General features: G+C 41.7%; 2 protein-coding genes and 1 non-coding gene across 4 annotated transcripts; all 3 read right to left on the reverse strand.

Annotated features, from left to right (window-relative positions):
* Positions 1–17,387: 17,387 nt before the first annotated feature.
* TRNAS-GCU (transfer RNA serine (anticodon GCU)) lies at positions 17,388–17,469 on the reverse strand. Its single transcript has one exon. It is a non-coding gene; the product is annotated as a tRNA-Ser (tRNA).
* Positions 17,470–39,133: 21,664 nt separating this feature from the next.
* LOC133821531 (uncharacterized) lies at positions 39,134–40,516 on the reverse strand. Its single transcript, XM_062253768.1, has 2 exons — positions 39,904–40,516; positions 39,134–39,834 (listed from the first exon to the last, which is right to left on the reverse strand). Exons 1-2 carry the CDS (start codon positions 40,303–40,305, stop codon positions 39,697–39,699), a joined length of 540 nt encoding a protein of 179 aa, XP_062109752.1. The 5' UTR covers positions 40,306–40,516; the 3' UTR covers positions 39,134–39,696.
* A 5,243-nt stretch (positions 40,517–45,759) lies between these two features.
* Positions 45,760–47,645, reverse strand: LOC133823423 (thioredoxin-like 3-1, chloroplastic). 2 transcript variants are annotated; one of them, XM_062256195.1, is made up of 5 exons: positions 47,106–47,645; positions 46,916–46,990; positions 46,333–46,399; positions 46,212–46,229; positions 45,760–46,107 (listed from the first exon to the last, which is right to left on the reverse strand). In XM_062256195.1, exons 1-5 carry the CDS (start codon positions 47,405–47,407, stop codon positions 46,006–46,008), a joined length of 564 nt encoding a protein of 187 aa, XP_062112179.1. In that variant the 5' UTR covers positions 47,408–47,645; the 3' UTR covers positions 45,760–46,005. The 2 variants fall into 2 exon arrangements, with proteins under 2 accessions (XP_062112179.1, XP_062112180.1); XM_062256196.1 differs by having other exon boundaries at positions 45,760–46,104; positions 47,106–47,642.
* Positions 47,646–72,089: the final 24,444 nt, after the last annotated feature.

Here is a 72,089-nt window from a genome sequence, read left to right on the forward strand (position 1 = left end):
GATAAGATCAGATGTATTTTATTACATTGGATTGGACCGATATTGATTATTGACAAGATAAGTAAGTATCGTTATTATCTAATCATATCACAACGTTGACCATAGGTAAATTCAATCTTAATTCTGAGTGATTAATATACTACTAATTGTATTATTCAAGTCTTTTGATTTGTTCATTACCAGCTTACCCTATGGACTAGCTCATACTTACATATTGGAGATTTGGTAGTATAATTGAGTGAGAGTATTTATCATAGATACGAAATCTATAGCTTCTGTTTTAAGAAGTGAAACGATGACTTCCTTATAGCTTGGTTCTAGTGTTAAATGATAGAGTACTCATTTCTGTAATTAAATATACAGAAATATCATTTACAAGAAACTTTGTGGGAGTTAAGGATAAAATACCAATTAGGGGGAAAACGGTAATTTTCACATGTCTCATTAGTAGATCATCTACAGATGATTAAATGATGATTATGGTTATAACAATGGATAACGTATTTACATTTGGTGTAAAACGTTCTATGAATTCAATAGTGTAATTCTGAGTGTATAGTGGAGTCACGATGAATTAATAAGGTAGTGAGATTATTTGTTATAAATAAACTCACGGTAACTTATTGGAGCTTGAGTTCATGGATCCATAGTTCCCTTGTCATATCCTATCAAAATGAACATAATAGTCTTGAATAATTAATTTAATTATTAATTATAAAAATATCTTATTTACTAGGTCAATGAAAATAAATAACATTAAATTATTTATTGATATTTTTTTAGAAAAGAAATAGAAGAGAATTTTATTGCCTATTCTAAAAAATAGAGTATTATAGTCAATTGAGATAATTTCGTTAATATTAATAAAATGAATTAAATAAATATCAAAATTATAATTAGTTAATTTCTATAAGTATTTAATTAATTATAATTATTAAATAATTAAAATAAAATGGGTAACTAAAACCTGTTTTATATCTTAGTTAATTATATATATATATATACTAGTGTTATAGAATACGTTAGTTGAGATGAATTTGACAAGGTAAAAATTTACTTATAATATTCTATACCTAGCCCTCAGTTTCTCTTAGTTTTCTCCATAGGAATTCTCTTATGACTTGCCCACACGAATACTATGTTATTTTAGAGAAAGACTTGGAAGAGTGTCATCTTGTTTCAAATCGGTTTGAATTCTTTGCAATACTTGATATTCAACAAGGACGAAAGATTAAGGAATACAAATATTGTAGTTATTGTTCTGCTACATAATTCGTTACTATTTTAATGGTTATGCTATTGTATTTAGGTATCTATGTAATATTAACGTGTTTTTTACTAAATATATTGTTTTGAATATATATTTTCAGTAACACGCATATAAGCTGAGATCCTTCAGCCATGGCTTGCCATTATGTTTTTGAACAGCCGGAGTGGTGTACTTGATCTCTCTATATCAATGACTCTAGTTTCTTAGGTCTGTATTTCGTTTGGTTTGTACGTTTTCTTCGTCATTCCTCCCTTGCTCCATCTTGAGTTCATGGTGTTTATTTAGAAACTAGTTTACCTGCAATCTGTTGTAATGGGTATGACACAGTAAAAAGTCGGAATGTGTAGTCTCTCTGTCTTCGCCTTTGTTGAAATTTAACAGCGGTAACAATGTTTCATTGTTCAAATTTAAGAGATTCTCTTCCTTTTTTAGTTAACATTTTATTGATAATTGGAAGGGTAATTTTTTTAGTAACATCATACTTATATTGTAACTCATCTTAGTTACTTTCTCTATTTTATTGCAGTATCTTTTTGTTGGGTCTATTTCATTGTGTTATTGATTAGAAATAATTTTAACTTTTTTTTCCCTGTTTGAGACGAGAATCCCCCATACTTTAACATATGTGTATTTTCCATATATCACCTTTTTTTCACCATGTTTACTCTGTTTTATATCAGAGAAAATAGAGTACTAGAAAAAAAGCAACACTAAACACTTTTGAGGGAGAAAATTTGATTCAAGAGTTTGTTCTTTTATATATATATATATTAGATACGTTTGTTTAGTTTTATTTATAGAATTTATTAATTATTTTTATTAAATTAATATTAATAGCATATAAATTTAAAATGAATATCATATTTTAATTAAATAATTTATTTATTTTTGTTTAAGTTTATGTTTGTTATAATTTTTGAATTTAAGAGTGACAATTATATATTATATGTTTAATGTAATTGTTGACGCGGTTCTTCGGCAACAGGTAATTAAGAGAAGAAGAGAAAGAGATTAGTACTTAAAAGTAGAACCGCCGCAGATATGAAATCTTTGTGAGAAGAACTAGGTGACCCTAAACACGTTTTTTAAGTGGTTCGAAGGTTAAAATCCTTCTACTCCACTAGTCAATATTATTGATCTTTTCTGGGTAATTGGTTTACAAAATATATAGTTCTTACAAGACTATTTTTTCCAACCCCTATCAATTCCCAGGGTCTCCATATTTATAGGAGAAGGCACCTGGAAATTGGTAGGGAGGTCATCCCGTGACCTTACCATTTGTCATATCAAGTCTGTGATATTCATGATTACTTCCTAAACCTGACACACAAGTGTGGTCTAATCAGTATGGAAGGAGATAATGGGCCGCACGGCCCAACCCATCCGTGGGTGTCTGAATACGCACGTTCCTGCGGCGTGTCCGAGAAGTCAGGGGGATATCGGACACGTGATGGCAGGATTATGCACGTTTATCTTGCGTGTTGACCTCCCATAGGGTCAGAGCTTCCTGAGAAGCTCGCTACCGGAGCAATCCATAACCCGAGCTGATCCTTCAGTGGTCGTCGGATGTTGTTCCCAGCTCCTGGAACAACAAGAAGGAGCAGGAAACTCCATCCCCTCGAGCTAGAAAGGGCCCGTCCTGAAGATAAAGCCTCTGGCCTGTGGGAGCCTCGGGCTAAATCATGTTTAGTCCGAGGATCGTCCTGCTAAACAGCCCGTGGGAAATCCAGGGCGTACATCTGCCCCCCAAGCTCCTGCTCGTGGTCCATGACGTCAGACATGGGAGACCACAGTTGGAGCTTTTAGACTTCTCCCACAACCCTTCGCATTCCATGCTTTTCGCATGCGTCTGATACGTGGAACGCCGCGGGTGGCGACGGTACATTCTACGAGAACCGCATTAAATGGCCTAGCCTACTGTCCAGCCGTCGTTTCACATTTCGAGTGGAGGGTCTCCCAGGAGCCTTTTACACGTGATCCCCCCTTGTATAAAAAGGGGGTGGTCATCCCACGCACGGACCACCTTACCATTCAGAACCTCTCAAATTTCCTTCTTTTCTCTCTAACCTACCGAAGAGCAAAACCCTCATTTCCATTGCTCTCATCTTCTCCGTTCACGAAGCTTAAGCGTGCGAGTTCCTTCAAGGCCTTGGAGACTACTGTGCCAACGAAGCCCCTACCCGCGCAGCAACCTCGCTCACCATCCAACCCTATACTGTAAGTCTTCTGTCCCCATTTATTTTTGAAAGCATGCCACTGTAGCCTAGGTAAAAAAATTTACTGTAGCCACATGCAGAGGTTTTCTGGGTCGCGCGGATATGGAGGGTGATGGCCCTTCTTTGATTAGGGCACATTTGCCATGGGACATCGCCTTAGAACATGGGTTCCATGATTCTTTCTTAGGAACAATTTCTGGTAGGATCCGTAGGAACTTTGGGTGCAAAAACCGGGTAGCTTAGGGAATACGCCTTAAAAGCGATTTTGCCACGCCTTGCCTGTTGAAACTTTCCCCCCAAGGCAAAAAAAAAAAATTTCTTACTCTGAGCCATCTGACACACGAATTCCGAGTAATCTGGGATCTGTTGAGGGCATAGGCGCGTGTTCCTTGGAACGCGTGGCACCACTCTCCACGGGCTGGGCTTACCCCAGCTCGTGTACTTAATGCTTGCCTCACTCTCCTGCTTGGGTCGCCTTTTCTAAAGTGTTTTCTTTTGCTCGATAGGCGACCAGATGGCTCCAAAGAGAAATCTGCCACAGAAGAATGTGGGAAGTTTGGCCTCCCAGAAGGATAAAGGAAAGGCGGTGGTGACCAGCTCGCCAATTCCTCACTTTGGACCGGCGGTGGAGAAGCAGGCCGAGGTGGCTCCTGACGCGTTTTTCGAGGCGGAGAGAATCGTCTCGAAGATAACCAGCCAGGCAAAGATCACCAAAATCTTCCTTAACCACAACATTCCTCTGGGGAAGACCTCCGTGATCGCCCGACCTGCTGCGGATGGGGAGAGGAGCTGCACGCCGCTCGACGAGTCGTTCGCGGCCTGGAGCGGGGAACACTTCAAGGCAGGGGCCTTCCTCCCCCTGGATCAGTATTTTGCTGATTTTCTGAACTACGTGGGGTTGGCCCCATTTCAGCTCCCCCCCAATTCCTACCGTCTGCTGGCGGGACTGAGGTATTTGTTCCAAAAGCATGAGTGGGAGGTCCCCACTCCTGCTGATATCTTGTATTTCTTCTGCCTCAAAGCCAGCCCGGACCAGCGGGGGCGAGGCGACGGGTTCTATTACTTAACCCGCTTCCCTAACACAGCAGCAGTGATCGAGCTGCCGAGCCATCCAAACGACTTCAAAGACCAGTTTTTTATGTCTACTGGGTTCCGAAACTGCGATCATCATTATTTCAACCGCCCTCGTAAGTAATCCTCCATTTAGCTCGCCTTTTAACGGTTATCTTATTTTAGCCCGTCCCTTATTCCAATTCTGATTTCGACCAACCTTGCAGCCATCTACTCGAGGACCGAAAAGTCCATGACCCTCGGGGGTCAATACGACACACTGGCGAACCTGCCTCCCAGTGAGAAAGACTACCGCGTGCTCGTGACGGACGAGACGATGGTATTCTGCAAGCTGATTTTCCCAAATCAGACTTTGAATTTGAAAAGGCCCCGGGGGCCTCCCCCAGCCCGCGACAACAGGCCGATCGTCGCGGAGGAGGTCGCAGATGACGAAGGCGAGGAAGAAGGTGAGGAAGTTCCTCTGGTGAGGAACAGGAAGCGGAGCTTGGAGGTCGCCCAGGGGATGATCGAGGACAGGGCCCAATCCGGAGCAGCCGCGGGTCCTTCCGGTCAAGGTAACTTTCTGTATGATTGCTGATAACCGTGTTTTTTGCTCTTTGGCAGAAGAGATGTCTCAGCCCGGGAATAGTCTGCGGGGCGTTGTGTTTGGTGGGAATCCCCCAGCGGGGCCGAGGTTAAAGAGGCTTCGCGAGTCCAAGAGCTCGACCGGGGTCTCCACCAAATCCCCAGCTACGGAGAAGGGGAGAGACCCGTCATCCCAGGTCGCGGGGGCGAACCTCCCTGTCGCCAGGACAGGACTCATGCATCCGCCACCCCAACGATCTCCACTGGCCGCCCAGGACGGGGTAATAGAGGTCGGGAATCTGGCCGCGGTAGCCCCGGACGTGCGTATCCCGGTCGACCCCCGGGCTCTGGAGAAGATGCCCGAAGCATTCCAGGGTACGGTGTACGAGTCGGCCAGCTACGCCGTCAGCCACTATTACAATATCAGGGAGAAGGAGCTCCGGGCCATCGAAACAACGAGCCCGGTCCGAGTTATAGAGTCCGCTATGGACATGACTTTAACAGTAAAGTGCCCCCTTCTTTTAAGGCTTTGACACTCACACGCCGCCTTTCTCCTTCCAGTTTGCTAATTTATCACTCTTTTCTTGCAGGGCATGGCTGCCGCCTATAGAGGCATCGTTAGGACCAAGGCCCAGCTCGAGGGTTTGGAAGCAGATCGCCAGACTGCCCTCCAGGAGTCTCAGGAGGCGAGAGACGCCTTGGCGGCCTCAAAAGCCGAGCTAGAGAAGGTCCGCTCGGAGAACCAAGAGCTTAAACGCTCCCTGGCCGCATCCGAGCTAGAGAAGCTTCGCTCCGAGAACCTAGAGCTTAAAAACTCCCTGGCCGCATCGCGGGCAGACCTTGAGGTGGCGAAGGCCGAAGTCCAGACCTCCCAGACCGCCTGAAAGACGAACGGGTCGTGTCGGAGCAGTCCTTACAGGACCTATTCTATCACTGCTGGTCCCACAATCCGGACGCGGACTTCTCCTTCATGCCGCCGGACCTCTGGGCATTCCTGTTGCCGCGGCTTCAAGCCCGCCTGAATAAGGAGGCTCCTCCATCGGAGACTGGAGAGGCCTCTGCCGCGGCGGAGCAGGGTGAGACCGCGACCTCCAAAGGGCCAGCTGATGGGGCTTAGGATGCTTCTTGTTTTCGTATTTTGAACTCTTTTTTTTTTTTTTTATTGTAATTCTCTTTTTTATGTGAGGCGTTTCCGCCTCGAGACAATTTGCTCAACCAGTTTTACATATATATTTTCATGTATTTGGTCATAATTTATCTCTTTATTTTTATGAACGTAGTTCGAGTTAACTTTATCCGTATCCCGGGCTCTTTAAATAAGATCCGCGTTCAACAATTTTCTAGTTCACTCCTAAGCTTTCTGACCTGGTTAAGACCAGGAGCTTATTTTGAAAAAACTCAGATCGCGTCAACTTTTATCCGTATCCCGGGATCTTTAAAGAAGAACCTCGGTCAACAAATTTTAGCTAACTTCTAAGTTTTATGACCTGGTTAAGACCAGGAACTTATTTTGAAAAAACTTAGTTCGTGTCAACTTTTATCCGTATCCCGGGCTCTTTAAAGAAGAACCTCGGTCAACAAATTTTAGCTAACTTCTAAGTTTTATGACCTGGTTAAGACCAGGAACTTATTTTGAAAAAACTTAGTTCGGGTCAACTTTTATCTGTATCCCGGGCTCTTTAAAGAAGAACCTCGGTCAACAAATTTTAGCTAACTTCTAAGTTTTATGACCTGGTTAAGACCAGGAACTTATTTTGAAAAAACTTAGTTCGGGTCAACTTTTATCCGTATCCCGGGCTCTTTAAAGAAGAACCTCGGTCAACAAATTTTAGCTAACTTCTAAGTTTTATGACCTGGTTAAGACCAGGATAGGACTTAGTTTGTGATAACTCTTATCCATAGATAAAAATTAACACCTAAGTCGTTAAGGAGACCTGGATATATCCGGGTACCATATGCCCCCCAAGTAACTGGGAAAGGGTCTTTCGTTGTTACTTTAAAATTACCCTTGCAAATAACGAGAAACATTTGATTTTTATTTATACATGGGAGGTGACCTTCTAGGTCTTACACATGTTTATTGATAATATTTCTTTAGGTGGATTGCATTCCAAGTCCGCGGGACCGCCCCTCCACCAAGTCGAGCTAATTTATACGTCCCTTCTTTGATGACTTCGATGACCTGGTATGGTCCTTCCCAGCTTGTTCCCAGAACCCCATCTTTGGGATCTTTCCCGGCCAGGAAAACTCTCCTCAAGACCAAATCGCCGACGCTAAAGGCACGTCTTTTGACCTTAGCGTTAAAGTAGCGAGTGATTTTCTGTTGATAATGGGCGAGCTGGAGTTGTGAATCCTCTCGCCTCTCATCCATCAAGTCTAAGGAGTGGCATAGGAGCTCGTGGTTCTTGTTCTGTTCGGAGGACCGGACCCTGTGCGATAGGACCTTTACCTCCACTGGGAGGACCGCTTCACTTCCAAAGGTTAGGGAGAAAGGAGTGTGACCCGTGGGAGTCCGATGTGAGGTCCTATAGGCCCACAGAACTTGGGGGAGCTGTTCTGGCCAGATCCCCTTTGCCTCATCTAGCCTCTTCTTGAGGCTTGCCTTCAGAGTTTTATTGACAGCTTCGACCTGGCCGTTCGCCTGGGGATAGGCCACGGATGAGAAACTTTTCACAATTCCGTTCTTTTCGCAAAATTCGGTGAACAGGTCGCTGTCAAATTGAGTGCCATTGTCGGAAACGATCTTTTTGGGTAGGCCGAAGCGACAAACGATGCTTTTAACCACGAAGTCTAGCACCTTTTTCGATGTTATTGTCGCCAACGGCTCTGCTTCGGCCCACTTTGTGAAGTAGTCAATGGCTACCACGGCGTAACGGACCCCGCCCTTTCCGGTGGGCAAGGCGCCTATTAGATCTATGCCCCAAATGGCGAAGGGCCAGGGAGACGATATCATTTTTAGCTCGGTCGGGGGTGCTCGTGCAACCGCGGCGAACCGCTGACATTTGTCGCACTTTTTTACGTATGAGATCGAGTCTTTGGACAGAGTCGGCCAGTAAAAACCCTGCCGAAGGATCTTCAAGGCCAGGCTTTGCCCCCCAGTGTGATCTCCGCAGAATCCGTCATGAACTTCCTGCAGGATGGCCTTCGCCTCACTTGGAAGAACACACCGGAGGAGAGGTAATGAATGCCCACGTCGGTACAACACCCCCTCGACTAGCGTATATCTCGGAGCTTGATAAAGGACTCGCCGTACGTCGTTGCGCCCTTCGGGTAACTTGCCCTCGACGAGGTACTCAACAATGGGAGTCATCCAGGTCGGCCTGATGTCAATCATCTCAATATCCGCTCGATCTCCGTCTATGCTTGGTTTGTCCAAGAACTCAATTGGCACCAACCCCAGGGTTTCTGCCTCCCCCGAGGTGGCGAGCTTGGCGAGAGCATATGCATTGGCGTTCTTCTCCCGAGGTATCTGCTCGATCGACCCTTGCCCAAACGTAGATAATTCGGATTTTACCTTAGCCAAATAAGAGGCCATCTTGGGACCCCGCGCCTGATACTCGCCTAAGACCTGATTCACCACGAGCTGGGAGTCGCTGAAGCACTGGACAGAGCTTGCCTTTAGCTCGCTAGCTATCCTAAGTCCGGCTAACAAGGCCTCGTACTCTGCCTCGTTGTTGGACGCCTTGAACCTGAATCTCAGCGCCGAATGGAATCTATGTCCTTCTGGGGATATCAGAATAATTCCGGCCCCGGAGCCGTTCTCGTTAGATGAGCCATCAACGAAGATCCTCCACGATGAGCCTGAGGATCTGAGCTGCTGTGAATCTTCTGATGGGATCTCACGGAATCCCGCGCATTCTGCCACGAAGTCGGCCAAGGCTTGACTTTTTATGGTAGTTCGGGGAGTATAGAAAATCTCGAACTGACTGAGTTCGACCGCCCACTTTAGCAAGCGTCCCGAGGCTTCAGGCTTTTTCAAAACCTGCCTTAGAGGCTGATCGGTCATGACGTGTACAGAGTGGGACTGGAAGTATGGCCTGAGTTTTCGCGAGGCCGTGATTAGGCAGAACGCCAGCTTTTCCATCAACGGGTACCTTGACTCAGCTCCGAGGAGTCTCTTGCTGATGTAATAAACCGGTTTCTGAGCCCGGTCCTCTTCTCGCACCAGAACGGCACTAGCTGCGTCCTCAGTCACGGCCATGTAGAGGAAAAGAGGTTCTCCTACCCTGGGCTTTGATAGCACAGGTGGCTCAGCCAGGTGCGTTTTTAGGTCGAGGAATGCGCCCTCGCATTCTACTGTCCATTCGAACTTCTTGTTTCCGCGGAGCAGGTTGTAGAAAGGCAGGCACTTGTCGGTCGATTTGGAAATGAACCGGTTCAGTGCCGCCACCCTTCCTGTGAGTCCTTGGACATCTTTCCGCGACCTGGGGGATGGAAGCTCGAGCAGTGACCTGATCTTGTCGGGATTTGCCTCGATTCCTCGGGTATTGACTATGAAACCCAAGAACTTCCCCGATGCGACACCGAAAGTGCATTTCTGAGGATTGAGCCTCATGCCATATTCTCGCAGTATGTTAAAACATTCTTCCAGGTCGGCAACGTGGTTGGTGGCAGTCTTTGACTTGACAAGCATATCATCGACGTACACTTCCATGTTCTTCCCGATCTGATCCGCGAACATTCTATTTACCAGCCTTTGGTAGGTAGCTCCGGCGTTCTTTAGACCGAACGGCATGACCTTATAGCAATAGACATTAGTCGGGGTCATGAAGCTGGTGTGATCCTGGTCTGCTGGATTCATCGCGATCTGATTGTAGCCCGAGTACGCGTCCATGAAGGACATGAGCTCGTGCCCCGCCGTGGCATCCATCAGTTGATCGATCCTCGGCAACGGAAAGTAATCCTTGGGGCAGGCTTTATTCAGGTCGGAAAAATCAATACAGGTCCGCCACTTGCCATTGGGCTTTGGAACTAACACGGGATTGGCAACCCAAATGGGAAATCTGGCTTCGCGGATAAAGCCACATTTCTTGAGCCGGGCCACTTCTTCTTCAAGGGCCTCGGCTCGGGTTGTCCCTAAACGCCTCTGCTTTTGAGACTTTGCAGGGACGCTTTTGTCTAGGTGGAGCGTGTGCATGATTACGCTCGGACTGATCCCTATCATGTCCTCGTGCGACCATGCGAATACGTCTAGGTTCTTTTTCAGAAACGCGGTCAGATCCGCCTTTCTTCTATCGCAGAGGTTCTTTCCGAGCTTCACCGTCCGTGAAGGATTTTGTTCATCGATGCCTACCTCCTCGAGATCTTCAATAGCTTGGAGCTCGGACCTGTCCTCACCTACTCGGGGGTCAATGTCCTCGCTTAAGGCGAGCTTTTCGTCTTCGGAAACCCGAGGTTTTTCAATCTCAGGGGCCGCCTTGGGTCCCTGCGATTCCTCTTCATCCTGAATGGCCATCGCCACCTGCCCGGGTTTAGATTTTCCCTTCATGGAAATGCTGTAGCATTCCCTGGCAGCGAGCTGATCGCCCTTGATAGTGCAGACCCCTGTCGAAGTAGGGAACTTCATGGCGAGGTGCCGGACGGATGTGATGGCTTCGAAAGCAACGAGCGTTGGTCGGCCCAAAATTGCATTATAGGCAGCGGAGCAGTCAATGACTACGAATTCGAGCAGTTTGGACACTGTTCGGGACTCGTCGCCTAGGGTGATCACCAGCTCGATCGTTCCTATCGCTGCTGACCCTTCGCCTGAAAAACCATATAGCATCATCGAGGTTGCCTTTAGCTCGGAGACGGTCAGACCCATTTTTTCTAAGGTTGAACGGAATAGGAGATTCACCGAGCTCCCATTGTCCACTAACACCCTCCTTACTCTCCGGTTGGCGAGCTGGACTGCTACGACCAAGGGATCGTTATGAGGGAATTGGACATGGCCCGCGTCCTCCTCCGTGAAAGTGACTGGTTGTTTCTCTAACCTTTGTTGTTTTGATTGACGTTGTTCCGGGACGAACTCCCCTCCATTGTGGGCCTTCAACTCATTTATGTACCTCTTCTGGGCGCCTCTGCTCTTGCCAGCCATGTGTGGCCCTCCAGAGATGGTGGAAATCTCTCCCTCGACCACGGGGGGAGGGACGTCCTGATCTACTCGAGGTCCAGGTTGACTGGCTGGGATCTCCGGAGCGGGTCGACCTGTGGGGACCCTGTTCCGCGAGTATTGCGCCAACGGACCTGCTCGGATGAGAGTCTCGATTTCATCTTTGAGGTGCCTGCAGTCGTCGGTATTGTGCCCGACGTCGTTATGAAAACGGCAGAATTTGGAAGCGTCTCTCTTTCCCTTAGGGTGCTTTATTGGCTCCGGTCTTTTCCAGGGGACTCGCGTAGCGTTGGCCAGGAAAATATTCTCTCTGGTTTGGGTGAGCTCGGTATACGCTGTGAACACGGGCTTGAATTTATCCATGGACTTATTCTTCTTTTGACCGCGCTGGACGTTTTCACCATTTCCTTTTCTTTTGCCGCCACCGGGCTGGTTGCTCTGCGTGACGTCGGGAGTCGCTACTACGATCTCTGTTCCCGCCCCAGCGGGCTTCTCGAGGACCTGGCTGGTCCCCGCGGCTGAAGCTTCAGCTTCCTCCAAGTTTATCCATTCTTGGGCTCTGTTAAGGAATTCACTAACTGAGCTGACCCCCCTCCTTTGAATATCCTTCCACAGATCTCCGCCTACTAGGATCCCGGTCCTCATAGCCATGAGTTTGGAGCTGTCGTCGGCATCTCTGGCTCGAGCAGCGACATTTGCAAATCTGCTCAAGTAGGCTTTTAGCGTTTCTCCAGGTTGCTGTCTCACGTTAGCTAGGGAGTCGGCCTGGACCCTGGCGGCCTGAGAGGCGCGGAATGCCCTCTTGAAGTCAGCCGAAAAGGTCTTCCAGGAGCTGATTGACTGCCTTTTACTTTGTTTGAACCACTGCCTGGCAGGTCCAGTTAGGGTGGAAGGAAAGATCAAGCAACGAAGCTCTGGCCCGATGTTATGAGCCATCATTAGGGTGTTGAACATCCCTAAGTGGTCAGATGGGTCTCCATCCCCGTTGAACTTTGACAAGTGAGGCATACGAAAGCCAGAAGGGTATGCCGTTGCTGCTATGTTGGGGGCGAAGAGCTCCATCTCATCCCCTGAATCATATTCGTCTTTTTCTTTCTCTGACAGGAGCTTCTTCATCAGCTCCTCCATTTGAGTTAAGCGCTCTAAGGTTTTGTCCTGAGATCCTGGGTTATTCCGGGGCTGTTCAACAGCTCCGGACCCGTTGTACATATTAGGCGGGTTATTGCCCCTCCTATCTGGAGATAGGTCATTTGGGGCATTCCCGCCATTACGTACTTCGGATCGGACCCCAACTGAGCGGGCCTGGCTACCATCCCTAACTCGATCCTCTCTGTGAGAGTTGAGGCGATCTCGAAGGTCGCCTCCCTGGGTATTATGGTGACTTTGTGCTGAACTTAGTCGCTGTCGCAGGTCTCCTCCCGAAAGATCACTCCGTGCACTACCGGTCCTGTGACTCCTGCTGGACAGGCTCGATGTGCGTCTTTGGCGGCTCCGACCTGATCCTTCCCCCGGCACCCTGCTGCGCCGGGAAGGCCCGGCCGATGGCGGGTCTCTCCTACTATTTATGTAGGCCGGGATGTCTCGGATGGTTTGAGGAGACGGATATCTGATGGGAGAGGGAGGATGTCTGACCGGAGAGGCGATCCTAGTGCCGTCTGGACGGACTAAATTTGGTGGGGGCCTCTCGGCCCTGCCAGCTTGATGGTTTCGCGCTGGGCGATCTGGACGAGGAACTGGACGCTCTTCGGGGACGGGCTGACGTCTCCGGATCTCCTCGGCCCTCCTTTGGGAATTTCCCCTATCTCTTCTGGGTGTCCTCGAGGAAGGCTGAGAGCTAGGGGTTGATGTCCTAACCGAACGGCTGTACCTGGATCGATTACTCTGGCGAGACTTAGGAGCCTCGCCTTGCCTCTCTCCAACGTTACCGTTGGTTGTGAGAGGGGGTAGTCGACTCAGAATATCCTGGATTTGCTGACCAGCTGCTGCTAGCTGGCTCCTCAGTTGAGCATTCTCCATCTCCACCGCAGTATAATAACCTGGATTCGGATTAGGCGGCCGGGGCGTCGAACTACCAGTATCGTCTTGGCCGGCCGGCTGCTTTCCTGGCCTTTGCTGGACTTCAGGAACTTGCTCCTCGGGGAGGGCAACATGGCGGGCCTCCTGCCCATCATGCTGTTCTGTCTCGTTGCCATGTTTGGATCGAGTGGTCACCATAGTTGTATGTTTGTGGTAGTACTAATTAGATTTGCTCTCAATGAAAGCACCAAACTGTTGACGCGGTTCTTCGGCAACAGGTAATTAAGAGAAGAAGAGAAAGAGATTAGTACTTAAAAGTAGAACCGCCGCAGATATGAAATCTTTGTGAGAAGAACTAGGTGACCCTAAACACGTTTTTTAAGTGGTTCGAAGGTTAAAATCCTTCTACTCCACTAGTCAATATTATTGATCTTTTCTGGGTAATTGGTTTACAAAATATATAGTTCTTACAAGACTATTTTTTCCAACCCCTATCAATTCCCAGGGTCTCCATATTTATAGGAGAAGGCACCTGGAAATTGGTAGGGAGGTCATCCCGTGACCTTACCATTTGTCATATCAAGTCTGTGATATTCATGATTACTTCCTAAACCTGACACACAAGTGTGGTCTAATCAGTATGGAAGGAGATAATGGGCCGCACGGCCCAACCCATCCGTGGGTGTCTGAATACGCACGTTCCTGCGGCGTGTCCGAGAAGTCAGGGGGATATCGGACACGTGATGGCAGGATTATGCACGTTTATCTTGCGTGTTGACCTCCCATAGGGTCAGAGCTTCCTGAGAAGCTCGCTACCGGAGCAATCCATAACCCGAGCTGATCCTTCAGTGGTCGTCGGATGTTGTTCCCAGCTCCTGGAACAACAAGAAGGAGCAGGAAACTCCATCCCCTCGAGCTAGAAAGGGCCCGTCCTGAAGATAAAGCCTCTGGCCTGTGGGAGCCTCGGGCTAAATCATGTTTAGTCCGAGGATCGTCCTGCTAAACAGCCCGTGGGAAATCCAGGGCGTACAGTAATATTAAATATTATACATGTATTTTAAATTCAAGTTTCTTGGTAGTTTTTTTTTAAATCAATTTGTTACTAATTGATATTAGATCATATTATATATTTAATATATTATTATTCTAATAAGTGAGTTTAAGTTTAATTAAATTTTATTTAAGTTATAAAATAATTTTATTATTTTTAAATAATTATCATTGTAAAATATCTTATTTTAATTTGTTTAATTATTTATTATTTTTAAATAATTATCATTGTAAAATATCTAAAAAAATATTATATTTTAGTTTGTTTAATTATTTATTATTTTTAAAAAATTGTCATTGTAAAATATCTCAAAAATATCATATGTTAAATTATTTATTTTATTTTATTTAAGTTTAACTATTTACAAACTACCGTTAAATATAAGAATATTCTGTTAAATATAAGAATGTTCCGTTAAAGTTAACATTAAAAAAAATAAAAAACCGTTAAAACCAAGAATTTTTGTTATCTACACACTTATTATATAGAAGAGACATTATATAAATTTATAATAAAGAAACTAAGTTCGCCATAGAGAGTTTAAGGATTTATGTTTGCTATAAGTAAATATTTGAATTTGTCATGATATTAGGACTTTAAGCTTGTCACAATCCTACGGAAAATGTAAACAAAAAAGAATTCTTAATTTCCTCATCATCTTCAACTTTTACCATGACACTGCCCATGAGATCTTTCTTCGAAATCGAAACACAATGTAAGGAGCACAATTATTTCTTTTATTATGTTTTAATATTTGTCTCCCTAATTTTTGTTTTAATTTTGGCCATTGGATTCCATTAGAGATCTGATGGTTTAAAAATAGTGTAAAAAATAATGTCAAAAAAGGGTGTCCACCGAACCCGGCGTGTTTAGGATTATCGTACAGAGATAACATTGTCGGTATACTTCTTAAAAAAAAGTTATGAAAATAATATTTGGAAAGTGAATATTATGTATATATATACTAGTAAAAAGACACCTGCGAAGCACTTGTTCTTACTATTTTGAGCGAAAATTATTTGTTTTTGTAAAAATCTTTATTGGCATATTTGACAATATTGACAAAATTAATTAAATGAGTAATTTCTTGTTTTGTAATATTGAGTGGTAAATTTCGAAAATGGGTAGTTTCCTGTTTTGTTGAAATGTGTCTTTTTATAAACAGATTATTATACATATGTTAATAAAATAAATATATAATTTCCTATAAAAATATATTTTCTTGAAATGGAAATTATTAGTATTTATTTTTTGATCTGATTTATTTGTCCAGAAATCGTGTACAGCTTACAGAGATAAAGTATATATAGTTTCCTTATTTATTTAGGGAAACTGGTTTAAAAAATGTCCAAATTCAATGAATCTGTTTGAACGGATTGCCAGTCTGTTTGAACAGATTCTGACTTTCCAGTTTTGGAAGATTTTCCATTTATTGGCTGATTGGTTTCTGATTTATTTTCCACGACCTAAAGGGATTCTAAAAAGTATATAATCATCCTTAGGTCGTTGGTTTTGATTATCTCTCTTGGTGTATTGTTTTCTAAATATTTTTCAAGTTTTAGAGAGACTTTTTATTATGTGAAGAACTTGAGTCCAGCAAGTTCTTAGTGATTTATTACAGTGTACTTCTGTATTGTTTTCTTTGTGTTAATTATGCAGGTTGAACACACTTGGACATTGGTCATCAAGCTTCTTGAGAAGTCTTGTTCGTGAGTCACTTTTCGGGAGGAAAAGTGCAAGTGTTATGATTTGAAGGGAGTTCAAGATCTTAGCACTTCAGAAATTTGATTAGGAGTTTAGATTACAACAGTTGCGACAAATTCAAGAGGGAGTCTTTATTTGTATAAGTCAATTTGGTTTTGTAATCGTTTAGATATTCTTCTAATAAATTTCATTCTCTGGGCGTGGCCTCGTGGACTAGTAACAATCTGCAAAGATTGCTGATACCACGTAAAAATTCGTGTGTTCTTTACTTTATGTTCGTTTTTATCTTCTGGTCACAAACTGTTTAAACATATCTGGTTTCCGTTCAAACAGTCTTTGTGTCTGTTTAAATATTTCTGTAACAGTTCAACAATTAATTATTTAATTTGAAAAATTAAGTTGATAATCATAAAAAAAAAAAAAAAAAAAAAAGAATTTCAGTTTTATACAATAAATTGTTAAAAAAAATATAATAAGATATTTTCCTACAAAAATGAAGACAACTGAGACAAGAATGAAGTAAGTCAAATAAGAAAAAAAAAAAGTTAATACATTTCTTTTGTAACAAATCAGGAAATCAGGTGGAAAAGTAGTGACTTACCAAATTTAACAAAGAGAACGCTAGTGGAGAAAGCAAGTGTAACCAAAATAAAATCAAATATTCAGGAAGAGATGAATAAGTAAAGAAGCTGAAATTATTCATAATATAGGTCGCTAAGTAAATGAGGAGAATATTACAATAAAAATAATAAAACAAAATAATTTCATAAATATGTCACAAATAATTAACAGTGAAACATATACGTGGCTCAGTGGCAGTGTGAGAAAAAAAATGGACGAAATAAGGCAAGTACGTGGCTGTGTAAAAAAAATTAAAGAAATAAATAGATCCCATAAAATGTATGTTTTTGAAGATAAAATCATTTAGAGGAGAATTACTAAGAGTATTAGTAGTAGTGTCTAACATTACAAGGAAATAACATTGCAAGGAGATAATAAACTGTTTTCGATGAAATTTAATACAAGAATCTCACACATTTGACTTTAATAAAAATTTAGCTTTAATAAGAATTATGTAGTATGATAAACTAATAATAAAGTGAACTTTATGTAATGTTGAATAAATTAAGTAGAGTCAGTAATATTAGAGGATTTCATATCATATAATAACTTCATATAATATAATAACCAAACTAAAAGAAAGCAAATGAAGTAAAACTAAACGACAAGAAAAAATTAAATGAGTTTAATTAATATATAATGCTCTCTTTATTTTACTTTTCTGGCTTTCTCCCTAATTATATTGCATAATCAAGACTTCAATTTTTAAAAGCTGTGTTGGGTTTTGAAAGATGTATATGATAATGAATCATGATAGGGCCAAAAGAAATAAAAAATATGAAACGTCGCCTGAGAGATTCGAACTCTCGCGGGGAAACCCCATGTACTTAGCAGGCACACGCCTTAACCACTCGGCCAAAGCGACCAGATGTCTATTGTCGATCTTTTAATAATAATAAAGATAATTTATAATTCGGAATGATCATTATTCTTTAATAAACTAAAAGCAACTAGTCAATCAACAGGCCACTGACATTCGTGCTTTAATCTAGAAGCCCACTATTACTTCGTGAAGGAGACTATAATTATATAGAAGACTATATTTATTAAAAAAGTAGCTTTTGGGAGAACCACAGCAAAATACCTGGTTCTTATTCATATTTGTAAAGCCTTTTGTTATTCCAAAAATTTTGTTCAATGACATGGCAATCGGATAGACAAGTGACAATGTATGGTCAGTAAATAACGCATTAATAATCAATAAATGTGTTATTTAAAGAAGTGAAAAGGTTGAGAGTTGACTTGCGGAGTTATGATATTATTGGTTAAGAAATAAATTTACCTGGTCAGAAGTGATTTTCCCGACCATTGATATGTCATAGCCGATCAGTCATGTGTTTTGCCCGACCAGTGATATGTCTTGACCGACCAGTAAGGTGTCTTGGGCGACCAGTCACTTCGGGGAATAGATTTGGTCGACCAGATGGATCAGAATCTCAGGAGTTAACCGTCCAGTGACTCTTCAGTAAAGTCTCAGTAACAACTTCAACCCAAATCACTCGTAATTGCCGCGTGAATCTCTTAGATATCCCAAAGTAATAGCTATATTGTTGTAATTTGAATTTATTTATATTTTATTAATTAAAGTTAGTTGGAACAACCAAGGACCCTGTCAAACAGGATATTTCTCATGTACGATCCATGAGCCTATAAATAAAGGGCTCATGGCATCATTTAGAGGGATATGTGGATTGAAAGAAAACTCTCTAGTTTGGAGACTTTGTGTAACGCCCTACTTCCTTAGAGCCGTTACTAAGTGAGTTTTTAAGACAAAACAGTGTGCAATGAACTCGCTAACCGAGGTTTTTGAAACAAAAGTGTGACTAATTAAAAGTTAAGGCTGTAATCTTTGAAAATGCATCGTTTCATCAAAACTTCTATTATTAAACAGTTGGGATCCCAAAATAAGGTTTGAAAACTAATTACATCTTGAAATAAGGTTACAGTTTGAGAAATTATAAAATTATAGATTATTACAGCCATTTTCGAATAAACCCCCAACCAAAGCAGTCGGGCAGGCCAAACATGTACACGTCGCTTCACGCTCTCCGTACTCATGGTTGGTTGACTCAGTCATTGCCCTTACCTGCAACACAGAGCACCCGTGAGCCGAAGCCCAGCAAGAAAACTCATGCAGGACATAACATATGCAATGTATACAGTTTATCATAACAGATAATCCACAATAAACAAGTCAATCATTAGACTAAGCAAACACGGCCAAGCCGCCCCAGAGCCTTACCGAAGCCTGGGGTATCGGTTCTCACCGCGAGGATAACTCATGTATCCCTTGGGTCCCACCCTGAATATAGCATCCCATGTGCTAGGTGTTACTTTCGGCCCACGGCCGCCCCGGCCTACGCCGTACTCGGCCCACGGCCGCTCATTTCATCATAATCACACATATAGTACATTCGAAATAATCATTCACACACATCATGATTCATTTAAGTTTAAACATTTGCACATAATACAATCTGGGGCCATGCCCTAACCTCGGGTGTTATAGTTTTCTTACCTGCATTCCGAGCCTCCTGATGCACTAAAGCCGCGAGCACGGTCCTCTAGCACGAGCCTCTCAAAGAACCTAGTCACAACACACAAGAAACATCCCTCATTACTAATCAACCCAAAACCACTTTCCGGGACCAATCCCGCACTCTCGGGACCCCTAAAACCTTTGAACAACACCCCGGAGGCATCCCCCGAACCCCCGGAGGAAAGGCCTAAAATTGCCTAAAAATGATGCCCTGAAATTAGCCTTGTGCCGCGGCACCACATCCTTGTGCCGCGGCACCCATCAGTCAGAGGCTCCCTTGCCGCGGCACGAAAAACCTGTGTCGCGGCACGCCTTCGCAGACCCAGAATTCTGGGTTTTCTCCTGCGTTTTCTCTGAGCTAAAACCTTACCAAATCAATCCAAACTCACACCCAAGCCCCAAAACCAACTCAAGACTCCAAATAAACCATCCAACAACCCATAAACATCACCAAAACATCTAAACACCCAATCAAATCCCCAAAATCCACATCCTTGATTTCAATTTCAGAAAAAATAAAAACTCAAACATCAAACTTAACCCATGCTCAAATTCTTAACCCATAACATAATCAAGCCTTAAATGTGTATAAAATTCCTTACCTCATATGGAGAATCCATCCCTAAGCTTCCTTCATCTCCTAGGTCTCCAACTTCTCCTTCTCTTCTTCTTCTTCTTCTTCTTCCTCATGCCCTAGCTTTTCCCTCTCTTTTCTCTTCTCTTCAAACACTATCAAGACCAAAATGGTTAAGCCCCAAACCGTGTACCCCATAAAACCAGCTGCCATTTATCTAATTCCCAACCAAATGACCATTTTGCCCCTCCTTGCCTATCCTTTCCCACCTAAACCTCAAGGGTACTTAAGTCTTTTCATTTCTATTTCATTTCTACCATTTTCTTTCTAAAACTTGTTACTCTCAGCAGTAACTAATGGTTACCCAGGTTACTAAATCTCCAATAACCATTACCCACTAAATCTCAACTTAACCATAAAATTCCCGAGGTACCCCTAGGCTCCTCCCGAGCCGGGTATAGAAATCCCGTTGTGACTCTTGAGTTAACGAGCTCTCTAGAACCGTCTCGGCACATGCATCACAATAATACAACCACACCCACGTGGTACAATTCACAGAATACAGTTATCACATATCAATACAGTTATGCCCAACATGGCCAAAATTACAATTATGCCCTTCTAACACGATCCGGGCCTACATGCATACTAGTAAACATAGCCATGCATCTCAGTTAAACAAATAGCCAAATAACATGCTTTAAATCATAATCATGCATTTAATTCATAAAATCACACATAAATCCCAACCTGCCCTCCTGGCACACTAATCAAGGCCCTTAAGCCTTATTAGCGAATTTGGGTCGTTACAACTATCCCCTCCTCATAAAAATTTCGTCCTCGAAATTTATCCAAACACATCAGTCAACAAACCCGCAGTTCTGACCATAACTTCCAAGGTCCACCGCCTTTACTTTACTTTTCAACAACACTCTTACAGGAGTAACAATCTTGGCTCGCAAGATCTCGTCTAATAGCCATACTCTCGATAGCCCCTCTTTAACACCGCAACCCTGCCGAAGCCCAGGGTCTGCCTAGATTACAATGACCAATTCATTGTCTTATTCCTGATTCCATAGATACTCAAACGTCATCACCTCTACTAGGTGGGATCAGCTTGTAGGCCCCGCTGGCCTAACACCTAGTACAACTTCGAAATTTTATGTTGAATCAAGGGTCAGAACTCTCCCTTCTTTCTTTGAACGCCTCACAGATCCTCGTCTGTTATTACGCAGAGATGCAACTCTTTCCTTCCGGAGCTTTATTTCCTCATAATTTAACCATTCACAAGCTCTTTATCCTTTCAAATAGGCAGACACTCTTGCCTTAACAATTCCAACCACTTGTCTGGCTTTCACTCTGAACCAATGCCAAAACGTAGTATTCACTAACCTTTACCTCTTACCATGTCCTATGTCGTGTTTCATTAACCAGACACCAGCAACTGCTACCACGACTAACTCATCAGGGATTACGCTTCCCTTAATACCTCCAGTATCCGCCTACTTAGCGCTCAATTCTTTAAGATGTCTGATAACTTTCAGGCTGCTATTCCACTTGCAATCAATTGATAATTCCAGGTTCCCACTCTGTTCTTTTCGTTCTCTAAGTCCATTCCAAAATTTAAACTACTAAAGGGTCTCAATTCGATATCATCGACGCTCCGTCCTGAAGCCAGTTCACTCGACCCAACCAACATTAACTCAAACAACCGAGTTAAACTTTTCATGTCCAAATACCTTACTTAAGGTCTAATGTGGTCTATTCCCATGATACACTACCACATCACCTAAACTCTGTCACCCGCTCAACCCTCCCGGTGCAACGTACCCTAGGAGGTAGAATGATGTCCATTCAGAATCCTCATTCAAAACCATATCCTACCTGGATCCTTCACTCGATCCTGGTATCCTACTGTACCACCATGACAGGGTCCTTCCCTGTTTCAACTCAAGTCAACACTTCGGATTCCATAGCTCAGTGACGCTCACCAGCTAACCCTTACCTATTAACATCATGCCAATCTCAGTCGTTGCTTTGACCACCCCAATACCATCTATGGCGCTATTCCCCGACTGACACGCGCCTTACCGCTAGGAGTTCCGCCTCCAATTAAATTTCCCCTCGTCCAATCGAGAACTCAAACACTGATCATCAGTCTGTTACTTTTCACCACAACTGGGCCTCAACGTTAACCTTCTTACTAATACCCAAAACTCAAGTACCTTATGCCATACACAACAGTCGACTTAACGTTCCAAGTGTATCAACCATGATCCATTCTGTCGCCTCCCGCAAGGTTCGATCCACCCTCGCGCCAACTGCGCCTGGGCGTGCACAATCCGTGATGCACTCCCACATTTCCATAACCCTACCATGGATCAGGTCCTTTATGAAATCACTCTTTACTTAACCAAATCACACGCATACTCCCGCATTAGCAGATACTAAACAATCACACCTTGTCTTCTGAATTTCTTTCTGATTTGATACCACTCAGTCCGTCTAACCTCGAGTTTACTGTTCCCCTCGTCTCTGATGTAGTTGTCTCCCGGAGATACTCGTGCAGTAGATGACGCGCTTACCAGTCTTGTTATGCCTTCAATTCTTCGAACGTTCTTCATTAGCTTCTTTGCGGCTTCAGATCAATTCTTCTCTTACCTGTCCTTCCTCCTTGTAGCTCTAATCTTAGTACTCCTGACGACGCTCAACCAACAATCCGTAGAACCTTACCTGAGACTCTGCCTTCTGGGTACAAACGTCTTTCGCATAATCATTGCTCACCATTTCCGTCTGGGAGTAATCCACATGTACTGCTCGTGAGCTTGAAGGGACTTACCCATACCGTTCACGCATTCTCAGCCTAAAGAACTTACCTGTGCTGCTGTAGCTTGAACCATTCTAGAATCTTTGTTACCAACTCCTCACTCCCAACCCGGTGCAGAATAGAAAATTTTCCGAAATGTCTCTATCCTTGGTTTCCAACTGGCAATAACCAGGTCGTAGATCAACTCTTGGAGACATCGTCCCCACTGGTACCCAACATTGTACTTTTCGTTCAAACCCGACGATGCCAACAATCCCCGCAGTATAACACACTGGCTACACCAGGCTCAGATTCCTTCAATTGCTTCGATAGACTTTCTGTCGTCCAAAACCGTCTTTTACAACATTCCCTATACCAATCCTATCCGTAGTCTGACCTTGAAGTATTCCCTAAATCTTCCTTTGCATACCCACATAATTTTCCCACTGATCAGCTCCGTCTCCTTTACGTACTCCAGATGACATCCTCAACAATCCATCTGCCAGAGTTTCTAATTCCTTCTCAATAAGTATCACTGTCCTCAGCCTCTCGAATGGCACCATAGAGGCACCCTCTCTATGTCCATCACCCTCTCGGAGCATTCGCAACACCGAATCCTTCCAGTTCGCTACATGACCAAAGCATAAGCTCGTCAGATACATACTCACCCTTGAGGACTCGGCCTCGAACTTTGAATGTATCGCTGCACTCTGGTTCTCCGTTCCCTCACCATGGGAAATCCATCCCAACATCTCGAGTCATTCTACGTAGAAGTCATGCCCTCACCTGACCTCCTCTCAGGTGGCATCCTCTTCCTCATATGCATACCAATTAACCTCCTGGTTCCTGTCGCCATCTCGATATCTACCTTTTCAATCAGGCTTCTTTCAAATCTCAAATTAGGTGCCCAAGCACTGTCTGGGGTCCTTCTATCTCAACAATCGAGAATCCGACCTCGCTGCGTTCTATCAACAAAAGTACCGTCTTATCAGTCAGACTTTTCCCCTTTTTCTTGGCAATCCAAAAGCCACAACATTATCCGGGGTTCTTTCAACTTGATTATCACGAATCTATCTTCACTAATTCCATCAAAGGAAGCACCACCCTTGCGGATCTAGCACTCATGCTCTATACATCAACCATCAGTTCCTCAAACAATATGGCCCTCTCCGCCATCCACATGCAGACAAAAACTCTTTCCTCAAAGCAGCCCAAATGCCTTAGGCTATTTCAGATCTCATGCCCTTAAATGGGTCGCCACCAATCCCAGATACATCCATCTGTATAAATTTCCGAAATGAACTATCCAAATCACCAAACCCATTGATCTACGCTGTTGTTACCCCTAACAGTCCAAACCAGACTCACACATTTGCCCGTCTCCACGGTTCTAATCATGTCTTTAAAATCTCTTCTAACCATTCATCAACTAGGTTCTTTCCAACCCATTAAGCCAATACCTCCGCCCGAGTACCAAATCCAGGCATCTCCCTGCCTCAATGTTTAACACAACCCTCTAATCAGGATCTCTCATCCTCTTAACCAAGGGTGGAATTAACTCTGCTCATCTATTGATAAATTCCTTGTCAACTCGAACTCTCCTCAAAACCCGAGGTTAACACCCTTTAAGCCTTTCATGTAATACCCTTATCTGTCCATACCTCACAGTAGACCAACACTGGCCACCTTACTGTTAAAACATCGAAATCAGCTATTTCCCCAGAGAAATCTGCTGCTCTTCTATCCCGTCTCAACTAACAACTCCACAGCTACCCACACACTAGTGACCCTCTGCTGCTACACTCAGAGGTAACTGGAGATTTCAACTCCAACTTATATCTAAAACCCCCTTTTCAACACAATATCAGGTCCCCAAACCCTTCTAGGAACCAACAACACAATTCCACCTGTCAAAACTGACCCAACACCTGAACTCTGGGGTTCCTACTCTGAACCAAACCACCACTAGGTCCAAATATCCACAGGTATAATGCACACCCAAGCATATACTAGGTCAAGTCCACCATGATATACATATAGCTTACCAAATCTCTATCACCACTAAGTGTATCCACACTCATCATGCTTCATACAAGCCAGTAAACAGATATAACATATGAATTTAATTCAGAAAACTAACCACATACGCTCAATATGCGAACCATTATGCCAATTTTCATCCACATGCATAATAATGTTATTCAACACACATTAATCTCAACATGCAACAGTCAAGGGCCAGGCCCTATCAGTATCTCATGCATATGTCATCTCATTCCTTATGCTCCATATAAATAAGCAGGCAAACAGGGCATTCAAACATATATTCAAACATGTCAATCATTCATACCAACCAACCCTGAGTCGAGCTTGTCACTGACAGCAAGCGTACATGTTCGGTCGATCTCCAGAACCAATAAACCTTGGCTCGCTCTGATACCAAGTTGTAACGCCCTACTTCCTTAGAGCCGTTACTAAGTGAGTTTTTAAGACAAAACAGTGTGCAATGAACTCGCTAACCGAGGTTTTTGAAACAAAAGTGTGACTAATTAAAAGTTAAGGCTGTAATCTTTGAAAATGCATCGTTTCATCAAAACTTCTATTATTAAACAGTTGGGATCCCAAAATAAGGTTTGAAAACTAATTACATCTTGAAATAAGGTTACAGTTTGAGAAATTATAAAATTATAGATTATTACAGCCATTTTCGAATAAACCCCCAACCAAAGCAGTCGGGCAGGCCAAACATGTACACGTCGCTTCACGCTCTCCGTACTCATGGTTGGTTGACTCAGTCATTGCCCTTACCTGCAACACAGAGCACCCGTGAGCCGAAGCCCAGCAAGAAAACTCATGCAGAACATAACATATGCAATGTATACAGTTTATCATAACAGATAATCCACAATAAACAAGTCAATCATTAGACTAAGCAAACACGGCCAAGCCGCCCCAGAGCCTTACCGAAGCCTGGGGTATCGGTTCTCACCGCGAGGATAACTCATGTATCCCTTGGGTCCCACCCTGAATATAGCATCCCATGTGCTAGGTGTTACTTTCGGCCCACGGCCGCCCCGGCTTACGCCGTACTCGGCCCACGGCCGCCCCGGCCTACGCCGTACTCGGCCCACGGCCGCTCATTTCATCATAATCACACATATAGTACATTCGAAATAATCATTCACACACATCATGATTCATTTAAGTTTAAACATTTGCACATAATACAATCTGGGGCCATGCCCTAACCTCGGGTGTTATAGTTTTCTTACCTGCATTCCGAGCCTCCTGATGCACTAAAGCCGCGAGCACGGTCCTCTAGCACGAGCCTCTCAAAGAACCTAGTCACAACACACAAGAAACATCCCTCATTACTAATCAACCCAAAACCACTTTCCGGGACCAATCCCGCACTCTCGGGACCCCTAAAACCTTTGAACAACACCCCGGAGGCATCCCCCGAACCCCCGGAGCAAAGGCCTAAAATTGCCTAAAAATGATGCCCTGAAATTAGCCTTGTGCCGCGGCACCACATCCTTGTGCCGCGGCACCCATCAGTCAGAGGCTCCCTTGCCGCGGCACGAAAAACCTGTGTCGCGGCACGCCTTCGCAGACCCAGAATTCTGGGTTTTCTCCTGCGTTTTCTCCGAGCTAAAACCTTACCAAATCAACCCAAACTCACACCCAAGCCCCAAAACCAACTCAAGACTCCAAATAAACCATCCAACAACCCATAAACATCACCAAAACATCTAAACACCCAATCAAATCCCCAAAATCCACATCCTTGATTTCAATTTCAGAAAAAATAAAAACTCAAACATCAAACTTAACCCATGCTCAAATTCTTAACCCATAACATAATCAAGCCTTAAATGTGTATAAAATTCCTTACCTCATATGGAGAATCCATCCCTAAGCTTCCTTCATCTCCTAGGTCTCCAACTTCTCCTTCTCTTCTTCTTCTTCTTCTTCCTCATGCCCTAGCTTTTCCCTCTCTTTTCTCTTCTCTTCAAACACTATCAAGACCAAAATGGTTAAGCCCCAAACCGTGTACCCCATAAAACCAGCTGCCATTTATCTAATTCCCAACCAAATGACCATTTTGCCTCTCCTTGCCTATCCTTTCCCACCTAAACCTCAAGGGTACTTAAGTCTTTTCATTTCTATTTCATTTCTACCATTTTCTTTCTAAAACTTGTTACTCTCAGCAGTAACTAATGGTTACCCAGGTTACTAAATCTCCAATAACCATTACCCACTAAATCTCAACTTAACCATAAAATTCCCGAGGTACCCCTAGGCTCCTCCCGAGCCGGGTATAGAAATCCCGTTGTGACTCTTGAGTTAACGAGCTCTCTAGAACCGTCTCGGCACGTGCATCACAATAATACAACCACACCCATGTGGTACAATTCACAGAATACAGTTATCACATATCAATACAGTTATGCCCAACATGGCCAAAATTACAATTATGCCCTTCTAACACGATCCGGGCCTACATGCATACTAGTAAACATAGCCATGCATCTCAGTTAAACAAATAGCCAAATAACATGCTTTAAATCATAATCATGCATTTAATTCATAAAATCACACATAAATCCCAACCTGCCCTCCTGGCACACTAATCAAGGCCCTTAAGCCTTATTAGCGAATTTGGGTCGTTACACTTTGGGACCATTACTTGGGGCATTCTAGGAGTTCAGAGAGAGAAGCACTGTATTTTCCTACTTATACTTGAGAAACTCAGATGACTAAGGTTCATCTGATCTTAAGTATATGCTAAATATATCATAACTCTAAGTGGATTGGGCTATTACCAACAAATTGGGGCTGAACAACTATAAAAATCACTTGTGTTATTTACTTTCTATTCCATGTTTATTGTCGTTTTTGCGTCTACTCGCAATTGGCCAAAATCGTAGTCAACATTTTTGGTGCTTTCATTGAAAGCTTGACTAGAAGAAACCCACTACTATCCTACCAATATGGCGCCCAGGAAGCCTGGTACGTCAACTGCAAAAGAAACTATTAGACCAGAAGGTCCTGCACCTGAGAACCCTGACACTGAGCCCAGGGTCTTTCTCGAGGAGACAACTCCAGAGGTCGTACAACTCCTAGAGGCCATGGGGGGCTTTCCAGGAAGAGATGATGTAACTCAATGCTCGATAGGAGTCTTTTGCTAAGGAAATGGCCAGGCAGAAAGTTGCATTCGAGCAGCAAAGGCGCGATATGGAGGCCAAAAGCGAAGAGAACAGACAACGATAGGAGGAAGTCGACCGAAGACATAGTGAAGCAACACTTTCTCTAGAAGTGGCTACCCCATTGGCCCAAGCCAATGCCCAAACTGCGGCACGAGCAGCCGCCCAGGGAGCAAGAAATAATAACGCTAGTCAAAAGTCCCCTGCTAGCAGAGCCGATTCTCGGGAGCCAGACAGAAGTAGACGTAATCCCGTTGGTTGGGGAGATGTGGGGTCCGCTCCGGGACTGTATCGACGCAAAGGGAGAATGTTAGAACCCCTTCCAGAAGCCAATAGTCAGAAACTTCTAGATTAGGGAGTCACCAGTCAGGTGGTAAGAAGATGCCACCTAGGCATAATCAGACCAGGACTCCTTGAGATAAGAAAACTTCACAGTTTAAAGACGGATATGATCAGTATGAGGCTGATAGTCATCACACTGATCGGTCAAAGGAGAAAGAGGGCAATGACCAACAAGGAGGAAGAGACTGCCCGAGCCGTGCCGAGAAGCCGTCACTACATCCTAGCTAGCAACGTAGTGGGAGAGAGCAGGTCCCGCGTAGTAAGCCATCTGAAAAGTCAAATCGAGCAGTGTTCAACTGGTCCGTAGATCAAGTAGTGTTCAACTGGTCGGTAAACTGGGTAGTGTTCAACTGGTCAGTAAAAATTGGGCAGTGCTCAATTGGTCAGTAAAAACTGGGCAGTGTTCAATTGGCCGGTATTCACCTGGTCGAACAAATTGACAGTAATTGGGCAATGTTCAACTGCTTAGAAATTATCCATACACTCTATGTGTTTCATGAGTAATTAACCATTGATCACTTAGGAACACATAGGTATACTGGTATATAATTTATCTTGCTACAATTCCAGTGTGAAAGATCGAAAGTTCCAGGTCGGTGATTTGGTCCTGAGAAAGGTGTTCATCATAAACCCAGTAAGTGGAGTGCTAGGACCAAATTGGGAAAGACTTTATCAGATCAAGAAAGTTTTGCCTCCTGACACTTACAACAAACTTTATTGGCTGAATGGAGCCTGATCAGGAACCACTAGAATGGCGAGCATATGAGGATATATTATCACTAAATATCGCTTTCAGAGTGATAGCTTGATTTCAAGTTGTTTAACTTGTTATTTAAGTTTGGTTTATGAGTTGGTTATTTGCCGACTAGTTATTTATTTTTGAACAATTTTTGTTGTTTAAGACTCGTTATTAGACACGTTTTGTCTTTTTGTTTTTTAATTTACGAGTAATAAAAGAGACTACGTGCAACGTGGTTGATTCTTGCTACAAATATGAATGTGTTAATTATTCGAACAATGTCAATTGGTCGGTAAAATTGGACAGTGTTCAACTGGTCGATACGTTCAAGCAGTGGTCAACTGCTTGAATATTTTCCATATATTATATGTGTTTCACGAGTAATTAACTGCTCGAACAGATTCGGTCAAGTAGCAAGTAACCAAGGATCTTTCAACCCTCGATCACTTGGGGAGCACATGGGGTATACTGGTATATAATTCAACACATGCAATAAGAGCGCGAGTTGAGATATTTTTTTTTAGGCTGACTTGTAAATTTTTGAAGTCAAAAAAGGCCATTAAGCTAACTTGTTTGACAAAGCTTAAGTAACTTGGAATTTTTCAAAATTTTAAGTTAAAAACAAATATTTGTGTGACAATAAACATTATGCTCATAAATGTTAGAGCAATAAGAGTGTGAGAAAGTATACTTAGTAGGGACTTATGAAATATCTAGAATTTCTAAGTTAGAAAACTAAGTACTCATGCGAAAATATAAGGCATACATCAGAGTGACTTTACTATTCACAAAAAACTTATAATGTTTTAAGTCTAAAATGACTTAGAATATTTCAAGTTAGCAAAGAAAAGTAAAGTATAAATGCCAGCAGCTCGGTCGTACGAGAGAAATATCAAAGCTGCTAAACAGCAATTGTCTTCACAAAAGTATAAGAAAAAAGAGTTAACTATTGGCCAGGTACAAACTTTTGCTGGTCAGGTGCAAATTTTACCTAGTCGGGAAAGCAGATACAACTTCCCTGGTCTGCTGAGCATGCATCACTGGTCGAGTAGGAAACTACGTGGTCGGGTAGGAAGCCCCTCTGGTTTAATAGCATGTTTAATAGTCGGGTAAACTGGTCCCTGGCTAGTCAACACTGTCGTCAACATCCGGAACCTCCTCTGGTCGGAATGATAGAGAATGAGAGGCAGGCATAGCTCCAGCTGGAAGGGTCGCCTCCTCAACGACCTTAGTTTCACATTTGGCAAGCTCTTCTGCCCTTGCCTCTTCGGAGAGAAAGTCAAGGTTGAGAGGCTTGTTTAGCTTCCATATCTAATAGAAGCAATTGAAGCAGATCTCTTCATAGTGAGCCAGATCAACTTCCTTGTCTTGTTTCAACTCTTCATTCTCATGAGTCATTTTCTCTAGCTGGTCAGTCAATGACTTGTTGGCCTGGATCTGCTTGTTATTTTCATCAGCCAACTCCCTCAGAGATTTGTTCCGAGCGACAATTATTTTCTCTGCCTCCTCAGTCTTTTCTTGGAGATCTTTCTCAGATTTAGTCAGAGTTTCAATCTTTTCTTGGGCTTCCACCAATTGATCATTCAAGACCTTGACCAGCTCCTTATAGTCGACTGCTCGGCGTTGAGCATGACTAACAGTGATGAGTCCCTAGAGTAAATAACCGGAAAAGTATTCAGAATAAGAAAAATCCATAAGAAAGTGAGTGTTTCTGATAAGATGCACACTCATAATTTGAGCAAGGCCTTTGCGAAGGAAAACTTCAACGCTTTGTTGGGGTAGAGTCTCAAAGGTCTGAGTAGTCAGTGAGTGGTGAAGAGTATGGACTAGTAACTCTTTGTCGTACTCACCAGCAATGTGAAGGGGCTCAGTTAAGTCAGCCGGTCGGGTAGTTGTTAAGCTAGCAGAAGGAGAAATGGATGGAGGAGTCAATCGTGGGATAGCGATAGGCTGATTAGATGTTCTCCCCTGGCTGGTCGATACAATCTTCGCAACCTTGCTCGGAGGGTTTGAGCTACTACCTTCACCAAGTTTCCTCTTTTGGGGAGAGGAAGTGTTAAATTGCTTAAACATGTCTGGATCTGCAAAAATGTGAAGTGCAAAACTGGTCAGTGGAAATGAGAGATAAATATAAGTAAATGAAAATTTTACTATGAACACATGACTTTACAGATCTCACACAAACTATGATTACTATTAGAAGAAAAACCTGAGTTCAGAATTTCATTGAGAAGGTTGTCTTCTCTAAGGAGTTCAATGTTTTTTCCTTTCCCAAGCCTGGTAGGAAAGGCATGTCTACGAGGATCTTCAGAAAGAGGTTCCCTAATAATAAGATCACCTGGTCGGCGTGACTGGGGAGATGGTTCAGGAGAGAACTGGTCAGTCACTACTTCAGTATCAGCATTTGACTGGTCGTTGTGTTTGCTTCTTCAGTAGTACCGCCTTCTATGAAGTTTTGATTGTTTGGTAACAACCCCACCAATTGAAGGTTTTCCAAGTTGACCAACTCCTTGACATCTTTCTCTTTTGTGGGCATGTTAGCTAGTTCTTCTGCTCGGAAATACATTTCCCTAGTCGGTAAAGGTTGATGAAAAGGGCCTGCATGCGTAAAAGCCAAGTTGTTGGCCCTAATATCTGAAGTAAGAAAGTATTCTGTGTAATATTTTCCAAGATTTGATTTATGAGTAATACCATGAAGGTACTTAACCCCTTTTTGCCTATGAAAGAGGTGGAAAAAACCTATATTCTTGTGGCTAGGGTTAGTCCTAAAATTGAACAAATAGTGTACCTCGTGAGGAGTAGGTAGATTCTAGCCCTGGAAGTGGTAGAAAATGTATAGAGCAGTCTGTTATCCCAAAAATCAGAAGTGAATGACATGGCAAGAATTAATTGCACGTGGCTGACACTTGGCAAAACCTGTGTTCGACTATCGACCAGGAAGACATTCGGCATTATGCGATCGGTCTTTTCATACAACCAGTATGGTCGTATGCATGTAAGACGCGGAGGAAATCTTTGGCAGTTATGATGGAATCCGAAATTCTCTCCCATGATTTCCTGAGTATCCGATTATTTAGGAAATAATATTTGTAACAAATCAATGTAAATCTTCCCTGAGCTTATAAATAGAAGAAGAGGGCTCAGGGAAGCATATCCTTTTTTTTTTTCTTTTCTGACTTAAAAATCGCTTGATATTAGAGTGATCACATCAATCATATTGTATTGTTCTTCAGAGGTGTGTGAAACTCATTGAACCCTAGTTCTTTGATCACTCCTTTGGATCTCACATCAATAACAATCTAAGTGGACGTAGGTTATTACCAGATCCTGGGGCCGAACCACTATAAAATACCGTGTTCTTATTATTTTCGTCATTACGTTCTTTTCAACGCATTCATCCACGTCAAGCGTATTTTGACTCTGTGTCAGTTGCCCAAAATCAGGGTCAACATTCTGGTGCTTTCGTTGAGAGCTTAATATATCACCGTTGAGAAAACCAATGGCGAAAGCTGCAATGAAAACTAGACAGGCGGCCGCCGCTGCACCATCAAACCCGCCTCCTCCTCCTCCTGCAAGCGTGGATGAGGATGAGGCACATTTGGATTTTGAGGAGGAAGAAATGGATGACGTGACGTTAAAAAGCACTCTGGGGGCGTTGCATGAAGAGTTTGCCAATCTGAGGGCCAGTCAAGAAAGTGCTGTCGAAATCATGGCGCGGCAGCAGCAAGAGATTGAACGGTAGCGCGTGGAGTTAAGCGAGAGGCAGGTGGAGATGGACTGTCGCCAGAGCGAAGCCATGGCAGCCCTTGAAGCAGCCTTGCAATTAGCCAGGAATCAGGCTGCACCTGCCTCGTAGCCTGATCAACCTACGAATGGGCCACCGCACAGGGGTCCCAATCCTAGCCCACCTATCCAACCCTCGAGCCCACAAAGGCTCGAGCAGCCTCAGGTGCCTCATGACGATGTCCCACTGGACCCTGAGACACAGCCTCCATCCCAAGCTTGTTGCAGTAATCCCCTGCATCAGAGGCAGAATAGGACCGAGAATCAGCCTCGCAGTCCTAGATGCCATAGGGGCGATGAGCTGAACCTTCCGAACAGAGGTAAGCATCCTCCTTGTAATAGGAGGAACTCAGAGTTGGGCTCTGCGGTCCGAGGTCCCCCACGGCATGATAATGCACGGGTACCTAACGACCAACGCAGGCCACCCTCTAACGCTCGGGACGTTTCAGCCCGAGAAGGAAATCGAGGAAACAGTCGATCCCGTCATAGCCAATCGCGATTCAGAGATGGCAATGGTTATGATGAAGCCGATTCCGACAGAGGAAATGTCGGTCGGAGGAATGACGAAAGAGGTGGAAACAGGAATCAGCCACCTTAGGATGACCAACCCGGCAGACGGGACGCTGGGGGGCAATCCAGGCAGAATAACGTCTTCAACCGGCTCGGAGCTAGCGAGCAGCGGAGAAGAGACGAGGACTTGAGAGATGTGCTCAACGATTGCTGCGAGCGGCATGGCGAGAACATCCCCCTAGCAACAGAGGCCACATCAATTCCTATCGTTGTGCAGGCCCAGATAGATGCCCTCAACCAGGCGATGCAACAGTTGGTCGGGGGAAGAACATCTTACATCGACCACGACAGGAGAAAAGGCACTCCTTTCGTCCAGAGGATAGCTATGGCAGAGACTCCTAGCAAGTTTAAAATGCCTACGCTTCCAAACTTTGATGGGTACGGTGACCCGGTATCTCACGTCAATAAGTTTGAGATACAGATGGACATTCAGAAAGTGTCTGAAGATGCTCGGTGCAGGATCTTCCCTGCAACACTTTCTGATGCTGCACAGGAGTGGTTTTTTAAGTTCCCTCCTGCAAGCATAGTTTCCTGGGAGATGTTCGTAAGGGAGTTTTACGGACAGTTCTACGCAGGTCGTGTGTATCCGACCGAGGCAAACCAGCTGGTTGAAATTCGCTAGCAGGATGGAGAATCGCTGAAGGACTACATCCAGCGCTTTATGCGAGCAGCAGCTGGAGCGAAAACAGTGGGGGACGAAGGCAAAATGATGGCCATAACCGCAGGGGTTAGGCGTCGCTCCCTCCTCTGGAAGAGCCTCCGCAAAGATGGGGTTAGAACTAACCAAGAATTCTTGGACCGGGCTGATCGTTAGATCAAGCTCGAAGATGCCATTGCCGATGATGGAAAGCCTTCAGGCAAGGATAAGAAAGCAGCCGAGCCCGCCAAAGCCGCCAATGGGTCCAAACCTAATGGCAACGGCAAAGGCAATGAGAATGGTAACAGCAATGGCAAGAATGGTGGAAAACGGCCACACAATGAGCCTTCCACCTCTGACAATAAACGAGCCAAGGGTAATCGTTATGAACCTCGGTTCACTAATTACACTGCCCTTGTTGAGTCTCGGGGAGAGGTTTATCAGGCCACGAGTTCCAGTGTGCCTTATAAGAAGCCTGCCCCCATTCGAAAGGATATTTCAAAAAGAGACACTACCAAGTTCTGTCGTTATCATAACGACTACGGACATGACTCCAACGAATGCAACCAGCTGAAGGATGAAATCGAGTTCCTTATTAGACAAGGACACTTGATAAGATACGTACGGGCCTCGGGAAATTCCCAATGAGAAGCTCCAGGTGGCAACGAGCAAGCGCCCGCATGCCAACGCTCGCCACCTTTGCAGCCTGCCCCCGTGACTGGCACACTGTTAACCATTTGTGGAGGTCCGCACCTCGCGGGAAATAGCGGAAAGGCCAGAGAACGATACGCTCGGACTCTGCGCCACGACCAGGACATCGAGATGATGACTGTGGAGGACCGCGCGCCAAAAAAGGCTCGATCAGAAGAGGGTGAGATAACCTTCTCTGATAGTGATGCCCAACATGTCCGGTTCCCACATTCCGATCCGCTGGTCGTGGATATCCAAATGGCCAACATGATGGTGAAGAGAGTGCTGGTCGACATAGGAAGTTCGGTGAATATCCTGTATAAGTCTTCACTGGAACGCATGAAGTTGTCCGTTAAGGACCTTGAGCCCTGCAACCAAACAATATACGGCTTCTCTGGTGAGGGACTCACCCCCGCCGGATCAATCAGACTACTAGTGACGACAGGTACAATGCCTGCTACCAGGACATTACTTGCTACTTTTATAGTAGTCGATTGTCCTTCGGCGTACAATGCCGTCATTGGGAGGCCCATACTGGTTGATCTACGGGCCGTCACCTCCGTGTGGCACTTGGCCATGAAATTCCCGACAGACGCAGGGGTAGGACGCGTGTTGGGAAACCAGAGGGAGGCCAGAGAGTGCTATAATGCCTCAATGACGAAGGCGAAAAAGGGAACATCAAAGAGCACTACCTCAGATAGGTTGCAGATGGAAATTGATACACAAGCCCAATCCGGTGATGAAGTCACCAAATAGGGTGTTGCCCAAAGTGAGGATAGAGATCTAGATCCTCGCTTTGGGATTTTGAAGAGAACGTTGGACCCATCGAGGACCTGGAAGAGGTCCAACTCGAAGAAAAAGACCCGACCAGAGTCATGAAGGTCGGGAAAAACCTAGAACCAACTACGAAGAATGCACTGGTGGAATTTTTGCGAAGGAACCAGGAAGTCTTTGCCTGGTCGCACAAAGACATGGCTGGGATAGACCCTGCAGTTATCAGCCATGTCCTGAATATAGACAAGACTTTTCCACCCGTGCAGCAAAAAAGAAGGCTGCTCGATAAAGATCGGTCGAGAGCCTTAAAAGAAGAAGTCGAAAGATTAAAGGAGAATGAGTTCATCAGGGTAGCGTTTTATCCATCGTGGGTCTCCAATCCAGTGCTGGTTCCCAAGCCTGACGGCAAATGGAGAACCTGTGTGGATTTTACAGACCTCAATAAAGCCTGCCCAAAGGACTGCTTCCCACTCCCAAGAATCGACCAGTTGGTCGATGCTACTGCAGGACACGAGATCCTCTCCTTCATGGATGCATATTCGGGCTACAACCAGATTAGCATGCACCCCCTTGACGAGGATCACACCAGCTTTCAGACTGATACAGGCTTATACTGCTATAAAGTAATGCCCTTCGGACTGAAAAACGCAGGTGCGACTTACCAGCGGTTAGTTAACAACATGTTTAAAGAGCTGATCGGAGTAAACATGGAGGTATACGTGGACGACATGCTGGTAAAGTCTAAAAAGGCAGAAGGGCATGTGAAGGATTTACAAGAATGCTTTGATGTATTGAGCGAATACCAGATGAAGTTAAATCCCCTCAAATGTTCCTTCGGAGTTGGATCAGAGAAGTTTTTGGGGTTCATTGTAAATTCAAGAGGAATCGAGGCCAACCCCGACAAAATAAAAGCCCTGATCGACATGAAATCGCCAGAAAAGATCAAAGATGCACAAAGTTTAACCGAGAGAATTGCAGCCCTAAGTAGATTTATTTTGAAGTCAACAGACAAATGCGTCCCTTTCTTCAATCTACTTAGGGGCAATAAGAAGTTTGAATGGACAGGAAACTGTGAGCAAGCTTTCCAGGCCTTGAAAGCCCACATGGCACAGCCTCCCATTTTATCAAAGCCAATCGAAGGAGAAAATTTGTTCATTTACCTGGCGATCACTGAAGTTGCTGCTAGTGCGGTACTAGTACGAGAGGAAGAAGGCGTACAAAAAGCTGTTTATTATGTGAGCAAAAGGCTGATCGGGGCAGAACTAAGATACCCACCCATCGAAAGGTTGGCATACTGCTTAATCCTGGCCTCAAGGAAACTGCGCCCTTACTTCCAAGCCCATCCTATCACAGTTTTAACCGACCAGCCCCTTCGGCAAGTCCTCCAGAAACCAGAGGTGGCTGGACGCTTATTAAAATGGGCAATCGAACTAGGGCAGTTCGATATAACGTATTCACCGCGAGCAGCAGTAAAAGGACAAGTCTTGGCTGATCTTATTGCAGAGTTCACCGAACTCCCAGACAGTGAGCAGTGCGAACGGCCTAGTGCGCCTGAGCCTCAAGAGAAAGCTCCTTCGTGGAAGTTATTCACGGACGGGTCGTCCAACGCGTCGATTTCACTGCGCCATTAGGTTCGACTTCACCGCGTCAAATAATGAAGTCGAATACGAAGCACTCCTTGCTGGGTTAAGAATGGCAAAACACATGAGCATAAAGACGCTTGATATTTACAGTGATTCACAGCTGGTAGTGAATCAAGTTCTAGGGGAATATCAAGCACGAGGCCTAAAAATGGTGGCCTGCTTAAATAAAACCAAAGACCTGCTAGCCCAATTTACGAAGTATACCCTCCAAAAAATACCGCGGGATCAGAATTCAAACGCAGACGCCTTAGCCAAACTCGCGAGCGCAAAAGATGCTGACACCTTGAACATTGTGCCAGTAGAAAGATTGAGTGAGCCAAGCATACGAGCAATTGAAGCCAGTATGGAAATTCGAATGGAGGATACATGGATGGCGCCTTACTTGGAGTATCTGACAAAAGGTATACTACCAACAGATAGAAACAAGGCCAGAACTCTGCAAAGGCAAGCCGCTAGGTACATACTGGTCGATGGTGTTATGTACCGAAGAGGATATTCCATGCCACTGCTCAGGTGCGTTACACCAGAAAAAGCTAAGGAACTAATGAAAGAGGTGCATGAAGGCTTCTGTGGAGATCACGCTAGGGGGCAGAGTTTGGCAAAAAAGATTCTAAGGCAAGGCTACTTTTGGCCAACTATGAGCGAGGATTCAATGGAGTTTGTACGAAGATGTGATAAATGTCAAAGGTTCTCCAAAATTCCACGAGCAGCTCCAAACGAGTTGAAACAGATGCAGAGTCCATGGCCTTTTACGGTATGGGGGATAGATTTGATTGGATCCCTGCCAACGAGAAAGGGTGGAGTGAAATACGCAGTTGTGGCAGTTGACTACTTCACCAAATGGGCCGAAGCTGAACCACTCGCTACCATAACTACCAAGAAAGTTCTTGACTTCGTCATCAAGAACATTGTTTGCCAGTATGGTTTGCCCCAAAAGATTGTTTCAGACAACGGAACCCAATTTGACAGCGACTTATTCACCGACTTCTGCGAAAGGCATGGGATTATCAAAAGTTTTTCTTCGGTTGCGCATCCACAAGCAAACGGGCAGGTCGAGACCATGAATAAAAATCTTAAAGACACTTTGAAAAAGAGGCTTGAAGACGCTAAAGGAGCATGGCCAGAGCAGCTGCCTGAGGTCCTCTGGTTGTATAGAACTTCTCATCGAACAGCGACAGGTCACACCCCATTTTCCTTAGCCTACGGATATGAGGCTATGTTACCTGTCGAGTTAGATCCCCCCTCACATCGACGCATAACATACGACCAGGACCAGAACAGCCAACTGATGATGGAGTCCTTAGACTCAATTGACGAGATACGGGAAAAAGCCCAACTCCGAGTTGCTGCATACCAGCAAAAGGTCACCCTGTACTTTAACTCAAAAGTAAAAGAAAGGAAATTCAACGTCGGTGACTTAGTGCTACGACGAGTTTTCTTGAATACCCGCAACCCCACTGCTGGAGTACTCGGACCAAATTGGGAAGGACCTTACCAGATTGAAGAAGTCCTTCACCCAGGCACCTATAAACTTCCACACCTAAACGGAGATCTCGTTCCACGCTACTGGAATGGAGAACACCTTCGCAAGTATTATCAGTAAACAATCCTTTTTAAAGGACTGGCTTGTATTAAATTCTACTTTTTACAAGTTTTGCAAAAAGGGTTAGCCACGTTGTATGGCTAATCACTTATAATGTACGATCTTTTTTAAGATCACTCGTAAAGACATGTTTAGTCCATTTTTAAAATGAGATTATAAGGGACTGTGCGCAGCCAGTCATTCTTGCCAACTTTTGTAAATTTATTTTTACAAGTATTTGTTCATTACGTGTGTTGTTTTGATGTATTACAAGTGTTAAAATTTTGCAACGAGCAGTAATGTTCGCACAGGTCGTGGTCAAGGCAAGTGACCAAGGACCTAAAGCTCCTCGATCACTTGGGGGGCATATAAGGTACATCGATAGCAAAGCGTACCACCATGAGGTACGTAAACATATGAACAGAATAAGTGAAAGCATGCTTCGGTACTTAGAGCATTTTTCAAAAATATTTTGAAAAAAGCAAACCAAAGTACTATGCTAAGTTCGGTCATGCGAACAGGTATTATAATAAAAGATTATAATATCAGAGGCAAACGTTTACACCGCGAGCATTAGTGCTCGGATGTAAGTATGAAATTAAAAGGAAGAAAAACCTTTACACCACGAGCAGTACTGCTCGGATGTAATTGTTCAAGCATAAGCAAAAGAGCTACCCTCGCAGCAATAAAAGAAAAAAGATTGTCTTTACAAAAAGACCCGTGGGCCATAAAAGCTGAAAAAAAAATATAAATATTAATTTTGCTGGGGGGCAGGAGGGTCTTCTGGATTAGGAGCATTCTGGTCAGCCACAGCATTAGCAGCAGGAGTTTGGGCCTTGGCTTTCTCTTCTGCCTCCAGCCGACTAGCACACTGCACCATCAGCATCCTTTGCAACCGCTCGGAGAGATAGCTAATGTCTGCCTCCCGATTGTGCTTCCAGAAGTCATAGAAGCAGAGGAAGGTGGCTTCCTTGTACTTCTTCAGAGTTTTAACTCTATCCTCCTCGAGCTCACGCACCCGTTCCTCAAGCTTCTTTACCTCATCCCTACTGGCGGTCAGATCGAGTGTGAGCTGTTTACACTCTTGGGTGTTGAGTGTGCAGTTCTCCTTCCATTTGTGCCGCTCGACGATGGCTTTATTTCGGGCCGCTTGACTTTCCTGAAGCTCTTGGGTGAGAGCGGCTTGGTCCTCGCATAGTTGCTCGTTCAGCTTAGCCAACTCCTTGTTCTCTTCGAGCAGCTTTTTCTTCTCATCCTCAAGTGCTTGCTTGGACTGAGCAAGCCTGGAGTCAAAGTTCTGCTCGCGAGAAACCAGCGCCCCAATGCAGCGCCAGCCAGCAGTCCCTGAACAAAAAACAAAAAAGTAAGGAATAAAAGTCGGAATAAAGGATGAAACAACAAAAATTAGCTTACGCTGACTATTTCGTTCAACCCTCGGTTGATGATCTGGTCGGCCGTCATTGAGGCGATTTCATTGATGGTGGTCTGGCTGCGCCTGTGCTTGGAGAGCGTGTAGATTCTTTCCCTGGCCGACCCAACCACGAGGTTGGACAGGGAGCCTTCGGAGGCATTGTCCAGAGTCTCTCTACCAGCAGCCCTAGAAGAGGGTTGTGGATTCGCAGGAGCAGGCGACGATTTTTCGGTGGGAGGCGGAGGTGTCGTGTTCTCTTTAGAGGGGCCAGCGCCGGGAGTGTCCTCTGTTCGAGCCTTCTTTGAGGGGGCCTTACTGCTTTCCCCTCGAGCCCTTTTGCTATCCTTCGGGACAGAGGCAGCAGCAGCGGTTTGGTAGTGCTCGAAGAAGTCATCAGAGTCCATACCTGCACAAAGGAAAACAATTTGAATAGTTAGATTAAAGGATCACGAGGAGAAAATATCAGAGTGAAAGGATTACAAGTAAAATACCCGAGCTACACCTACTGGTCGTAACATTATCTACTAAACTACCAAGTTCCTAGAAGAAATCTGAGTTTAAAGAAGGGGCGTTAATAAAGTTTCCGTCCCCATAAAATAGATGGGAAGGAATTGGCAGATTATTCAAAAACGAGAATGATATACCGTTTACTTCTAACGAGTCGTCAGACTGTTTGGTAGGCTCAACAACCTTTTGTTTCCCCTTGCCCTTGGGGGCCGAAGGTTCTGCTGCTCGATGGGGAACAGCAGGTTCCCTAATTGTAACCCCAGTTGGCCTCCTTCTAGGAGGCGCCTGAGGTTGCTGCTCGGGTCCCTGCTCAGCTCCTACATCAGCGTGAGCACCACCTGTCGCGGGTTCACTGGTCGCAGGTTGGGAACCCTTAAGGCCAGCCAACCTAAGGTTAGCCTCATTGATCAAGTTTTTACGCTCTTAGCAGCATTTGGCATACTGGCTAAGAGTGCTGCCCTCGACTCCATTCCTGGAGTGGGGGTCGGGCGTAACCATGGAACTGGAACACAATGGAACAGTGGAGTATTACGACAAGAAAGATTTAAAGCGCAGGAACTACTGTTTCAAGGATCGTTATTTTCCTTATCTCCTCTAGTGAAGGCCAGATTATCCGCGGCAATGTCAGGCGTAAGGAAGTACTCATGATGATACTTCCCCACGTTAGAGATGTGAGTGGTGTCGGACAGAAAGGTGCGTCCGGTCTCCTGGTGGAAAAAGTGGAAAAACCCCGTACCATCTTGGTTGGGGTTGGACTTGAGATCAAACAGATAATTGACCTCGTGAGGAGAAGGAGCTGGCCATTTCTTAAGTTTATAAAGGATATAGAGCGCGGTCAGCATCTTATACCCGTTCGGGGTAATTTGAAAAGGGGCTACCCTAAAGTAGTTTACCACCCCTTGGAAAAATGCATGAAGAGGCAGGGTAGCATCCGCCTCGATGTGGTATCTCGACCAGGCACTATAAGCCCCCCCTGGCAGGTTGGCTCGCTGGTCGATGGAAGGTTTGACTAATGTTATCCCCGTCAGATTGTACTTATTTAAATAGTTGTTGATCATGCGAATTGTCACCGTACTTGGGGGTATCGCATGCCACTCGACGGCCGGCTGGTCGGCATGATGAGGATGGGCACGCCTCTGGACTTCGGTTTTCAGGAGGGAATTCACCTCGACCACTGGTCGAGGGAGCATCAGCAGGAGGCTGACTTGGAGAGTAAGGGTTGTGTCTTTTTCTGGCCTTGGTTTTTGTTCTGGCCATTTTCTGAGTAGGAGCTGGTGGAGGATTTGGGTTAGGACGTGAAAATGGAATTTTTGGAATCAGCGTGGATGGATTTTCTTCGCCCTCGAGCAGTTGTGCCAAGAGTTCGTCTTCGATAGGTCTTTCTCCCCCCCCAAGGGTCTTGCATATGAACTGCAAACAGACAATGGAGGAGATAAGACACAATCTGCGAAGTAGTGGGAAAAGTCGGGATAACGTTGCTCGTGCCTAAATAACCAGCAGCATCCTAGTCCTACACTAACTTCAACGTGGGTAGTTTAAAAGACGGATAGAAACAAAAAGGAAAGAAAAATGTTTTCTGAGAAGAACTTTTTCGACTCCTGAAGGGCGGGAATTTTTTTTTTGGTCTTTTCACCTAGCTTAAATGTTGAATCTTTCGTCAACCTAAGGTCCTAAACCAGAGACCCTCACTATCAAACTATAGTCCTGATCTACGCAAAGCATAAAAACGCATTTTTACCCAGCAATAGATGGCTTATACCAAGAAACCCTTAAAGCCCTATTCAAGAACACAGAAATTGCAGAGCACCAAAATGGCATGCATGGCGTAATAAAAAGCTTAAAGAACAAAGTTCTTACCTGGGCAAAGTGAGGATTCGAAGAAAGATGAAAACTTGAGTCAGAAGACCTACGGCACGACGTCGGACTGGTTTTCGAAGCTTTGAACACTGGTGCGAGTTCTTGAAGATTTTAGCAAAGTTGATGGGTAAAAATTTCTTGAAAGAGAAGAAAGGCCTACTTATAGAGATCGAAGGGACAGCCAAAAGGCAGTAATCATCACTTCCCACTTTTGAAATGTGGGGAAGTGGACAAGCCGTCAGATTGCCTTTTTGGAAACCGAAAATGCTTGATTAGACATAATTATGACACGGTTTTCGAAAATGCACGGGGACTCTGACAGACGTGGAAAGACGAACGATTGTTCCCTTAAGTTTCTTTATTACTGGTCGCACTAAACAAACTTGGGGGGCAAATGTTATCCCAAAAATCAGAAGTGAATGACATGGCAGGAATTAATTGCACGTGGCTGACACCTGGCAAAACCTGTGTTCGACTATCGACCAGGAAGACATTCGGCATTATGCGATCGGTCTTTTCATACGACCAGTTTGGTCGTATGCACGTAACACGCGGAGGAAATCTTAGGCAGTTATGATGGAATCCAAAATTCTCTCCCATGATTTCCTGAGTATCCGATTATTTAGGAAATAATATCTATAACAAATCAATGTAAATCTTCCCTGAGCTTATAAATAGAAGAAGAGGGCTCAGGGAAGTAGATCCTTTTTTTTCTTTTCTGACTTAGAAATCGCTTGAGATTAGAGTGATCACATCAATCCTATTGTATTGTTCTTCAGAGGTCGGTGAAACTCATTGAACCCTAGTTCTTTGATCACTCCTTTGGATCTCACATCAATAACAATCTAAGTGGACGTAGGTTATTACCAGATCCTGCGGCCGAACCACTATTAAATACCGTGTTCTTATTATTTTCGTCATTATGTTCTTTTCAACGCATTCATCCACGTCAAGCGTATGTTGACTTCGTGTCGGTTGCCCAAAATCAGGGTCAACACAGTCAATGCTTGAATTCCATTTGAAGCTATCTAGAAGGGAGAGACATTGAAGTAATCTACTACTGAGCGAAAGAAAGAATGCAGAGGGATAGTAACTCCTGCATAAACATGGTATCTAGACCAGGCACAATAAGCTCCACCGGGATTATTAGCTCTCTGGTGAGGTCGCGAACATATCATATTCACTCCTTCAAGACTCAAAGTCTCGATATGCTTATCAAACATTTTGGAATGTAACTTAGAAGGCTTAGCTACAAACCAGGAAGGCACACAATCCTCTTCTCTCCTTAGCTTAAGTGTATCTAATTGTTGAATCTCAGTTGTAAAAGTCTGGGTGGCCTTTTTCCTGGGTTTACAAGCATACCGAACCTGGCGAGGAGGCCTTGAAGAAGCTTCAGTTTGAGCTTCTTTTACCAAATGTTCTCTAGCCAATGGATCACGTTCTATTATCTTTTGTGTCGCTCTTCGAGCTACTTAAGCATCTTGTTCTTGAGGGAGTCGGGTGGATTTCTTTACCCTCATTGGCGGATGTTGACACTAATTTTTGAGAAACTCCTCTTCGTGAAGGAAGTATAGAGACGACCGGGGAAGGATTTTCTCGAGACGGCGAAGACGATCCTCAGGGGTACGATTGCTAGGAGATTTGGATGAAGAATCACTTTTTTGAGGAGTGCCGCTCAATTTAAGAGATGAAGAGTTGGAGTCTGTATGGTTGTCACCCCCTGTAGTCAAAGCGATTCATCTACAAAAAATAAGGGGAGGTGAGTAAACCAAACAGAAAATGAATGAAAAAAAAATATACACTACTCTATGAAACAATTTCTTTGAGAAGAGAAATCAATTTTCCCCAGATAAAGACATTTTTTTGGTAAATAATAATAATTTTGAGAGATTCAAGCAGATTGTTTCGAATGTCGAGTGGTGTTCGGAGGAATAAGGCCTAAGGTGGTGTCCGAGTGATTTGGTGTGTGTTCGAGCATTCGGGTGTGTGTCCGAGCGGTTGTGCGGTGCCCCGAGCAGCTGGGAGCATGTCCGAGGGGATGGATGTGTCCGAGGAGCTGGTGTGTCCAAGGTGTTGGGGCGTGTTCGAGGAGCAAGGATGTGTGTCCGAGCAGCTGGGAGACAAAACACCCGAGGGCCAAGCAAGGGTTCGATCAGCTAGATCTTTTTAAGTTTTTAAAAAAAAGCTTAAAGATAAAGATGAAGAAGGAGAAGCTTACCCAAATGTATTGAAGAGCCTTTGATTTCTTGGGAAAGCTTGGATTTTCTTGGAGAAGTTGAAGCGCCTTGGAAATTTGTGGAGGTTTCGGCCAAGAGAAAGGAAGAGTGTTGTTGATGATCAAATTCTTCCTTATGAGTAGTGGGCATCCGTGGCTCTATTTAAAGGAGAGAAAGGGAAACTCCCACTTACCTTGAAGACTCTTGTTATTCTCTCTCCCATGATTGGTAACGAGTAACTTCCATTTTCATGGCTGAAAAATTTAATTATACCTTTATTTGCAAAAGTCATTTTTTGAATTTTAGAACACAATAATTATTAAATTTACTGCGGATCCTTACGAGGAGTAGGCAAAGTTTATCATATGAGAAAATCATATAATAAACTTGGGGGGCAAATGTTATCCCCAAAAATTTTGTTCAATGACGTGGCAATCAGATAGACAAGTGACAATGCATGGTCAGTAAATGACACATTAATAGTCAATAAATGTGTTATTTAAATAAGTGAAAAAATTAGGAGTTGACCTGCCGAGTTGTGATATTACTGGTCAAGAAATAAATTTACCTAGTCATAAGTGATTTGCCCGACCAGTGATATGCCATGGCCGATCAGTCATGCGCTTTGCCCGACCAGTGATATGCCATGGCTGACCAATGATATGCCTTGGTCGACCAATAAGTTGTCTTGGCCGACTAGTCACTTTGATGAATGGATTTGGTCGACCGGATGGATCAGAATCTCAGGAGTTAACCGTCCAATGACTCTTCAGTAAAGCCTCAGTAACAAATTCAACCCAAATCACTCGTAACTTCCGTGAGAATTTCTCAGATATCCCAAAGTAATAATTATATTATTGTAATTTCAATTTATTTATATTTTACTAATTAAAGTTGGTTAGAACAACCAAGGACCCCGTCAAACGGGACATTTCTCATATACGATCTATGAACCTATAAATAAAATGCTCATGACATCATTTAGAGGGATCTGGGGATTAAAATAAAACTCTCTAGTTTAGAGATTTTGAGACCATTATTTAGGGCATTCTGGGAGCATTTTCTAAGAGTTCAAAGAGAGAAACACTGTATCTTCCTACTTATACTTAAAAAACTCAGTTGACTAAGATTCATCTGATCTTAAGTATAAGCTAAATATATCACAACTCTAAGTAGATTAGACTATTACCAACAAATTGAGGCTGAACCACTATAAAAATTACTTGTGTTATTTACTTTTTATTCCAGGTTTATTATCGTTTTTGCGTCTACTCGCAGTTAAAATGGAAAAGATAAGAAGCCCTTCATATTCCAAAAGTACAATTTCTTTGGGGGGGTTGGGAGTGGGGGACAAGTTCGTATGCTTTGGCATTTAACCTCTCATATATGTAAAACTATACATTTTTTTTGGTGGCCTAGGATGGATTTGAGTACAAGTACAAAAAGATATATAATTACACATAAGAAGAGAGAGAGAGAGAGAGAGAAGTGAGGAAGGAAGGAAGGATCGGATCGAATCGATAATTACAGATACTTGTTAATCATTTTCCTCACTTCATCAATCACGAGCCATGCTTTATGTCCTCCTATAACTTCTTCTTTTATCTCACCATCTTTCCATAACTGCTACATTTTAAAGAAATTCGAATCAAGATCAATCTAACAAAAACTTGAAGAGAAAATTTTCATTAAAAAAGAAACAGAGGTAAAAAGTAAGACGGTGAACGTACCTGAATGGTTGGCATTTTCTGATCAAGTAAAACACACCAAAAAGAAAGAAAAAAAATGAATCAATGAAATAATATATGAAATAATAGAAGACTGTACTGAGTTCAAAATGACTAATCTTACTTGTATGTTTCCACGCTTCACCAAAGCTTGAGGTACCTTATTGACATCCACGCAATAGAATTGTACTCTGTCATTAACAGAATATACATTGAAATCTCATAAAGATCCTATATCAAGAAACAAGTAACTGCCATTTAAAAAAAGTTTGCTTTTTTATATTGAAGAACTCCTTACCATACTATACAGTACAGGGTAGTTTGTGCCTGGGATTATCATGAATGACAATTGACAAGTTATGTTTATGTTTTTAATGCTAAGTGAAGTCCTCAAATTCATCTGAACATTTAAATATTCTAGTAAGTTCAATAATCCATTACAAAAGAAATTGACTTGGAGTTGATGGAAGTAAAAATAAAAAATGATGTTTCTTGAGCATTTACTGGGAATCTATAGCAGTCCAAGTCGTAGTAATCATAAGTGGAAGAAAACATGCCCTTGAGCTGAAAATCATGTGTAGGTCCTAATCTATAAGTGGGGTCAAAAGCTCTTAAAATATGGAGAACTTACTATATGATTCATAGGAGAATAGTGCAAGCAAAATAAAAAGCACATAATCCTAATCAAGAAAGTTAAGAGAGTTCACTTGCTATCATATTCAGCACTCAATTTCTCCAACTTTGGTTTCAAATATATGCATTTCCGGCACCAAGAAGCCATCCTGACCAAACAACAAGAAGAAGAAAAAGAGTCATAAATTCTTTTTACAAATCGCCAGACAAGTGGCGTGCATAATTATCCGAGACTTCGAACAAATGAAAAAAAAAACTAAGTACCAATCGATGATAATAGGCTGAGAAATCTCTCCTGCATGAGTAAGAATCTGATCAAGGTGATTTGAGTCGTTAATGGGTTCCATTTCAACCGTGGTGGGTCCGGCCAAATTGGTCCAAAACGCCTCTCCTCCCAAGTCCCTCCTCGAAATTTTCTTCCAGTCTCTGTTTCTGAAATCAACCAAAAACCCATAATTCTTTCGCAAAAGCAAGGCACTCCCGTTACTCCAAAACTGAGTTCGATTATCTTTTTGATAGAATTCTCTGCACAAAATATGAGAATTCGCAGCAGCCAGAACAGACATTCTTTCTCTGGTAATAAAGAGAAGAAGAAGAAGAAAAAGAGTGTTGGAAAAGGGTGTGAGATTCAGAAGAATTGAGAGATATAGGAGAAAAGAGTCAGAAGATAAGTGCTAACAGAATCATGATTGTTTTCAAGTTAGAAATGGAATTTAGTTATGGGGAAGTATCGAGATTGGATATTTTGGAAAATGGAGAAGAAATGGTTTCGGGCTGTGATGTTCAATGCTTATCCTGAAAGGTGAAGTTGGGGATGGCAAGTGCAAGCTAGGATGTGGTGGGGCCACATTTGATAGGCATATATTTAAAAAATCATATATTTTTAATGGCAATTTCTTTAGTCCCTCACACAACTTAGGCCAACAAATGGGACCCAAAAAAATTTACCAAGTGTCAAGCTATTAAATTATTTGGTATTTTTATTATTAAATTTTTTTACTTGATGAACCAGCGATGTAAACCGGTTGTAAAAAAATATTGAATCATGGTCTGAAAAGTATGGGCAAAACAGTAATTTGCAGGTAAAAAAAGTCTACAGTGGAGGGCAATATAAAATTAGTATTGTGTTCAAATATATTTACGAAATTGGGAAAGTAATGTTTAGGAGTCACTTAGTAATTTTTAAAGGAGTAGTCAGGAATAACGTTGTATGTAAAAGTAATGAATTTCCCAGTAACTCGTCTGCATATAAGTAACATTTTGATGTCGGTAAATAATATTAAATAGAGTGGTTAGTAATAACATAATAGCTGAAAGTAAAAAAACCGAAAGTAATTATTGTTTGTTTTTTTGCGAGTAACAAATGAATTGTCTTAGTGGATATCTCAGTTTTGTTTGACTTGTTTAATGGTTAGAAGAATGAATTACCATTGATTATGTAGCTTTAGGTTGTATAGTTAATTTAGAATGAATTTTGGCCATTATATGGTATTTGGTATTTGGTATGTAAGACTTTCCCTTTGCAAAAGTTATTTTATAATCTCCTGATGTGTAATACAATTAGAGTATAATAATAATAATACCACTAAACGTACCATATTTAAGTTATAATATTTATATGGTTGCTCGATTAGGAGTCACTACTTCGTTAAAAAAAAGTGTGACTAAAATATTTCTATCATAAATGGAGACTAAAAATTTAATCTCATACAATATAAAAAGATGATTAATTGATGAATCATTTATACTATACTTTTTTAAGTTCATTTGACATGTACGGTGAAGTACATAGGTTTAAATTGCAAACCACATTGGCGGCTTAGTTGATGAGGAAATTAATAATTTGTTATTGATTGCATGGAAGATGGGGTCAAGTAATTGGGATGTGTTGATTGTATGAATATGTGTTATAGTAGAACATCCCCAATCACGGTTGTGTAATCTAAGCTTTGAACTTACAAAATTATAATAGGACCCAATTAATTTTCCAATTGTCAAGTTTTGAACAATTTTGGTGTTTTTCTTTTTTAAACTTTATACTTGATGAACTGGTTATGTAAACGGGATCAAAGAAGTTGTGCTGGCATGACTATGAAAAGTAAGGACAATAAAGTAATTTGCAATCCAAAAATTGTACAATCGAGGGCAATAAGATAAAATATGTATTGTGTTTGAACTTATTTATTATATTGGGTAAGTAATTTTTTGATGCAGCTAAGTAATGTTTAATGAAATGGCCAATAATAACGTTGTATGAAAAAGTAAATAACCTTGAAGTAATTTTGTTTTTTTTTTTGCGTATAAGTAACATTTTTATGCTAGTAAGTAATATTTAATTGAGTGGTGAGTAATAATGTTGTAACTGAAAGTAAAAAAGTAAAAAATATCCAACAATGATTGGAATTGAATGAGCACACCTCATGAGCCTTAGTTGTCTCATGATCATCATAGAGAGCTTTATTCACTTCATTACTCATGTTGACAACAGTGCACTAGTAATACATTTTTAGACAAAATGAGAATTAGATAAATGATACTCATGTTAACAACATAAGAAATTTACTTGGTTCAAACAAGTATGACATAAATCAAGTGGATGGGACTAACACTCTTTAGTATGCACAAATCTAGATGAATACAAAGTTATATAATTTGAATAAGAAGTTTGTTTTTAATTTTCAAACTCTCACCAACATAATACAAGAACCCAGAACAACATTTGTCAATGTTGAATAGAAGATGACGTCTAAGATGAGTCTATTTACTAGCTTGAGTGTAAAGATTGTTTTGAACCACTAAAATTGGCAAATACTGAAACTGCAGTTATTACTGCTTTCTATTGTGACAGTTGAACTGTGCTTAAGTCCAATTTTAGAAAGTTTGGGAGCAAATAGTAGGTCAAGAGATTTTAACCTTACATGATACAATGATGAGAGTTTTAGTCCAATCAGTTGATGTAGAGGAATGCAGACTGCATCTAATTTGTATTTTTCGTACATCAAAACTGTTCATTAGTTCACACTCTAGAAAGACCCAAAGACAATTTCACAATGTACATAATTTCAAGTCAAGTTAGTTGAACAATATAAAACTCGAAGAGAGTAATGATGAATATCGAAGATTAGGTTAAGAAAAAAGTAGTACCTGTTATGAAGATGGTTTTGGTTGCCGTTGAAGTCTTTAATGGTTGTGAATGCCTTAATTGTGTTTCCCACTGATGGAAGATGTCTTATTTGTACGGCCCTATTACAAAACAAGTCCCATATTCGTAATCCGAGCTAGAGTGTAGTATAACACATTCATTGGTACTCCAGGCAATTGATTTTGAGAATTGGATTTGTTGTATGGGAAGTCCAACATCGCTATGCATTTTAATATCCCCATTTCTTAGATCAATAAATTTTATGAATTTATCTTCGATGTTTCCGTACAACAAAAGGTTCCGACTGGCTGCGTGGCAGTGGTACGTCTCCTGTTGAGGTTGGTTTTGATCTGTACAATTTTTGTGCACATATGTGAATAGGCATGAGAATGGGTGGTCTTCCCAGCTTGCAAATCCAGCAATTTTGTGGAAGCCATTTGTGTACATAGTTATAGTTTCATATTGATCAGAGCATCCTGTTATTGTGATGGCTACTCCATTCGATATAGGAGATGGTAGGAGTTTTTTCGTACAATACCTTCTCAAAACCTTTTTTTGAACACAGAAAGTTTCACCTGCAAGGCCATTTATCATAAAGTAAATTATTGAATGGCTAGATTAAATGTTGTTGAAAATGTGAATGACAATTAATAATTTGAATATTAAGGGTGAGTTTAGCAACTTACCGAATTTGTAACAATATCATATACACCACATTTTCCTTCGTCAAAGACAAAAATTGCATGTCTTCCGTTAGCATTTCTAAATCTTGAGTATCTCGCAGTTGGAAATGGCAGCGGACATGGCTCTGTGTGACGCTTTGCAAGTGAGACATGTCGCAATAGGTGTGTTGGGATCTTATCCTTCTGTGGGTCATAAGCGCAATTCTCTGTTTTTATACTGTCAATTAATTGAAGTGGTTTAATGTCCTGAAAATTTATTTCGTCGTTGGACATTATTTAATCTTGTTGAGATTGGAATGTTCGTACTTACTCTAACTTGAATAAATTAGTGATGCATTAATACTGTTAGGCAAAGAAAAAAATTATTAGGACCTATAAATCGATTAAAATTATCTCATAAGGAGGGGAATAACGTATTGTAGTGTAACAAAAAAAAGATTTCGGATTCAATTGATGAGTATGATTTACCACACGAAATTTGTTTAGAAAATGCCTTTTTTTTCTTAGCCCAGACCAGGAAGGCCACTTATTTTGTTTTTATTGTGAACAACTTTGGGATATATATATGGGCTACCAAAGTAAGACCCACTTTGAAATTAATAGTACAGTGATTAATCAAGTCCTTTTCTGAAAAGTTTTTCTTTTATAATTTTTTGATGACACTAAATAAAATTTGGAGTTGGAAAAATACAACGAAAATTGAGATTTTGCAAATGGGAAATAAAATGAAATGAAATATAAGATTTTGAAATTGGGAAATGAGGTGAGATGAAAGTGTAACGTGCTGACCAAGGTTGAATGCAGTAGATATGGGTAGTTATTTTGAAATTACCTTTTGTATTTGGAGTGGTCGCTTAGCTTCCTTCATAAATGAGCCCAATTGATTCAGTTTCAATGGATGGTTGTTGGGCCATCAACATGACCATATGCAGCTTAATCTTACCCCAATGGAGAGGATTTTGTTTGCTTATTGCTTTGCTAATATTTATGGAAGAAGTATGTTCTGTGAAACTTGTTCTTTACAAATTGGGAGCTTTAAATAAGTTGGAGTGCAGAACCTCTACTAGCACCTAGCAATTAATTTTTGTTTTAGTGGCCTGCCTCATTCATAAGTAATATAGGAAAGATCCAGCATACTAAGTTAATTTATGCCCCCATAGAAATAACAATATATTTGTACAATTAAAAGTTGATTCTTGGCTGATATTAAGAGTTCGTATATGTATTTGGTATTAAGTTTGTCTTGCATCCTCCAAAGTTTAATCCCATGGCACGATGGGAACCAAATATTTGCTCATGCATTCTATGTAGGAAGGTGTATGTCGTATGTCATCCTCCCTAAACTCCAGATGCATAAGTTGATAAAGTTCAACATAAATGTAATTCAAATTCATTTTCACTATCATATTTTATGAAAACAACTATTTTCTGTCTCGTTTCATAACCATGTTTCTTAGGGTGAAATTTAGGGTTGATTCAATTAAGGATATGTTCATGTTAATAATATTAATATGATTTCATTTTGTTATTAAATATGAAATAAAAATTGTATAAGGTGTTAACTGAAGCATGTAATCGAAATCATAAACAACACAAGATTACTTTACTTTTATAATTTGAACCGATTTAAAGAGTTTCACACGAGGATGTTGTCCGTAATACATGTTTACATTACAACCTGATATAAGATATAAACTAGATATTTTTTTCCTTTTCAAAAACAGACATAAGGTAAAAGGATTTCACTTGATTAAACATCACTAGACTATACACAAAAGTAGTCTTCTCTGGACATGGCTTACTTGGTGTTAGAGGGGCGATGTGGTGGAGATGGAGAAAGAACTTCGGTATGAGCCTCCTTTGATTTGTCATTACAACAATGGCAACACCCTTTGTTCTTGATTTCCTCCACATCAGTACGCAGATTAAACAACATGCTGAAAGTCAAATTTTGGAAAGTGGTTCGGCTCATGATTATCTCTGCATCTGAAACCTCCGAGTCGAAAGACGATATGGTCACCGGCGACGCATTTCGTTTGGTCCTTGGAGCAGATGGTCCTTCGAACGCAACATATTCATTTCTTCTTGGTCGTCCTTCATTACACCGAAATAATTAAAACAAAAAAAGTAGTGACTAAATGAAGAGACTTATATAGCACTGTGAAAATGCCACTTAAACACCAAATCACTACTTATTACACCTAAAACTACATTTTTTTGGTTTTTTTAAAAAAAGAATAAACTTCTGACCTCGCTTGGGAAAAGGTTGAGTCATACAGTCACCTTCCGATGGTTGAGCTTTCGGTAGTGGAGGAACCACTTTTTTTCCTGGCCTTTGACTCGGTTTCTTCTGTTCCATCGTTTCACAGACCACCGACGCAGGCGGATACGACTCGCCTTTCTCCTCCCGCCGTTCACCGGCATTCTTCGTCGGCGGGTAGCGAAGGTCTTGAAGCGCATATTTTTGTTTTGTCGGAATAACTATTTCTGAAGATGGAGAATATGAAATGGGAAGCCTTTTGAAATGGGTAACTGAACTAAACTTAATGAATTGCCTGAGGTGTTTACAAATGGAATAGTTGGTCTTAGATGTAAGACCCTAGGGAATGATGGCTACTCTGTGGAGCTGTCGAATCACATACCTCTTTATAATGTATATGACGGCATTGCCCTGGAATAAGAAATGTATTGCTTGCAACACACGTTTTTTTCATTAAATTATCTTGAATGTTGAAGTCATATGGGAGACTGCTGATGCTTTCATTGTTGGAGTTTGGAGGCTTAGGAAGAGTTTGGGCTTTAATGGGCCTAATATGATATACATTTATTTATTTTTTTGTAATGGACCGAATATGGTACACCGAAAAGATATTTTTTTATTTCAAAAATACCACTTCGAACAACATTTAACATAAATTAGTAGAAGGATTAATGTCGAAGTTAAATAAACTAAATATTTTGATTATGATTTCAATTATTACGATGTATAATTTAATTTTCTAAATGGCGACATGAACAATTATTATAATTTATTAGCATGTATATATTGTTTTATATATATAGTAAAATATCTACAAATTCATACCCGATTAATTAATCAACTCGCTTAAATTATACTATTGTCTGGTCTCGAGTCGGGGACTGTGTCGTAAATTAATAATTCGCTAAATTTATATGATAATATTTTATAAAAAAATACATAGGTCCCATTGAATATATAAATTAATATATTTTCCTCAATTGTTGAAAATATAGATTAGTAAATGAGTTCCCCACAAAGATATTACTAAATGATTGATAAAATAAAATAAATTAACATATATTATAGTAAATTTAATTAAAAAATTATTTAAAAACCAAACCCAATCTCTAACCCAAATAAAAACTCAGCCATTGGTTTAAAACTCTGCTAAAACTTAAACAACTGCATGTAATTCATATAAAAAAAATAAACAGAGCATAACCTTACCTCAATTGTGTAAGTGAAGCTTTAAGTTGCTCCAAACCAAATCCCCAAAGCTCTAAGTTCAGGATAGATAAACGAGAGAGAGTGTGTGAGGTGTTGGTAAGAGTTTCTTTGGGTTTCGTACTGGTAAAAGGAATTAGTGAGTAAGTCTGTAACGTCCTGAATTTAGTATTAAGGCTGAGTGCCTTGTTTACGGTGCTGGAGAGAATAATTAGATTAATTATGTGGAATTAATTGAATAAATGTGTGAGTACGTCGCATACATGATTTACGTGGTTGAATATGTGGATATGTGCATGTTTATGTGTATTACATATGCATGTGGGTTCGTTATTGTTAATAAGGCCATGTTCGTAATTTTGACTTGTTGAGGGTATAAATTTGAGTATATGTGTTAAATGATTGAGGATCTCATTATTATGTGAATGCATTTGTGATGTCGGCTTGAGGCGATTGTAACACCCTGGGTACTCCAGGACCGTTACTGTGAACTTTGAATCGTGCTTAACTTGCTAATCGAGCTATTTGGTTATAAACGTGGTTGTAGCTTTTATTAATAGGTTAAGGTGGAAAACCATGCCGCGGCCCGCCTCCCCAAACAGAGACGGCCACAAATCCATTTCCCCAACACGAGGCGCGGTCGTCCTTCTTCATGCCGCGGCCCAACGACCCAGGGAATATCTCCCTCCCTCTTCAATGAGGTTGGGTCGTGGTGCTCTAGAACAGATCCGCGACCCCACTTGAAACTCAGCCAAAAACCCCTGTTTTCCCCTTCGAACTCATTTCAAAACCTCTTCACACGCCCCAAGGGCAAAACCGTCCTTTTACACTTATCTCGTTAATCATAATTAACACTCTCCAATTCCCACTATTCTCAAATACCAATAAAATCATATCCCTTTACCCTTTAATTCCTGAAAATGCTCTAATCATCGAACCACCCTGAGACTCACCCCGAGCCCCGAATTCAAACCTGTTATGACCAAACCGTTAATTTATATTCAAATATCGTGTCATGCCGAATGGCTCAAACAAATCCACATTGTGATGTGGTATCAATAATAGTTCACCAACATGCATGAAAATACACAATTACGCCCTCGACAGGTCAAATTACCAAAATGCCCCTATGAAGAAATGTGGACCCACATGCATGCATTTAACATCATATTATAATATAATTGAGATAAATATGCACGAAATCATTGAATGGAATAATAAAGCAATTATGCCCCTCCGGCCTACTAATCCAACCATCAAACCGCATTAAGGATTTCAGGGCATTAGAGCGATCCTATGGAGTGGATTAGCGGAATAGTTAGATGCTGGTCTGATGCAGTATCAGGGTGAGCGTAGTGGTATTTTGGGGAACTTAGTGTACATTTGAGATTCAATAGGTAACGAGTAATTATTTAGTGATTATTTTGGTATGTCGGGATTAATTGGGAATTTATAGGACTTTTTTAGGATTAGTGCGAAATGGGAGACAAAGACTGTTTTCCCCTTGTGGGAGAGGTGGGTAGTAAACCTCGCTGTGACTACTTCGCTAATCTGCTCCATTGTGTTCCCTCGAGCCATGTACTGCAAATATATCCACATAATAATATGGTCTCAACCATTTATCACATATAACCGCATTTATTTCCTTAACGGGCCAAAATTACAAGTATTCCCTTCTGAACAGTAGAGGGCCACATGCATATTTAATAACCATAAACATTCATTTAATATACTCACATAATCATATTAATCATACATGCCATCAATTTCACACATTTAACCAAATAAACACATACATAAACTAATTATGCCATCCCAGCACGCTAATGAAGGTGCTAAACCCTATTACCAATTTTGGGTCGTTACACATGGAGTGAGAGTGTCATAGGGCATGAAGCTCAGGCAATGGTATCCCCATTTGTGGGATCAGGTAGGGGCGAAGGCGCAGTAACCAGAAAAAATGTCCCCCCGATAGTTCTACTACTCATGCTCCTGAGTGTGCATTTCTCTGTCAAAAATGGACAATCATGGATTGTAAGAAATGATGTAAGATAATGAGAAGGTAACAAATTGGTGGTTGATTTCATGTTTGTTGACCCATAAAAGTCAATTTGTTGATAATTGAGTGGTACAATTATTAATTTTGTACATCAAAGGCGTAATCATACAATTTATTTTGTGAGTAATGTCTCTATTTTGTGACTAATGTCTCAGTTTTGTTCATAACGATGATTAAAAATTTAGTTTTTGGTTCGATTTGTACAGCCTTCAACCTATATATAGGCTAGGTCAAAAGACCAAAATACCCTCCATGCTTAATTCATCCTTAAAGACCCCGTAGGGCAAAACAGTAATTTTCCACCTATCTTGTTTATCATAATTAACACTCTCAAATTCCTATTATTCTGAAATACTAATAAAATTATATCCATTACCTTTTTATTCCCGGTAATTCTCTAATCATCAAATCATCCCGACACTCACCCCGAGCCCCGAACTCAACCCTGTTATGACCAAACCGATAATTTGCATTCGAAGATCGTCTCATGCCGAATAGCTTGAAAAAATCCACATTATAATGTGGTCTCATCAACAGTTCACCAACGTGAATACAATTGTACAATTACGCTCTCAACGGGCCAAATTACCAAAATACCCCTGAGTGGAAATTTTGACCCGCATGCATGCATTTAACATCATCTTATAATATATTTCACATAAATATGCATGTAATAGTTTAATGAGATAATAAATCAGTTACGACCCTCACGACCTACTAATCTGACCCTTAGACCTCATTAGGGATTTCCAGGCATTCCGTTAGTGAATATTTATTAGTGACTTTTAGTTAGTAAATGTACTCGTACACTTCATCGAAGCAATTTTTTTTTTTGGAACTTCAGTTGTATGATTTATGTTCATAATTAGCAAAAGCTTATTAGTATGGTAGACATATGTTTAATGTGTCCACTTTATGGTTGTTGATGAGAAAATAGGAAATAGATGTTTAATTTGTGATTAAAGTCTTAATTTCACATGTTCACCTTTGAAGATTCAAACTAAAATTGCTTTATTGATACAAAAGTACAAGATGGTACACAGTTTAGGCCTTACTCCAAAGTGGAAAACATATATCTCTTCTAAACTCCAATGGCTCAACCAAGTTCGGTGCGAAACCTGTAAAAGAGAAAGAAAAAACAAATTCAATTATTAAGTATCAAATGAATAAATGAAAGAGAGGGAGAGAGAGAGAAACGTTGCAGGAAATGATAATAGAGAGAGAGAAAGAAAACTAAGGTGCAGTGATAATGCTAAAATTAATTCCCAACATATATATTTATATATGCAAGCGGTTAGTTAGATAGTGTTAGTGGTAGTGGAAATAAAGTGTGTGTGAGAGAGAGTGTGCAAGTAATTGACAGTTTTATGGTTAGTTATGTTTTATTAACATAGTAATGTATTTATATTAATAGTAATATATATTTAAAATTATTTAATTTATTTTATACACAGTTAATTTATTTGATGTTATACGAATACAAATTTTTACATGGATACGTATAGATGTATTATTATATATAAATTTAGATGATTAAAATATGGATATATAATTATCTTATAAAAAATTAATTATTAATATGTTAAAAATAAATATGATTTATTAAGTTTTTTATATTTTATACTTTTAACTATTGATATTTTAGTAGAATAATATTAGTGGTTGAAATACTTATATTGCTACAAAATAATTAGTAGCAAAATATAATTAAAAAAATTAATTTTTTCTACCAAAAAACTAGTAGCTAAAAATTTGAGTTTTGCTACCAAAATAAAATGGAAGCAATTAATATATAAAGTTAAAAAATTTATATTTTGGCACCCATACATTTAGCTACCAAAAGAAAATTAGTAGCTAAAATTATTCATTAGCTACTAATAATTTTTGTAGTAAAAATAGTTGGTGTTCTATTTTTAGATTTTGCAACTAAATTCTTTTGCTACCATAATTTAGTAGCAAAATATAACTAATTGCTACCAAATATATTTGGTAGCTAAAACTTTAGTAGCTAAAAATCATTTTTCTTGTAGTGCGTAAGTATAGAATAGCATGGCAGGCTAAATATATCATATCCTATCACTTGTTTTAATTGTTGAGGTCATTGGTCAACACAACACATTATGTGGGATGTTAGGTGAGCAAAAGATTGCAGCTGGAAAATGTTCATGATATAATGAACTGAAAAAATTCAGTTATCCTATTGTTGTACTCAATAACTATGCCACATGTTCATCCTATACTATCAATATACTATTTTAAATAGACCCTACGCATAGGGTACATATTGGTACCATCATCCTACCTCTCTTCATCAAACCCTCATACTCATAAAATGAAGTTCACTACTTGCAAATTTTGGCCAAAGCTATTTGCATGAATGTTTTTGTTTAAATCTCATATATTCCTATTTAACTATTGTTGCATGTGCAATATAATGGATTGTGATTCATCAACAGACTCGTGTAATCCCTCGGTTCTCCCTGACGTACAACGACCCCAACCACACCCGCCGGAGTGGGAAGAGTTCACTCATTATAGGATAACAACCCTGCCAGCGGAACCTATACAATACATCAACGATCTTCATGAGAAATTGGAGGTGAAGGCAAGCGAAATATTCTTTATAAATTTAGAGAATTTTAGGTTGGAACAAAGGACCCGTTCATTGAAAGATAGGATATCGCAATTGGAAGCCCAGGTGGAAGAGAAGACCAAGGAATTTGAAGATCATAGGTCGGGTTGTATCATGGCTGATTATCAACGGATATCCCAGGCAATTGAAGTACTTAAGACAGAAGCCATTACCAGATACCAAGAGTTTCTGGATCTGAAAGTGAAGAAAATCATGGGTGGTGATGTGATAATGGATGGATGTCCGTGCTAAAGATCACCCTATTTTGTTTCATGTACATGTGGTTCTTCCTTGTTCAAGTTAGATGTGCGTTCAGATGCAGTTGGCAGGTTCACGTGACCGATTATATCAAAACTTGTTGTAAATCATAATCTATTCAGTTGACTATGATTTTGTAACATATTTATCTTATTAGTTCTACCCATGTTGATGATCGAATCTATTGTAACATATTTATCTTAATTTAATAAACTGTCTTTTAGTTGCTTAAACAAAGTGTAAGTAATTATTCTTATACTTGTTAATTGCTCAGGTTCATGTGAATACATTTATTTTTAGCCAAATGAGTAGCTACTACCAGCCTACTAAACGTAGGAGTCTACAAGCCACCTAATGCGAAGCATCACTATACCATACACTGACTGACAGCCGAATAGACAGAGAATGGAGTTGGATGTTGACCCTTAAGTATGGTAGTTGCATTTTACTCTATATCTTTTGCTGATGTTGGTGGTCTATAAAAAATGGTTTAGTAGCAGGATTAATTTAAATCGGCTTGGGTTAAACCATTGCGCTATGTTTACAAGGAAAATTGTTCAAATAATGCCAACTCCAATAAAGTGCTACCACACATGCATTAGTATTGGGAAAATAGAGAGGATACAGAAGGTGACAAACCAAAAATATTGGATAATGACATACTAAGGTCAACTAAAAGAGAAAAGGTGACAACCCACATACACAACATTCAACTACTAGGTGATACATCTTAAGCTTTGGCTTCTTCCCTGTTGTCAGAACTCGATGTCCTCTAACTCTTGGAAGCAATGACTCATAGTGTCTAATGCGTCCTGCATTTGACCAATGTTCTTGTAGTTCAATCCTTTCTTGTAATGACCCAACTACTCTAGACTTTGGAACATTAATGAAAACTACACATAGACCCTAATCCTTAACAGAACTTACAAGTGAAAAGATCATAACTTTATTTAAAACTTGTAAAAACAAATGTTAATACTTACATAAACTCAAAGCAGGATATGGGATCCCATTGTTTTAAAAAAAAACATAACTTAATTGTAATGAAAAGAGATTACATAAATAGGTGCGGAAAAATACACATAAACCATAAATAAAGACTTCATCCTCGAAACCGAAACTCTCGACTCCTTGAATCCATTCCACCTCAATACACATTCCCCAAGCTTCCAAGAACCTTTCCCGCCACTAAAGCTATTTTCCTGCACATATAAACAAAAAGGAGTGAGCCTAATGCCCAGCAAGGAAAATTCATAAGGTAACATAAAACATACTATAACACTTATGTCACATACATACTATAATGGCCATTATTACTTGGGGTCCCATAAACTAAACAAGTCATATGCCCATTAGATTAGTGGGGTCTTGCTAGCTAAGCAAGTCATATGCCCATAATCTATTTGGGGCTTGTTAGTTGTATAGGTCATATGCCCAAGTCTACAAGCATACTTAACATAGCATTTTTCATAACACATATTCATAAGATAACATATAACATCATATAACACATAAATCCTATCCTATTTTCCTTACCAAAATAACCGGGATATGGGAACTGATTTGGGACCTTGGAACACTCCTAAAAACCATTTATAATATGGTGAGTTTATTGAAGAAAAGGGATGAAAGTGAAAAAGGGATTATGCTATCAAAATATACTTACCAAAAACCTTGTGCTTAAGAACTTGGATTTCCTAACCAAGAATAAGAATAAGGTTAGAATGAGTAGAAGACTGTGAGAACTTTAAAGAACATAATACAGAAATGGACTAGAGTTTGGGATACCTTGAGTACTTCTATGATCAATCTAAACCTTGAACCAAAATGTGAATAAACCTTACTTCCCCAAGTGTTTGATAAGCTTATAGTGATCAAGCTTATAATTCCCAACCCACGTATTTACACTCTCACACTCACCTAGCAACTTGCAGCCTCTGAACTTAGAGTAATAGATGAATAAATGGCTGGGTACTAGGTCCTATTTATAGAGTTTAGGAATGAAAAGATCTACATTTAACTTGAATAAAAATAATGGCTTTTAAGTGAAAATAATTTGAATTATCGTTCAGCAGAGGCTGAAGACTCGTTCAGAAAGGTGCTGGACTTATCAAGAGGTTGAAGGTTTGAATGGAGAACGTTTTTGAAAACTTTCAAAAATATGCTGAAGGAGGCGATATATCGCCCCCTATAGGCGATATATCGCCTGGGCCATTATGCCCGAGGAAATCGTGCAACGTTTCGTGTTTTCCGTATCTTCGTACTGCGATATATCGCCTCCTATAGCTGCGATATATCGGCATACGCTGAATATTTTAACACGAACTTACACATTTTTAGCTTAATTTGAATTGAGTAAACAACCTTGACTAAGCCCTCTAACGTTTTCAAAGCTGTTGACTGACCTTAGGGTATTCAAATTTTAACCTTAATAAATTTAATCCTCAAAATACTTAATCATTAATAAACCTATACATAACATGTGCTATTATCTAATTGGTTCTTATCTAAACCTTATAGTATAATAAATATTATCCTCAATATCAGTCATATTAATCAAACCTTAGGTTAAAATTAATATTCCTAAACTATAGGTTAAACTTAGAAAATCTACAAGTACTACTATGAGTGTCCAAATAAATCCCGGTCTGAACCAAAAATCCACAGTCATAAAGATAATACTATTATTACTATTATGCTACTATCTAACTTAGCTAAGTAAAGTTCTTTGGACTCTACAATCGAAAGTTGAGAAAGGATGGGAGTAGACACAGACACTACTTAACTTAAAACTACAAATTATCAATAAAATAGAAATCAATCACATTTGCTCAATAAAACTTCTATTCACAAAATTTCAAGAAATAGCACAACATATACCAAAAATATATAAGATACGAGAAAAAATACGAAAAAAAATCATATCTCTATGTCTTTAGGTTTTTAACTAATTTATGATATCCTTGTCCCGGTTGGCGAGAGTTAAAAATACCACTAGTTAAATATAGCTGTAAACTCATTTAATAATGGACACCATTGTTAACAACATACTATTCAATCAAAATAAGAAAACGAAATCTTTTATTTTATAAGCTAAACCCACGGTTTCGATAATCATAGATTTAGTCCTCGTAGTAAATGTAGGGGTGAGTTTAGTAGAATTTGACCTATAATTATCTATCTTTTGAAATCCAACCTTGTCAAAATAACTAATGAATACCTTACGTAGGGGGACGAATCAAAGCATCTCGAGGCCCCATTAAGTTATAGACTGTGTTAAACCAACGGTGGAGATCAAATATAATTCTTAAAATAAGCTCATTATTAAAATTAAAAAATAGTATTTTTATTATTTATGTTTAAAAAATTAATGACTATGGTTCTTCAAAAAAAATTTAAGATTAGAATTTTTAAAACCAAAGTCCTATAATTTCTTATTAATTCTAAAGTGTCACATTGAAACAAATTCAATTAATTTGGAATTAATTTGTTGCTAATCAATATTTAAGTTTAACTAATATAATGAACCTATACAATTAAGTCCAATTCAGGTAAATGAGCCTTAATAATTGGGCTTGTATGGAGGAGGGCTGGGTCCAATATGTCGTTCCCACTACAAAGGCCCCCAATCTTCCATACAAGGTCCAAAAGACAAGAATTTAAACTTTCATTTTATTAATTATTATTAATTGATTAGGCCCACTATAGTCATGCAAAGTGTTGACTGCATTTTTAGCCAACGACGTGAGAACGTCAAATACGACAAGCCTTCAAGAGAAGATAAATACACAGACAATTTATATAAAGAAAATAAAGAACACACAAGATTTTATAGTGGTTCAGCCCCGATTGTCGGTAATAGCCTAATCCACTTAGAGTTGTGATTTATAGATCTGTACTCAAGATCAGATGGACTGAGCCAACTGAGTTTCTTCAGTACAGATGGCAAAAATACAAGAATTATCTCTCTAGAATACACAGTCCCAATTTTCTCTCTCTAGAAAGAAGAAGCAGAAGAAGAACCCCTCTCTCATCCCATAAGCTCTCTATTTATAGGCAAGGATCCTCAACTGATATCCCCTTATGATAGGGATATTTTATTATATTTATTACATTTAAACATTCAAAATTCGAAATGTAACAAACCCCCCATTTGTGGGAAGAATGAGAGATTCCCGCGTATGTTGTTGAAGCTGTCTCTGGGAATCTTGACTTAGTCTCCTCTAGCTAGTTGATCCACCTCCTACTGACCACTCATGCAAGTGTTGGTCGGACGTGCATGGTGGTAGGACATGCACTTCTCTCCTCTAACATGGCACTTTCCTCCTTGAACCAATCTCCTTGGCTTCTCCTTGGACCAAGGTGGTCTGAGGCAACCTCCTTGGCACCTCACCTTGGACAACATTGAGGAAACCTCCTTGGCACCTCACCTTGGACAACATTGAGGCAACCTCCTCCATAACATCTCACCTTGGATAAGATCAAGGCATTCTCCTTTAGCATCTCCCAAACATGTCCGATCGAACATTGTATAGGCTCTCCTTATCAAAATCTAAGTCTCCTTCCTCTTGCATGAGACTCCTCCTCCTTAGCTACTTACCTTGGACACGTTCGAGCCAACACTTAGGAAACCTTGGGAGGCTTGCCTCCTACACACCCTTGGGGTCTCTTAGGACCACATCCTCCTTGGGGTCTCCTAAGACCACTTTCTCCTTAGGTCTCCTAAGACCACTCCCTTGGGGTCTCCTAGGACCACATCCTCCTTGGGGTCTCCTAGGACCACTCCCCTTAGCTCTCCTAGAATGCATTCTCCTTAGCCTCCTAGGATGCATTCTCCAATTTTTGGGTATAACATTTGCCCCCCAAGTTTATTATACGATTTCCCTCGTATGATAAACTTTTCTTCTAGCAAAATATTCTTGAGATCATTCAAAAGCTTCTATCCGGTTGATAAATTTCCCGTAAACTCCCATGACAGAACTTGTCTGGTGATTTCTTCAAACTCCATTTTCTTGATATGATGAAAACATAAGCCCCCTTTGTATATGTTGCAAGATCATCATAGTATAGAGACAGGTTGTTGAATATCCTCGATTTGGTTGCGCTAGGATTAGAATTTCGGTGATTGAACTCTCCCCGGGTATGGGTCCAAGGCAATCACTTTGGCTCTCCTCGAACATGTCCGAGCCACACACCTTGGAAGCTCAAACTAAGGTCCGATTGGACTCTTTGTGGCTTCTCCTTGGACCAAGGTGGTCCGAGCCAACCTCCTTGAAACTCACCTTGGATAGGTCCGAGCCAAGCACTAGGCTCCTTCAACTATGTCCGATCGGACCCTTGGCACACATACATGCCTCTCCTCAGACTAGGGTCCGAGCCCATCTCTTGAGGTGCCAAAGACCTATGTCCGATCGGACACTAACACTCAGACGCACGCGGGCCTTCCTGAACACTTATCAATGTGATCCGATCGGACCTGAACACTCTTCTTGGCATCTCCAACCATGTTCGATCGGACAATGCATACCCTTGGCCAAAAACTAAGTCCATCTTTTGGCTTGTATGGGACTCCTCCTTGGACTTGCTCCGAGCCAACCACCTAGGAAGTTTACCTCGAACAGGTCCGAGCCAAGCACTAGGCTCCTCCAATTATGTCCGATCGGACCGTATTTGACCTCGTCCAAAATCTAAGTCCATGGGACCCCTCCTTGGACTTGGTTCGAGCCAATCTTTTTGGAAGTTCACCAAGCTAAGGTCTGAGCCAAGTAATGTGGATGCTTACCTCGGATATGTCCGAGCCAAGCACTAGGCTCCTCCAATTATGTCCGATCGGACCGTGTATGACCTCGTCCAAAATCTAAGTTCATGGGACCTCTCCTTGGACTTGATCCGAGCCAATCTTTTTTGGAAGCTCAAACTAAGGTCCGATCGGACCCTTTGTGGCCTCTCCTTGGCCAAGGTCTAAGCCTATCTTTTGGCATGCATGGTCTTCTCCTCGAACTTGTCTGAGCCAACCATCTAGGGACTCCTCAAGCTAAGATCCGAGCCAATCCCTTGGCACACATGCATGGTCTTCTCCTCGAACATGTCCGATCAGAGCTTTCATGATATTTCCTTGAACCAAGGTCCAAGACAATAACTTGGCTTCTCCTTGGACATGGCTCGAGCCAAGAATTTGGCTCCTCCATCAGGGTCCGATCGGATACTTTGTGGCCTCTCCTTGGCCAAGGTCTAAGCCCATCTCTTGGCATGCATGGGCTCCTCAGACCATGGTTCGAGTGGACTACATGAGGTTTCTTCCTCGGACCAAAGTCTGAGCCACACTTCATGGGGCTTCTCTTGGTCGGATATAGCACCTTAGGCACAACTTCTAGGCCTAGATCCTTGGACGTAGGTGAGATGCTCCTTGAAACAACATGCATCCGATCGGCCATCTCAAGGTGTATGCTCGACACACATTTTTTTATGCATTTGCTTGGGCACTCTTAGGTACTTTTAGGATAAACCATCAAAGCACCTTGTTCGAACCTCCCAAAATTATTTTGAGAGATTGATTTCTCTCAATCAATCTTAGTGAAAACTTGACTTCTCCTCCCAAAGACAAATTTTCACCATGTAGCATTTATTTTGCACGTATTTGTTTGATTCACTCCAGGGAAGTTGATTGGTGATACATGCTTAGCCTACCAGGGAAGTTGTATCTGCTCTCATGAGCAAGAAAACTTTGCACCTGATGAGCTAAACTTGTAGCTGTTGGCATTTATACTTTACTTCTCCTTATTAACTTAAAACATTCTAAGTCTCCTCTAGACTTAAAAAGTTATAAGTTTCTTGTGAAGAGTAAAGTCACTCTGGTGTCTGCCTTACATTTTCGCATGAGTACTTAGTTTTTTAACTTAGAAATTCTAGACATTTCATAAGTCCATGCTAAGTATACTTTCTCACACTCTTATTGCTCTAACATTTTATGAGCATGATTTTTATGGTCACATGAATATCTGCTCCTAACTTTAAATTTTTTTAAAAAAATTCCAAGTTACTTAAGCTTTGCCAAGCAAGTTAGCTTAATGGCCTTTTTGGACTTAGAAAATTTACAAGTCAGCCTAGAAACAGATATATCAACTCGTGCTCTTATTGCCTGTGTTAAGTTATATACCAGCATACCCCATGTGCCCCCAGGTGGTTGGAGGTTGGAGGTTGAAAGATCCTTAGTCACTTGCTACCTGACTGAATCAGTTTGAGCAGTTAATTACTCGTGAAACACATAGAATATATGGAAAATACTCAAGCAGTTGAACACTGCTTGAACATATCGACTGGAAAATACTCAAGCAGTTGAACACTGCTTGAACATATCGACCAGTTGAACACTGCTCGGATAACTAACACACATGCATATTTGTAGCAAGAATCGACCACGCTGCGCGTGGTCTCTTTTATTACTCGTAAATTAAAAATGACAAAACATGTCTAACAACGAGTCTTAAACAACCAAAATTGTTCAAAATAAAATGAATGGTTAGCAAATAACCAGTTCATACACCAAACTTAAATAACAAGTCTAAAAAACTCGAAATCAAGCTACCACTCTGAAAGCGGTATTTAAAAATAATATCTCCTTCGATGCTCTATGTGCACGCCACTCCAGCGATTCCTGCTCCTAGCACTCCTCCTCAGCATACTCCTCCTCTTGCTTCGTTGCTCTCCTCAGCTAAGGGTGGACCTCCACATATAGTGTCTACGGTGAAGTCCACAGGTCCAGGCTGCAAGGGTGGAGATCTTTGTCGCTTGAATACGAAGTTGCTTCTACCTCCTTCTCCTTGGGGTGTCTCTGCTCGGTACTTCTTCAACTTGCCCGACCGGAGAAGAAATTCTATCTCGTCCTTGAGGTGGTTGCATTCATTTGTGTCGTGACCATAATCTTCATGGAAGCGACAATACTTGTTCATGTCTCTCTTCCTCATCTCTCTCCTGATGGGTGGAGGCTTCTTGCAAGGAACCTCCTCTTGACTAGCAAGATATATCTCTGCTCGGGTGGTTGAGAGAGTGGTGTAGTTGGTGAATTGAGGCTCATACTTGGTTGGTTTTTCACTTGAACCCAACTTTTCTTTCTTTTCCTCATGGTGGTCAGACCCATTATTTCCACGCTTCTTTCCACCATCACTAGGAGAGTCAGTTGGTTTGCTTGGGTTGTTTATGCCATTCTCCCCTTTCTCTATCGCATCATCCAAATTCATATATTTTTCCGCCCAGTCAAGAAATTGTTGAAGTGTTGAGATTGGATGGCGATGGATGCTGTCCCACAGAGGACTCCGATAAATTATCTCAGCAGATATAGCAACCATCTTCCCTTCGTCTCCTACAGCAGTTGCTCTATTGGCTTCTCTCATGAACCTCTGTATATAGCTCTTTAGAGACTCATCTTTTCTTTGTTTGATATCTACCAAGTCATTGGCGTAAACTGGCGGAGTCCGGGCAGTGCTAAATTGTCTACAAAACTCCTTCCTGAATGACTCCCAAGAGGTAATGGAGTTTGGTTTAAACCTCCAATACCACTCTTGGGCAGTGTCCGTCAAGGTGGTGGGGAAGACTCTACACCGATAGTCATCACTCACTCTGAGTAGTTCCATCTGGTCCTCAAACTTCCCAACATGTCTTATCGGGTCCGCCTTTTCGGTATAAATTGGCAGTACCGGTGCTTTGTACTTTGCTGGTGGTTGGGCTGCTCTTATTCGAGCAGAGAACGGGCTGCCACTCCGATAGTCTATCGGATCTATCTCGGAAGGTCGCTTCGAAAAACCTTGCACTGCAGCTGCTAGCATGTCAAGCTGGGCTTGGATAGCTGGTGCAACTGATGAGGTTCCAAGGTTTTGACCGCCTGGTCGGGCATTACCATCTGGCGCGCCACCGTCAAGTATTTCTACTTGACTGGTAGGACGGTCCAGATTTCGCCCTTCGACCGGGAGGGTCCTCCTCTGGTTAGTGATAACATCCCTTAGATCCTTCGATTTCCCAGAGGGCTTACTATGCGGGATCTCATCTCTCTTGCTACGCCGCTGGTTGGGGTGCAATGGAGGCTTCTTAGCGTGCTCTGGGAAGTTTTCTCCTCCTCGTGGGTTGTGGTCCTCCTTTTCCCTTGACTGGTTGGTGGGATGACTATCAGCCTCATCCCCACCATGCCCATCTTTGAACTGAGAGGTCCTCCTCTCTCTAGGAGCTTTATTTTGCTCCTGCCCAGGTGGAGTCTTTTTACTGCCCGATCGATGACTTCTAGAGGGGGTTCTAGAGTGCTCCCCTTGGGTTGAGGTAGTGTGCGATCGGACTCCATCTCCCTCACCAGGTGGGTTATTACCACCCCTCCTTGGTCTATCATTGCTCCTACCACCAGCTTCTGTGGTCCTTGCTCCTGGAGGGGGTCCTCCTCGTACTGCAGCTTGGGCATTGGCTTGGGCCAACTGGGTAGCTGCTTCCAAAGCAAGCGTTGCTTCACGATGTTTCCGATTGACCTCCTCCTGTTGTTTTCTGAGCTCCTCACTTCTGGCCTCCATATCGCGTTTTTGCTGCTCTAAGGCAGCTCTCTGCCTGGCCATCTCTTCAGCAAACGCCTCTTGCCTAGCGTGGAATTGTGCCATCTCCTCCTGGAAGGCCCCCAGGGTCTCTTGGAGCTCTTCAACTCCTGGAGTCACGTCCTCAAGCATGACCCTAGGCTCATTCTCATGATATTGTGGGCTAGGACCTTCAGATCTAGCAGGTTCTTTAGAGGAGTTTGTCCTCTTGGAAGCAGCAGTGTAACGACCCAAATTCACTAATAAGGCTTAAGGGCCTCGATTAGTGTGCCAGGAGGGCATTATTGGAATAATTGTGATTTAATGAGTAATTATGTGTTAATGATGCTTATATGATAATTGATTATATTATGTGATAATATGATATGTGATATATGCGATAACCACATTATGATGTGGATGAATCTGCAGCCGGTGACTCGAGGCGATCCTCGGGCTAGATAGTGGGAAAAGTCACAACGGGGTATTATAATTGACTTTGGACAAGTCAGGGGTATTTTAAGTATCAGGTAGTGATTTGGATTATCGGGTGATGAAAATAAATAATTGGAGATATATTGGAGGTTAGGATGTCTAGGTGGGATTATTGGGGGATGTTACTGTTTTGGCCTCGGGGACGTTTCCGGTACCCCGAGCCTTGGGATTAACTTAAAGGGTAAGTTAGACTTAAGGAAGCCTTTAGAAGAAAACACAAACCGACTAAGTATATTTATCTCAGCTCACTTACACGCTCAAAGGAAACCAAAGGAAAGAAAAACACAGAAAAACAAAGGAAAAACTACTGAGTTTGAGAGGGAACTGCTGGAATTGAGCTGTGTCTTTGGGAATTGAAGGAAGTAATCTGGAGGATTAGCTCAGGAACTGATCAAGGTCTGAGATAGAGCTAAGGTAAGTTTTGAATTTTCGTTTTTGGGGTTAGGAACTTAAAGAAATGGCTGAGTTCTAAATGGTTATGGTTTTGACATTCAAGGTGGAAATTGAGGCTTGGGACTTTGATGATAGGTCAGGGGACTCTTGGAGAATCGATTCTACAGCTGAGGTAAGGTTTAAATTATAGTTTGATGGTTGAATTTGGGGGTTATCATGGCTTGTTTCAAGTTCTTTGGGTTTGGATTTCAGAAGTTGGAAGGAAGAGATTGAAGTGTGTTGGGCTGTGTTTTCTGGAGAATTATATTGCTTAGATCATGTTAAAAAGGTTGGGAGTTAATTGGTTTTGGTTTGGGTGCTTTGGGATAGCTTTAGGTGAGGTTTGGAGGTTGAAAATGGTGGGTTTTTCTGGGTTCGAAGGGTCGGGCCGCGGCATGGTTCTTGGAGAGCCGCAGCCTTTCAAGGGGTGTTGCATGCTGAGGAAGAAGGGCGGGCCGCGGCATGGTCCAAGCAATGCCGCGGCCCTTACCTATTTTTGTGCCTGGGATGGCTCTGTTTGGGGGCCATGCCGCGGCATGGGTGGCCTATGCCGCGGCGCTTAAGGGATTTTGGGATTTTGAGATTTTAGGCTTGGGAATTTAACCTAGGGTGCTCGGGGTTGAGTCTTTTAACATATTTGGTGAAGTTCAATGTTTCGAGTACTAGAACTTGGCTTGGAAGCTCATTTAAGGTTGTTAATGGTGTCTTCCTTCATGGTTGTGACTAGGTATTGAGCTAGGGCTTGAGGATCGGATCGCGCTCAAGGAGTATTGCCCGTAACTAACTCATTTGAAAGCTAAAGGTAAGAAAACCGCACCCGAATATATGGTTGTGAATGGGACTAAGTGCTCCCGAGAGTTGTATTGTGTCATCGTTGGTATTATGCCAAGGGACACGTATAAGCAGTCTAAGAGTACCGTTCATGATTTTAGCGCACGGGGCGCGAATTGGCCACTGGGAGCCAGAAACATTAGGATAACAGAGGGAGCAGCCTGTGGGCGCTAGCCCTGGTTTTCTTCTGTGCATTATGTTTTATGAGATGAAATCCTTAGTATGTGGTATGCTTGAGTGATGATATACTTGAAATTTATGAGATGCTATATGAGTAAATGACTTGATTGCTAGTTGTTCATGCTCTGTCATTGCTGTGTTTTCTTGCTGGGCCTTGGCTCACGGGTGCTTCGTGGTGCAGGTAAGGGCAAGGGCAAGCTGGACCAAGCCTGAGGTGGAGAGCTCCGAGGTGTAATGTACATAGCCAGCCGTTCGATCACCATGGCCGAGGAGTGTGTCAGGACAGAGACTACCTAACTGCTCATTTTGCCTTTGTACGGCCGCTAATGTATTTAAACCTTGTAAATTTTGTAAATGACCTTTGAAACTGTCATTTTTGGGATCCCATGTAATGAAACAATGTTTAGTAATGAAAATGTAACTTTTGAGACCAAAACACTTTTAACCCTAGTTCCTCTACTGTTTCAGTAACACGTTTTTACTTTAACGACTTGGTTAGCAAGTCTGGCACTTTATAAACACACAGTGTAACGGTCTTGGCTATCCAGGGCGTTACAAGCAGTGGTGTTCTTAGGCGCCATCTTGATTCAGGGACCGTCTGTTCTTCTCTTCAGGCTCTTAATGAAAGCACCAAAATGTTGACTGCATTTTTAGCCAACGACGTGAGAACGTCAAATACGACAAGCCTTCAAGAGAAGATAAATACACAGACAGTTTATATAAAGAAAATAAAGAACACACAAGATTTTATAGTGGTTCAGACCCGATTGTCGGTAATAGCCTAATCCACTTAGAGTTGTGATTTATAGATCTGTACTCAAGATCAGATGGACTGAGCCAACTGAGTTTCTTCAGTACAGATGGCAAAAATACAAGAATTATCTCTCTAGAATACACAGTCCCAATTTTCTCTCTCTAGAAAGAAGAAGCAGAAGAAGAACCCCTCTCTCATCCCATAAGCTCTCTATTTATAGGCAGGGATCCTCAACTGATATCCCCTTATGATAGGGATATTTTATTATATTTATTACATTTAAACATTCAAAATTCGAAATGTAACAAACCCCCCATTTGTGGGAAGAATGAGAGATTCCCGCGTATGTTGTTGAAGCTGTCTCTGGGAATCTTGACTTAGTCTCCTCTAGCTAGTTGATCCACCTCCTACTGACCACTCATGCAAGTGTTGGTCGGACATGCATGGTGGTAGGACGTGCACTTCTCTCCTCTAACATGACACTTTCCTCCTTGAACCAATCTCCTTGGCTTCTCCTCGGACCAAGGTGGTCTGAGGCAACCTCCTTGGCACCTCACCTTGGACAACATTGAGGCAACCTCCTTGGCACCTCACCTTGGACAACATTGAGGCAACCTCCTTGGCACCTCACCTTGGACAACATTGAGGCAAGCACCTCACCTTGGACAACATTGAGGCAACCTCCTTAGCACCTCACCTTGGACAACATTGAGGCAACCTCCTCCATAACATCTCACCTTGGACAAGATCAAGGCATTCTCCTTTAGCATC

This window comes from Humulus lupulus, chromosome 3, assembly GCF_963169125.1.
Source record: "Humulus lupulus chromosome 3, drHumLupu1.1, whole genome shotgun sequence".
In the NCBI taxonomy this organism is placed as follows: domain Eukaryota; kingdom Viridiplantae; phylum Streptophyta; class Magnoliopsida; order Rosales; family Cannabaceae; genus Humulus; species Humulus lupulus.

Excerpts from the sequence above, each read along its gene's own strand:
- LOC133821531 (XM_062253768.1), bottom strand. The coding sequence starts at position 40,305 with ATGGACTCTGATGACTTCTTCGAGCACTACCAAACCGCTGCTGCTGCC. Across the intron at positions 39,835-39,903 it reads GGTTGAACGAAATAGTCAGC|GGACTGCTGGCTGGCGCTGC; the intron begins GTAAGCTAATTT and ends TTTTTTGTTCAG.
- LOC133823423 (XM_062256195.1), bottom strand. The coding sequence starts at position 47,407 with ATGTCTGTTCTGGCTGCTGCGAATTCTCATATTTTGTGCAGAGAATTC. Across the intron at positions 46,991-47,105 it reads CAGCCTATTATCATCGATTG|GATGGCTTCTTGGTGCCGGA; the intron begins GTACTTAGTTTT and ends TTGTTTGGTCAG. Across the intron at positions 46,400-46,915 it reads AGTGCTGAATATGATAGCAA|AGTACAATTCTATTGCGTGG; the intron begins GTGAACTCTCTT and ends TGTTAATGACAG.